This window comes from Palaemon carinicauda, chromosome 44 (genome assembly GCF_036898095.1).
Source record: "Palaemon carinicauda isolate YSFRI2023 chromosome 44, ASM3689809v2, whole genome shotgun sequence".
Lineage (NCBI taxonomy): Eukaryota > Metazoa > Arthropoda > Malacostraca > Decapoda > Palaemonidae > Palaemon > Palaemon carinicauda.
Window position 1 is genome coordinate 30901482 of NC_090768.1, and position 72089 is coordinate 30973570.

Here is a 72089-nt window from a genome sequence, read left to right on the forward strand (position 1 = left end):
GTCTAAGGATACGGCTCCTAGGTTAGGTTAGGTGGAGAACCTTAGGTTAGGTTGGTTAGGTTAGGTTAGGTAGGAAACATTCGGTTAGGTGATGTTCTTGTCTGTAAAATGTGGTTTTTCACTCTCCCAATAAATCACAAAGGCTCCTTAATTTGTTCCAGAAGCAAGCTCATAACCTAAAATACTCGTATTCTAAAAAAAAAATTTCCCATAACGAATATAGCAAGTTCACTGGATGATTTCCACAAACAGTCATTTTTAGTTTGGTGTGGAATTTTGGTAACAAATTATAACACCTAACATCAGTAATTATTGCAAATTAATAATCCACAATAAAAAAAATATATATTGACAAATTAACTTGCACTTTACCTTTGAGGGGATTCGTCACTGACACGAGGAGGAGGAAATTACTGCTTGGAAGAATACTTCTCCAGGGATATTCGCATTCTTTCTTTCCAACAATGCTCAAATTCTCAATACCACTAACCGAATCACTATATTTACGCTTCATGTATAGACACTTAGTAGTCTTAATTTACTCTTTTTTTTACATTCAATTTTGACAAGGTGCACTGCGTGATTGACCACGTAAAATAAACGATACCCCTGGACCCTGCTACATACATATATAAGGGCGAGCAAACACACACACACACACACACACACACACACACACACACACATATATATATATATATATATATATATATATATATATATATATATATATATATATATATATATATATATATATATATATATATATATGTGTGTGTGTATGTGTGTGTGTGTGTCACCGTTAAAGTCTATAATTCAGTTATTGCATAAATTAACTAGCGATTTCATGAAATAGCGGTGTGTTTTTAATTGAAGTATATAAAAAGACTTTATAATGCCTTTAGTAATTTTTTTTTTATTATTAAATTTTCGTCAATAAAACAAAATAAAATAGACTTCATTTATTGCAGTTCGGACGACGTTCGTGATATTTCGAGTGGGGTTTCCTGAAGTGTGATAATTTTTCGTGGCATAAGGAAAATTGGGATAGGGCATACAGCTTTTTAGAAGTATACAACTATTTAGAACGTCGTTTCTGGTTCCCAATTTAAAATAATTATCCGAATTTTTTTTTCTAAAACACATGCCAGCACGTTTTCTGTCTCTTTTAGCTGAGGACAACTTTTTTTTTTTTTTTTTTTTTTTTTTACAAAGATCAAAGTCAAGTTTTCCTGTATAACTCGACTGAATTGAACTGTCTATCTCAATTTCACTTGTAGCAAATTTTACATTATTCGATTCAGACGTTTCATGGTGGATTCCATGAACTAAACCGTGTTTTACTGTATTCTCCAAATCTATAGTCATTGAGCTTAATAGGCCTACACTTTCCGGTAGCCCACAATTCAGAATTTCAAGTTTTTGGGCACGCTCAAACATAGATTCATAAGGACTTCTCTTAATTCCACTATGAATATCCATTTTTCATGAATTGAATGAAACGCAAATCTTCACTCATTTTGTAGATTTCCTGCCTTGGGTTTGGCTGTGTCGGAGTTTAACGTGAGCAATATGCAAAACCAGTTTTAAGCTTTCATTAACAGAATTGCAAAACTCGCGCCCATTATCAAACTTAAATAAATGTTGCCCCAAAAGTAGTAAAAACATCAATTAGATCAGCTCTTTTAAGTGTTAAAGGGCGTAAATGGTAACGGTTTTTATAATGTTTAAATAACATTGTTTTAACTTTTATTCTTGTCTTAATACCGCTTCTTTTTTATGACATGTTTCACAACACTGTAAAAGCAAATAACAAATTGTTGTGTTACATTTTTGTAAAGTTTGTTTACCTCATGAAGCATACGATCTCGACCTCCATGTCAAGTACTACAATGCGTGCTATATAGAATATTCATTCGCTGTTAAATAATTTATCAAAGACTTCTGGATAACGGAAAGGCTGGACGAGAGTTACGACTTAGTTGCCAGACATCAATTTATATACTCTCCCTGCCCAACGTCTGGGATTTCATGAAATAGCCAGTTAAACTGTATAGGCTAATTGTATTATATTATACACTTTAACGGTCAATTTTGGCTATTTCATGAAATCGCTAATATTTTTCATGTATTATCGGAATAGACTAACGGTAACACACACACATACATACATACATACACACAAACACACACACACACACACACACACACACATATATATATATATATATATATATATATATATATATATATATATATATTCAAATAAGCCATATATATTTTTGATACATTAATGTCTGGATTCTCTTAACGACCTCGGGATCAGAGCCCCAGGCGAAATCACACAAAGACAAGAGCTTGGCTCCGGCCGGGAATCGAACCCTGGTCGGCAAGCTTGTATAGACAGTGACTAAGCCACTTGGCCACGAAGAAAGATAAAAGTCAAATTTACCATATATATATATATATATATATACTGTATACATATATATATATATATATATACAGTATATATTGAAAAAAATAACTATATTTTCCTTACCAACACCTACCAACTATTCCATGCTGGTTATGCATTATAGTAAACATATGGGATATCAATGAAAATTACTTAAATAATTGCAGTAAGTGATCAGTAATATGAAAAGATTCCGATATTCTTTCTCTCTCTCTCTGAAATAAGAAATAAAAAGTTGGAATTTAATTGTTCATTTTTTTTTCTCTACTATTACTTACATATATGAAAATTTTACAAAATATGTACCATTTACATTGAATAAAAAGGCAATTTAATCAAGTATACACTTGGTCCCCTACCCTTAAGCTACTAGCACTGCTGTAAGAGTTAGACATGCTGATGACCCATATAGACTATTCAAAATTAGTGTGAATCATGCAATAGGAGGAAGAACGTTTAGTTATGCTGCATCAAGACTCTTCAACGACCTTCCACTTGATGTCAAGAATAGCAAAAATGTGGCAGCTTTCAAGAAAAACCTGAAGACTTATCTTGTTAGCAAGTGTTATAATAGTGATCTGAAAACTATTAAGCCTGAATACAAATGCTAGCGAAATAACTGAAAAGATACAGAACAAAATATTAACTGGAAAGAAATTATTTTCACACACCAAGGCCCGCCTGAACAGACTTTTAGTGTCTGATGGAGGGCAAGAAATAAACCACTAAAAGTAAAAGTAAGTAGTAAGTGTTGATATGTTCCAACTTGTATATTTTTCCATAAAGTTAGAGATTGTGAAATGGGGACAAATATTGGCCGCGTACTCTAACTTAGATGTTTGAATGTCACTACAGATTACCTAAAGATAAAAGATTATATCTCTAATCACATGAAGGTGATCTGCTCCTATAACATCAAGTTATTGGGGAGCAGTTTAGTGGTCTCATAACTGAGATGGAGAGATGTTTAATACATTGCTTGGAAGAAGAGTTGATGGTGTATTCCAGAGAGCCATATGTACTTCAGCTGAAAGCAATAAAGACAGTTTGACACTGAAGAAAAAAAGGGGGAAAGAAGGGAAGGTGAGAAGTTTCTGTCCAGCAGGGGTTGATTCATGTGCATTTAAGCACAAAACTTTTTATTGCATTTAAGTTCAAAGTGAAGCTGCTAATGGTTGAAATAATTAGGGAGAGAGATTACTGTACTGAAGAGGTTTTTTAATGTGGATGAGTCAGGTTGACCTTAAAAGCATATGCCAAATCATACCTACATTGCTAAGAAGAAGAAGACTGCAACAGGCTATAAATAGCAAGGAGAAACTGACTTTGTTTCTTGGAGGTAATGCTGCAGGTAACTACAAGCTGAAGCTCTTGCTGGTGTATCAGGAGAGAGTCCAAAGTCACTCACATATATTTGAAAGGGTCAACTGTCTGTTATCTGGAGATCCAACAAGAATTTTTGAGTAACACTTCATATTTTGAAGATTGATTTACCTACATTTTTGTTCCAGCAGTGGAGTGGCACTGTGCTTCAATAAGTTTTCCCTTTAACCCTCTGGTGATCCAAGGTGTGAGGACATTTGGCCAGGGAGAAATAACATCACATGTCAACCTACTTATATTGACGTTTTGTAGCATAACTAAGAAAAGAATAAAGATAGAGCAAAACTGAAAATAGCATTAGAATACTGAATAAATTTTCAATATAGAATTTAAGTTACATGAATGGATGACATGAAAATGCATCACTGGATCCTTTGTGTGTTGCTAGTGCTGGACAATGTCACTGGTCACCCTGGATGTCATTAATGTAAATATCAAGGGGGTTTACTTTCCACACAATACCACTTCCTTTTGTCAACCTATAGATCAAAGTGTCAGAGCCTCTTTCAATGCCTACTATCTTAGAAGCAACTAAGAAAAATACAGACTTGTCTCTGAAGGACTTTTGGAAGTCCTACATTCTTTCAGCAGTGAAGAACATTGCAAATACTTGGTGTGGAAGAAAATACTTTGTCTAGGTTTGAGAAAGATTTCCATGGTTTTGAAGAGACATTATTTTGACTGTCCCTATGATGATTGTTAAACTGATTAAGCAGCTTGATTTGGAGGTGGATGCTGATGATGTCACAGAATTACTAGCATCTTATGAGAATTATTTATCTGCTGAGGACCTCATTCAATTGGAGAAGCAGTTAATTGAAAAGGAAGAGGAAGATATACCAACCAAATATCCCAATAAATTTACAATCAAGAATATGTCAGAAGGTTTTACACTGATAAAGTAAACAGTAAGGATTTCAAAAGTTTGAAACCAAAGACCTCAACACTAGGAGGTTCAATAAAATCTAACATGGAGTCATGGATTTTGCTGGTGTGTTACAATCAGATCTTGGAGGAGTAGTGTAAATTTTCAGAATAGACAGGAAAGCTAATTTAAGAAGGTAGGGACACCTGCAACTGACCCAGTACCCTCTGCCTCTGCTGCTTCTTTAGGCTACCTCCAGTTCTTTCAGTCATTTCTGACTCACTTGGCTCAACACCTGCAGGTTCTCTAGACTTACTTGTTCTAGTATCTCCAGCACCTTCTACCCATTCTCCTGGCTCATCGGTTCTAGTACCTCAAGCACCTTCTACAAATGCTCGTTTCCTCATCCTATTAAACCTGTCTCTCCACCCTTTGCAATGCCCTTTCCAGTGTGCAAGCTACCATAAGTAAAGATAAGCAGTTGCATTGTTTTCTAGTGTCATGTTATTTAATTGTACATTAAGTCTTTCATGCTTTTTTTTAGTCCTAGTTATATTCCCAATCATAGTGTGTATTTTCATGTCCTTGATTATGACTTTACTATACAGTACAGACAAACCTCCTTATACACTGACTTTACATTCTAAGCCCTCCAAACCCTTGGTTGCACAACTCATTGGATAATCAGGCGATATAAACTCTAAAGGTGTATTTTCTCCACTTGTAAATATTCTCTTAGGAGCACAACTCATGACCTCTCCTTGGAATTTTGTTAATTCAGATTTAGGGAAATGTCTACATTTCATTTAAAAAAAAAATTTTCAATAAAATCTATTTCATTGCTAAAAAGTCCTTTTTATTCACTTGCGAAAGTGCATTTGACCCTCGCACAACCCTTTTCTAACCTGGGTACCAATTTATTTACTTTATCTTCCTGAATTCAAGGGCAAGATATTTATTTTAGTATCCCATATACAGTAACATTTCTCTAAGGGATGTTCTTCCTATTTCTTTGTCTGCTCATTTACATATTTATAATTTATATGCTATGATTATGCTGAAAGATTTATGAAGCATAACAACTGCATACGCCAAAAGCATAACATTTGCCCAGAAAAATGTACAGAAGAGAATGTAAGTTAGCCATGTCTTGAATATGTGTGCGTATTTGGTAGGGTACAATATATATTTCTTGATTTGATGGAAGGGGCTCAAAACTGCTTGGTAAATAACCCTAAAATATGATGATTAGGTCCTTAAGATTTGCAGTCATTAGGAAAATTACCACTGAAAGACCCTACTTATACATACTGTACTAAAGACTATTCAATCAACCTCTACCATAAAAAAAAAAAAAAAAAAACTTTGATGCTAAGCTTCTCAAAACATGAAATTTTTGAAGAATAACCGCTACTACTTTTTTAAATTGACCAATTTTTGTCATTCAAACATAAAAGGATAGAGAATTTTATTTGCTACAAGCTGAACATTCACTTTTATCAAAAACAAAAAACTTCCATACAAAAAATAGTCACTTCTGAAAGTGACTTCTATACATGAATAAAATAACATAAAACATAAGAATTCTATGAAAATTTCCAAAGCACAATTTTCAGAGCATGAAATTCTTTCAAATGGTATTTAAATGAAGGAAATCCATCATAAAACATAATAGTAGGAAATTTAATTAATCTTAAAAGAATAGTTATAATGGGGGCCGAGTAGTATCCCTTAAGAAATGTAATTGTGTTTTAAATGTTAAATACACAACAACAGTAAATTTACTGTACTGCAATAATAAAACAGTACGGTAAACTAAAAATCTTATACCGAGAATATAATAATCCTACCTCTCTCACTTTCTCTCATATCAGTATAAGCTTTTTAATGTACTGCACTACACTAGACCGATTATTCTAAAAATTAAAAGTACAGTGTACTGCACACTATGATACTGTCTTGAATAATAGTAACAATAACAGTAGTAAAACAGTAAAAAAAAAACAAACACACATAATAACCTCATCACTAATACTTGGTAACTATTCAAAGCTCAAGTCAATTGATACTCATACTATTAGGATATTACCATAAAATTATTAAAAGATAATTATGTCATATTTGATAATAAAAAATGCATTATAAGATTTATTGTAGTATGTGATCCACTGTACGATAATATTCTGATACTTATCTGTCTCTCTCTGTCTTTCTTTGAAATAAAAATAAAAGTTGTTAAAATTTAATTGTTATTATTTTAGGTTGAAAAATAATGAAGTTGAAAATTATATGGAGGTTCTCAAAATTTTATAGGTTTCTTATTTGTTTATTGAAAAATCCACCTTTTTTTTTTTTTTTTTTTTAAAGAAACACGTATCAAATAACATGAAATCATGAAATATGTTCATCTCTTGTTGATAAAAATTTCCCTTATGGAAACTAGCCTAAATGCCACAGTCAAACCAAAATATCAGTTTCCTTTACAACCGGTTAGCTTATTATAGTTAAAGACTAGATGTTAATATCAAACATTCTTTTTGACCACGTGGTTCTGACTTCGGCATTTTACTCTTTTGCTTTGATAAGTAGAGATGAATATCTTTTATGTTTTCATGTTACAGTATCTATAAGGAGCTTTCTTTTAAAACAAGTGAATTTTTTCCGTTATCAAATAAGAAATTTACAGAGAATAATTTCTTTAACAAAGAAACAAATAATATTTTACATGTTCTCAGTCAAGCCTGAGTTTTTTTTTTAGAAAAGAAAAGGTAAAAGAATATTATACAAAATTTTATGCAGTAAATTTATCTAGACAAAATACACATTAAATAAAATTAATACAGTAAGAATATACAGTAGTGAAAAATACAGCACTGAAAAAATTGAATGATGATGATAAGGGATAAGAAAGGGAATAAGGATATGGAATAAGGAAAGGAATCTGGTTACAATATAAGAAATAAACATGGACTGAAATGAAGAGTACAAACATGTGAATAACAGAAAAGAAAAGATAAATTAAAAGAAAATAGACCCGATGGAAAAATGGAAGCAACCTTTAAATATTTGGCGTTAAATAAAATTACACAGAATATAGTTGGAAATACTAAATCAAAAGTTAAGGAATAAAAAAGGAAATTAGGATAATGAGGAATAAGGAAGGAATAATGGTGTAAGAAATAAACTGAATCAGTGGATAAGAAGATTTTACTGTTCTACATATGCCTAGGGGAAGACTTCGGTGCTTACATACAATACAATAATCCCTCAGCTATCGAGGGGGTTCTATTCCAAGACAATAGCTGAAATAACTGCGAAGTAGATATATAAATCAATGGCATATTTTTTTCATTATCATTAAAAATTTTCCTTTCTTTTATCTACCTAAATTGTAGCTTTTACAAGCACAAAAAAGACAATTTAAAAAAAAACAATCAAGATATAATAAATATATAACTTATCAGATACCTGTGATATACAGTAAAGAGGAGATTTAAATACATTTATAAATCGGTGATGTACTGAGGGAGTCTTAGATGAACCACTGTATAGTGAAGGATTAATGTATTGTATTTAGGTATGTTCCTACATGAGTTACAATAAATTGTAGGAAAGGATCTCTGTTATAATCAAAGGACCTACTGTATATATACTGCAAACCCACACTTATACAGTAACCAACCACCATACAAACCAGATGCATTCTAAGAGTATATTCAAAAGCTGAAATGCTTACTAGTTCAATATCATTACAGTTAGACAACTCGCAACTCAACATTGTTTTACGCCAGCTGATCCTGCTTTTGCTAACTAGGATATGGATGTACTGTAACAAGAATTCCTGCATTCAGATAACTGAATTGATATCCTAGTCTATTTATTGATTTTCTTCACATTTTAATGACCAGAAATTTCAAGTTGTTCTTTACAAGTTTCCAGTCAGCTGATCACTACAACTCTTGCTAGTGTCGACATATACTTATCAAAATAAACAACAATCATATCCAGAATTCCTACAGATACACTAATTGATACTGTATAAACAAGAGCCAAACATCCAAAATCTATGATAATATGCAGACAATCAGGAATTGTCTCCAATACAAGCTGAACAATATTAAAAACATGTTTTCAATTTCCTTTTTCACATTTCTGTGATGTACTGAAGCTGTGAATATTATTGACTAATAATAATAAACAAATGTAAGATGTTACTTTATTAACTAGCACTCTCCTTTCATTTTTTCATAAATAGCTAGTCTATTTAATAATTGTGTAACGAATTAGAGAACACGAGCCATCAACATTCAGTGTACTGTATCATATTTCCTTAGTACTGTATTTTAAAAAGTAAAAACAACATTCAGAATCAAACTAAAATAGTATGAGCACTAAAAATTGACTGAATCTTTGGACTTTATATAAGAGTAAAAATATGAGAATATTACCAGCACAGTTAGCAACAACGGCTGATGATCAACTGATAAGAATGCCTAGACATGTAAGACATAAGAAAAATTTAGACTTTCCCCAGTAAAAGTTAAGTAAGATTTCAATATTTCATTGGTTTATAAAATGTGTACTTCAGCAATTTTAAATAACTTTAAAGTAGCCTTTAATTATACTTTTCTTATTTAATACTTTAAAGGGTGAACAAACCATTTAACTCATCATTGTAATGATACAGGAAGTGCATGAAGGTATTAAACGAAGATTTTTATATTTAAGCCATTTGAAAAAAGTGAAAGCATTGTTATTCTGATCTATTCGGAAATATTTCCTGAGTTTATGAACTAAAAGGATTACAGTCTATTCTTGCTTTAATGTGTTCTATTGATGATTTTGATAAAACTATATTTTATTTTCCTACGATGGTCAGCGCACTGCCACTGCCAAGCGCTATATAACCTACCTCTTAACCACATAATTTGGAATTCTGCCATAATTTTTAATTTACTTCTATTTTTACTTCCTAATTATTATTTGTGCAATGTTAGTGCTGGCGGAAATTTGTTAGTTCAAAGTATGTATGGTGGAGGGTTATTAAAAAGTACACAATTTATCATATGGTACTAATTTAAAAAACATACATAGCTAAAAAAGAAAATAAAAATGGCAAAAAAAAAAAAAGAAACAAAACTTCCGGGTCAGGGATCATATCGATTCTCCAAGAGCCAAAAGAACATCCCCTTCCCCCCTATGACGTCTGGTTTTAAAGGTAAGGAAAATCTTCGTTTAGATATATTACTCAGATTTTAAAAAATTATGAGTAGAGTTCAGCTCTTTAAAGAGCTTTCTTCTAATAAAGCATACAATTTTTATCATTTCTTAAGAAAGAAAACAAATAAAACTGATGATAAAATACCAGTAACAATTAAATTTCACAATTTTTCCCTTTTTCTGAGAGAGAGAGAGAGAGAGAGAGAGAGAGAAGAGAGAGAGAGAGAGAGAGAGAGAGAGAGAGAGAGAGAGAGAGAGAGAGAGAGAGAGAGAGAGAGAGTGTAAACTATATGACAAGACTGAAAAATCTATTTGTGCAGCTGCTAGTGTTTGTGCAATTGTCTGACCACTTGGATGAGATCAAGCATGGGTACTTTTAGTTTTAAAGACAAGGGATTTTGTTCTAGATTGATTAAGAAACATTAAAAAAGACATTGAGTCGAGTTGAAAAAAATATTATGATATCCTGTTTTGATATATTTAAAGACCTTGCTTATAAAAAGTGCATATTTTTTCATTAAAAATAACTATACGATTATCAAAAATTCTATACGGTATCGATAAAAACTTCATCATTTTCAAATATGCAATAACATACTATACAGAAGAGAAAATTGTGCAGGATTTTGATGAAATAGGAAAAGTCAAATTCTACAACTTTTACAAGTGTAAAAGAGAGAGAGAGAGAGAGAGAGAGAGAGAGAGAGAGAGAGAGAGAGAGAGAGAGAGAGAGAGAGAGAGTTTTTATACTGAAGAGTTTAAGTGTAGTATAGTTCATTAAAAGGCATGCACCCCTGAGAGAGAGAGAGAGAGAGAGAGAGAGAGAGAGAGAGAGAGAGAGAGAGAGAGAGAGAGAGAGAGAATATTACTATTGTCAGTATAAGATTGTAATGTACTTTATTACAGTACAATACATTTCTAGCTATAGTGTATCATTCAAAGTACAATTACAGTACTTAAGGGTACATTTACAAGTACTGTAAGCAAAAGAAAAATTCCAAGGTTTAGGTACTTCTATCAACCACAAAATTCCTTACCAGCAAGAGGGACTTGAATACAATACCCGTCAATCAGGAGGCCCAACTATATGTATGTATACAGTATATACAATATTATATAAACATTACATATATATATATATATATATATATATATATATATATATATATACATATGTATATATATATATATATATATATATATATATACATATATATATATATATATATATATATATATATATATATATATATATGTTTGTATTATCTGACATCTGGTTTAACAAGGTTATTTTCAATGAGGGGGAGGACTGTATAAAGATACACAGATACGAAACAAGGCCAGAAAAGAAAAAAACTTATACTGTATCCTTAACCTGTGTGCAAATGCCATAAGGAGATAAATAAATATGAGTTTAGGAGATACAAAATATTGTATTTACATAATGTATCCACTAACATATGTAATTAGATACTGTTTGTAATAATACTATATTATTGCAACATAAATTTGTAGTTTTCTATATACAATACTGTATATTTTATTTTAATACGGTATACAGAAAAAAATAAATTTTGTATAAATATTCAAATATACGGTATAATCTTAAAGTTGTGTAAACAGGGAAAATTTTTCCAATTCTTAAGAAAATTCTTCAATTAATTCTAATTTAATTCTAATTGTATAAATATTCAAATATACGGTATAATCTCAACATTGTGTAAACTGGGAAAATTTTTCCAATTCTTAAGAAAATTCTTAAATTCATTTTAATTTAATTTATATCTTTACATGTGCAATCAAATACAACATGTATGCCTTAAAGCACAACTGTAATTAGATGGGCAGTGATAAAATAGCAGCATTTAAAAAAACTAGTTTTATTTTGTTTCACCCATTTCAATATAACGGTCAAATGAAAACTCTAAACTTTGATCAAAAAATTACTTACCGAGGCCTAGTCTACTGAAAACACCAGTTTTAGAAGTAGATCTCACTTCATTCTTAAGAGTAGGAGACCTTCCCCCACCCAAGACTTCGAGTGCTCTGCTCTTTGCTGATTTGATAATTCTTTCATCTCTAGCAGTAGTAGAAGAAGAGGACGAAGTTGCGGCCACTACTCGCACTGTGCGTTCTGGAGATCCTGTGTTTCTAGCCGTAGAAGTGGTAATCTTCAAAGGGGTGGTTCCCGACTTAATTCTGGATAAAGTGGCAGACTTTGTAACAGTAGATGAGGGTATGCTCCTAGCAGAAGCTTTACTTGGAGTCTTTACTTTGCGCACAAACTCCACTTCTTTGGCAAAAATTCCAGCACTTGTTTTAGAATCGCTAGCAGATATGCTCCTCATTCCTAGTCTACTCTTGATTCCAGTGGTTGTATCAGCACTCATTGTAGCTATGCTCTTTTTAGCAGATACGGATCTCTCAAAAGCCTCTTTTGTGGAATATTTTAGTATTCCTTGATATTCCAAAGGTTTAGTCTTTCCAAAGCTCAATTCAGAATCTTCTGAGACTCCATTCATAAGATCTTCCTTACAAAGCCTCTGAAATACTGGAGACTTTCTACTGCTATCATTTGCTGATGATCGAAACAGATCTCTTCCATGCATTGTTACAGTTATTTTTGGATTATCAGAGGTGGTGCTCGATACACTATTATCACCTAACCTATTGAAAACTGAGTTTCGTTTATTAGAAGTAGTATCTTCATCATCTAATGGTCGCTTCCGTGAAGGAGGTGTGTTTGATCTAGGTGGGACAGTTTCTTTGCGTACATAGTGTTCTAGCATTCTTGATGCAGGTGTGTTTTTTTTGTTCCCTGACGAATTTGACTTATCGCTGTCCGATGCTGGAGTTGAAGACTGCATAACTTTTTGTCTTGACCTTTGGGCACAATAGACTTTTGCATGTTTCAAAATGGCTATCACATCTCCCATGACAGTAATTCCCATATCACGCAAATATTCTTTATTCAGATCTAGTATCATTTCTTGCTTAATACGATTATCAGTAAATGTGATGGCATATGTGGTTGCATCACTTGGGGGTATCCCAGCCTCAGTGAAGAACTTGAGCCACACCGATGTTTCACTTATAGACGACATCTTGATATCTGTAGATAGATGAAAAATGTTATTTTTATTAATAAAATAAATTTTTGAATATACTTACCCGATAATCATGTAGCTGTCAACTCCGTTGCCCGACAGAATTCTATGGAGGGATACGCCAGCTATCACAATACTAGAAGGGGGTGTATTTACCAGCGCCACCTGTGGCCAGGTACTCAAGTACTTCTTGTTGACACCTCCTCAATTATTCCTCGGTCCACTGGTTCTCTATGGGGAGGAAGGGAGGGTCGATTAAATCATGATTATCGGGTAAGTATATTCAAAAATTTATTTTATTAATAAAAATAACATTTTTCAATATTAAACTTACCCGATAATCATGTAGCTGATTCACACCCAGGGGGGTGGGTGAAAACCAGTGTACAAGATTAAAGGATAGCTAAGTATCCCATATTTCATATAATCAGTTATCCACAATAACAATGAAATAATAAGTACCTGGTAAGGAAGTCGACTTGAACCGTTACTCTGCCTTTAATAAGATCGTCTTCCTTACTGAGCGCAGCGTTCCTCTTGGGAGGCTGAATCAACTCAAAGGTGCTAAAGTATACAGGGCTGCAACCCATACTAAAGGACCTCATCACAACCTTTAACCTTGGCGCTTCTCAAGAAAGAATTGACCACCCGCCAAATCAACAAGGATGTGGAAGGCTTCTTAGCCGACCGTACAACCCATAAAAAGTATTCAAGAGAAAGGTTAAAAAGTTATGGGATTATGGGAATGTAGTGGCTGAGCCCTCGCCTACTACTGCATTCGTTGCTACGAATAGACCCAGGGTGTAGCAGTACTCGTAAAGAGACTGGACATCTTTGAGATAGAATGATGCGAACACTGACTTGTTTCTCCAATAGGTTGCATCCATAACACTCTGCAGAGAACGGTTCTGTTTGAAGGCCACTGAAGTAGCCACAGCTCTCACTTCATGTGTCCTTACCTTCAGCAAAGCAAGGTCTTCTTCCTTCAGATGAGAATTTGCTTCTCTAATCAGAAGCCTGATGTAGTAAGAAACTGAGTTCTTAGACATTGGTAGAGAAGGCTTCTTGATAGCACACCATAAGGCTTCTGATTGTCCTCGTAATGGTTTTGACCTTTAGATAGTACTTAAGAGCTCTAACTGGGCAAAGTACTCTCTCCAGTTCGTTCCCCACCATGTTGGACAGGCTTGGGATCTCGAACGACTTAGGCCAAGGACGGGAAGGAAGCTCGTTTTTAGCCAAAAAACCGAGCTGTAAGGAACATGTAGCCGTTTCAGATGTGAAACCTATGTTCCTGCTGAAGGCGTGGATCTCACTTACTCTTTTACCTGTTGCTAAGCACACGAGGAAAAGAGTTTTTTAATGTGAGGTCCTTAAAAGAGGCTGATTGGAGCGGTTCAAATCCTGATGACATTAGGAACCTTAGGACCACGTCTAGATTCCAGCCTGGAGTGGACAACCGACGTTCCTTTGAGGTCTCAAAAGACCTAAGGAGGTCCTGTAGATCTTTGTTGGAGGAAAGATCCAAGCCTCTGTGGCGGAAAACCGCTGCCAACAAACTTCTGTAACCCTTGATCGTAGGAGCTGATAGGGAGCTTACGTTCCTTAGATGTAACAGGAAGTCAGCAATCTGGGTTACATTGGTACTGGTTGAGGAAAACTGCATTGGCCTTGCACCAGCTTCGGAAGACTTCCCATAAAGACTGATAGACTCTGAGAGTGGATGTCGTCCTTGCTCTGGCAATCGCTCTGGCTGCCTCCTTCGAAAAGCCTCTAGCTCTTGAGAGTCTTTCGATAGTCTGAAGGCAGTCAGACGAAGAGCGTGGAGGTTGGGAGTACCTTCTTTACGTGAGGTTGACGCAGAAGGTCCACTCTAGGAGGAAGAGTCCTGGGAACGTCGACCAGCCATTGCAGTACCTCAGTGAAACATTCTCTCGCGGGCCAGAGGGGAGCAACCAACGTCAGCCGTGTCCCTTTGTGAGAGGCGAACTTCTGAAGTACCCTGTTGACAATCTTGAACGGCGGGAATGCATACAGGTTGAGATGGGACCAATCCAGCAGAAAGGCATCCACGCGAACTGCTGCTGGGTCTGGAATCGGAGAACAATACAAGAGGAGCCTCTTGGTCATCGAGGTAGCGAATAGATCTATGGTTGGCTGATCCCACAGGGCCCAAAGTCTGCTGCAAACATTCTTGTGAAGGGTCCACTCTGTGGGGAAGACCTGACCCTTCCGGCTGAGGCGATCTGCCATGACATTCATATCGCCCTGAATGAGCCTCGTTACCAGCGTGAGCTTTCGATCTTTTGACCAAATGAGGAGGTCCCTTGCGATCTCGAACAACTTCCTCGAATGAGTCCCTCCCTGCTTGGAGATGTAAGCCAAGGCTGTGGTCTAGTCGGAGTTCACCTCCACCACCTTGTTAAGCTGGAGGGACTTGAAGTTTATCAAGGCCAAATGAACTGCCAACAACTCCTTGCAATAGATGTGAAGTGTCCTTTGCTCCTGATTCCATGTTCCCGAGCATTCCTGTCCGTCCAGTGTCGCACCCCAGCCCGTGTCCGATGCGTCCGAGAAGAGACGGTGGTCGGAGGACTGAACAGCCAATGGTAGACCTTCCTTGAGAAGAATGCTGTTCTTCCACCACGTTAGAGTAGACCTCATCTCTTCGGAAACAGGAACTGAGCCCGTCTCTAGCGTCATGTCCTTTATCCAGTGAGCAGCTAGATGATACTGAAGGGGGCGGAGGTGGAGTCTCCCTAACTCGATGAACAGGGCCAGCGATGAAAGTGTCCCTGTTAGACTCATCCACTGCCTGACTAAGCATCGGTTCCTTCTCAGCATGCTCTGGATGCATTCTAGGGCTTGGAAGATCCTTGGGGCCGACGGACAAGTCCGAAAAGCTCGACTCTGAAGATCCATACCCAAGGAGACAATGGTCTGGGATGGAACGAGCTGAGACTCCTCAAAATTGACCAGGAGGCCCAGTTCCTTGGTCAGATCCATAGTCCATTTGAAAATCTCCAGACAGCGACGACTTGAGGGAGCTCTTAAAAGCCAGTCGTCTGATGGAGCCGGACACAAGATCATGATACTGCTGCACAGTCTGTAAACTGTCAATCATGGGCAAGCGAGGAAGTACAGTGACAACCCGAATCTGTCTAGACCGTCTGGGTCGTACAGACAACTCCTTAACGGGTTGCTGAGGTTGCCCACTGCGTCACAACAAGTCCCTTCTGTTGGTTGTTGAACGTCTTCCCCGTGACACATTGACTCCGTAAACAAAAAATCCTCTAACAAGGACTAAGCTTGGACTGCATGTCATGCAACACAGCTCAAGGTCTATGGGAGCAGGTGTGGTAACAGACGGGATTAGCGGCTGAAGTGTAACCATTACCTTCCCTGTAAGCATGTTATGCTAAAATAAAAGTCCATAAGAGGTTATGCAGCTAAAGGCTCCCTCCAAATGACAGAGTCCTCAAGGGAATATCAGAAGGAGGGAGAAAAGAACTTTCTCATCTACAGGGACCTTATCCTAGAAAAGCTAAGTTCTCTGAGTGAGGGTTCACTGGTGCAAAGCAGCAGACTAGAAGGCAACGTTATGAAACTGCTTGACAGTCTAGTGAGTTGGCAACAACCCAAGATGTGTTGAGAAGCATGCGGTAAGGTATGCAGAGCATGATGTATGCAGAGTATGCTGTATGCAGAGCATGCTGAATGCAGAGCATGCTGTATGCAGAGCATGTTGTATGCAGAGCATGCTGAAAGCAGAGCATGCTGAATGCTGAGCATGTAGGAAGTAGAGCCTGCTGTAAGCAGAGCCTGCTGAAAGGAAAGCAGAGCGTGTGCATGGCGTTTAACATTTCTCAGAAATTCCATGACCAGTGCTAGAGTGCTTAATGCATGCTTGCATGGGGTTGAACCATGGTATGCTGAACAGCAGAGTCAGAACGAGCTGGAACAACAACAGAGGTTTCCTCAACTTGAGGGAAAACCTGAGGTTCAGACTGCATAGGCTGAACAACAGACGGAGCAGAAGGCAGGTGCAAGGGTGAAGGAGCTGAGGCGCAAGTGCATGGTGTAGATGAGCTTGCCTAGATGAGGGTTGAACTCGGTGCAGCGCTGGTTGAGCAGACAGACTCACGGAGGGGAGAGGTTGTTGTACCCCAACCGAGAGTTGCACCACTGGAGGAGCAGCAAGGGGAGGAGGAGGAAGAGTGTAACTCTCCTGATCCCAAAGCAAGGGTTGCCTTAAAGAAGGCTGAGGCTGAACAACACTGTGAACAGCAAACTCCGAAAGTGGTTCAACATCGTACGCCTGGCAGATGGAGCTGCGACTGGGTGCAGCGAGTGCAGGCGGGTGCAGCACAGGCTGAACGGGTGCAGGAGGTTGGTGCACCACCGGTGCAGGCGGGTGCAGCATAGGCTGAACGGGTGCAGGAGGTTGGTGCACCACCGGTGCAGGCGGGTGCAGCACAGGCTGAACGGGTGCAGGAGGTTGGTGCACCACCGGTGCAGGCGGGTGCAGCACAGGCTGAACGGGTGCAGGAGGTTGGTGCACCACAGGTGCAGGAGGTGCAACACTCTCAGCACGACACTCACGCATCAAGTCCGAAAGCTGTGCTTGCATGGACTGTAGTAGAGTCCACAACATCATACGCCTGGCAGATGGTACTGTGATCAGGCGGAGCGAGTGTAGGAGGAGGGAGTGTAGGCGGCGGCGGTGGAGCAACACTCTCAGCCCGACACTCACTCATCAAGTCCGAAAGCTGTGCTTGCATGGACTGTAGTAGAGTTCACAACATCGTACGCCTGGCAGATGGTGCTGCGACCAGGCGGAGCAGGTGCAGGCTGGGCGAGCACAGGCGGAGCAGGTGCAGGCTGGGCGAGCACAGGTGCAGCGAGAACAGGTGGAGGGAGTGCAGGCGGTGCAACACTCTCAGCCCGACACTCACGCATCAAGACCGAAAGTTGTGACTGTATGGACTGCAGTAGAGTTAACTTGGGGTCGGCAGACACTAAGTTCTGCTGAGGTAAAGCCTTAACAGCAGAGATCTGTTGTGGCAGAACCTTACTCCTCTTAGTCGGAGTGTAATCAACTGATGACTTAGGAGAGTCAGAGCTAACCCAACGACTGCATTCGGGTTGTGAACTTTAACTTCGTACGTCTGGCATAGGTCTGGACTTAACGTTTAAGAAGTCTTGAGACCTGAGACCAGCGTTACTCTGCCTTTATTTTCTCCCCTAATCTCTTCTGCAGACGAGCAAAATAAGGGCTCAATCGTCTGCGGGTGGGAGTGACGGTCTCGGTAAGACACGCCCACAACCACCGAGAATACTTCTGTGCGCCGATCAAGGCCTGCTGAACCCTTATGCCCTTCGACATTGCTTCTCCCCTGGGCTTGGGAGCTTGCAAGAGGTCCCGGACTGGGAGGACGACTGGCGCGCACAAAAGTACCCTCACGCACTAATCACTTATCACTTTGATTTCTGTTTGCACTTATTTCACTGAACTCGAAACTTAAGTGGTTTGTACCTGAAATACGCAATTCTATCCTTTCTCAAAGTTAGTAATTGCGAAAACAGAATTACAATGTAACAGAAAAATCTAATGAAAGATAAATCAGTGGTTGGAAAGAGACTAAACACTAGATCACTCTAGAAACGTTTAGTTTCTTCCCCTAAAGAGACTAGGGAGAAGAGCAAAAATCGATAATGACGTTACTCGTACGCCTGGCAGGCTTGAATGAAACGTTTATCCTCTTTCTCCCTCCGTCTCTATCTCTCTCTCTCTCTCTCTCTCTCTCTCTTGACTAAGAACCTGAGAGAAGAGCCCAATCATATATATCGTTAAAACATATTATTGTTAAAGGAAAAAACTGAAAAGTTCCTTTATTAGGATCAAAACCATTAAGTTAAGAAAGAATGAACAAAACGCTAGACACGGTTACTCTTACTGCAACGTGAAACCGTGAACATTCTTTCTCTATCGTAACGATAGAGTGCAAGTTGAACGTTCTGAACGTCAACAACTGCAGAGACAAAACAAAACGTTAGTTCAGCTTTGAAAACAGTACGAGACTGTCAAAGAAAATCTTTCAAACTCTGTGGCGGAAATAGCATAATATGTTAACAGGTAAAACCGAAATGACGGGCTCAAAGTTTATTAACTTCGGTAAAAGACCGCCTACTATTAGGAAGGTCGAATATAAACAAATATAAAAATTAATTTTAATGAGTTTATAATAAAAGGAAGTTAATCGAAGAGGCCTATAAGAGGCGGAGAGATATAAAATAAATCTATAACTTTGTTAAGCAAAATTAAGAAAGAGAGTCTATACTCTCTTAGACACCAACACTTCCGTCTAAGGGAAGGGTCGGCCATTGAAAGGTGAACGAGAGTTCATACTCTCTCGTCACCAAAATTAATCAAATTAATTCCAAAAGCTAACTAAGCTAATATAGAAGTTTTCCAGTAAAGCGACAGCCGAAATCAAAGAGAAATACTTCACCAAAGTCGTGAAAATACTCCAAGAACATAAGCGTATCCCAGAACGTCTTGCCGGAAGCACGACAGAGGAATAATTGAGGAGGTGTCAACAAGAAGTACTTGAGTACCTGGCCACAGGTGGCGCTGGTAAATACACCCCCTTCTAGTATTGTGATAGCTGGCGTATCCCTCCATAGAATTCTGTCGGGCAACGGAGTTGACAGCTACATGATTATCGGGTAAGTTTAATATTGAAAATTATTTTGTCAGGTTTGGAAGTATGCTAACAAAAATATTAAAGTAAACATTCAACAAACATACATACAAGTAGTAGCATTAACTGATAAAACTACTTGAAATACAAAACCTTGAAGGTTTTGTAATAAAAAAAAACCTTTAAAATGGCTCTACTTCCACTTCATAAAAGAAACGGTAGCTACAAAGAAAAATTGTAAGATAGTACTGTTGCAATTCATGAATATATTCTAATACAGGAGAATCAGTCTGATACAATGAATGAGATAGCTGTATCCTATAAATTAATAATTTTAAAATTTTTTCATTTTCAATATTCAAGAAGATTCCTTTCACTTCTGCTTTAATCTACTGGTATACCTGTAAACAGATCATAAAAACTAAAGCAAATGCCTTGCAGACACTGTTATGATTATAGCAGAAACAATAACTATAAATCTAAAAAGATAAAAATGTATGAACATTCACTCTTAACAATAAGAGTTACCTTTTAGTAGACTGATGATTGTCTGTTAAATAATACTGAACTTAACATATAAGTATTCTTACGGAATATACCAAAAGGTCATTGACCATGTCTATACGAGGAATCTTTTGTAAAAGCAGGATTTGGTCGTTGATACTTCTGACAAGGTAGTTAAAGTATGTATAACGTGAGAGAGAAGGGTAAATCCCCCAGTCAAACATATGAAACAGAAAGGGACAAATCCAGTGATGCTTAAGAGATGAGATGGATACAATTTAAACTAAATTCAATTATTTCCATACTTACTGGTCTACTGGCCAATCCGGAAATTTTCGGTATACATACTGCTTACTGGTGCCAGACCCAGAAGCAGCTTTCGAGGATGCTTTCCAGCATTTCTGGGACGGCTTTGATGTACCGTATATACTCGTGTAATTTTCGATTTTTGAAGGCCTATTTTTCAGTTAAAAAAGTAAGGGTCGAACATTACACGAGATATATATTTGAAAAAGTAAAAATTTCTGGCCTACCGGTAGGTAAACGTAAGCTAGGCCTACGCGAACATTACACTAGGCTATGCTACCTACCGGTAGGTAATCGTAGGCTATACTTACACGTATATAAGGTTACCTACCGGTAGGTAAACATAGGCTAGGCCTATATATACAGTACTAACCATGTTCATTTAACACCAGGCATATTATTAGCATGGATTTTATTTCCTAAACCATCATAAATAGTTTTTTTCCGCTACGAGTAATGACTTTACCATAACGCAGCAGGTATGAAGCTAGCAAACAGTCGGGTTGCGTATGTTATAACGTGATATGGTTAATGAAAAAATTATGCTCATTTTATTTTACTAGGTATGGTACATTAATTGACATTAATAATAAACCGCAATAAATTTTCTTAATTAAATCCACATTTTTTTTTCTCCAAGTTCGAACGCTAGTTTCGGTAACTCCAAACATTTTTACGGCTTGAACGTTATTTGTTTCAGCGGACAGCGGCTGCAATAACTTAAAGCTTGAATTTTGCTGTAAATTTTTTATATTTCTTGGTAGACATCTTGATGGGTTATGAGTAAATTCTTATTCATATATATTGTGAGGAAAAAAAATGATTAGCATAACGGATAATTATAATCACCGTAATTACCTGCAATTACCGGTAATGGTAATTTGTTACTCAAAACGATGAACTAATTTTGTTTGCTACTTGTAGTGTTTGTTTGTTTTTGAAAGCTATTAGGCGGTGATGATAATCGTCTGTTTGCAACTAAAGTGTTCGCTAGAAAATGTACGCTGAATACTCAATTGTTATTGTAAACAGATGTTAGTATTTAGGTGTTGTTCCAATTTGTTTTATACATTGGTTTGTCGCACTTAGGCATAACCCTTACTTTGTTGGTAATTATGGTATGCTGGAGATAAAAGACCTCTAGCCTACTGCCAAAATCAAGACTCGGACATTACATGAGGTATATGATGAATTCATGATTTTGAAGGCAAAATAGGGGGGTCGAACATTACACGAGTATATACGGTATATGCTTTTCTGCCATTCAGCCTGATTAGGAGTGCCCAAGTCCAAGCCATTCCCAACCTCTATATGACTAATAGCAGCAAAATGGCCCCAAGTGGAATGGTACCCAGACCTATTTCTTGTGATAGAAACTCCAAGGGAATTCCCTCCTCTTCCCGACCTATTTTGCCAACCATACATCCAGATCTTCCACAGCACAGTGGAATTGCTTTGGCTTTACGAGTGGAGACACATGTCTGGATACCTCCGAGGGTCTTCAACCTCTGTGTATCAAGCCAAGTAGGCCATATTCTGTGGTTGGTGTCGTGGAAGGGGTGTTTCTCCTCTCAGAGCCTCTATCCCATTCTTAGTAAAATTTTTACTTTACAGTATCTCAAAGGTTTGCCTCTTTCAGTCACCATTACATATCGTGTCTGGAGTTTTCCCCTATTGGGATCAATAATAGAGGGGAGTTGTGTTGATAACAAGTGTCACTTCCACTCCCATTAAAGGGAACACAGGTGAACACGACAGACTGGAAGATGTTCCACGGATAACTAGGTGTTCCAGCAACTTCTGCCACTGCTAAGCAGGAAGATGGAGCTGACAAAGGAAGGGCAGCGGAGCCTCTCGTAGGTGTGCTACTCTGTCCTGATATGGATAAGCCTTTCTGAGGACTGTTTTGATGTTCCTTACGAAGTAAATGATTCTCTGAGCACTAGGATCGACTTCTCATGGTTCACCAAGATCCCTAGATCATAACAGAACGAGAAAAATTTGTCTCGTTGAAGTTCTTCAGGAGCAACCAACTGTCTAGATAACGTAAGAGATGAAGGCCTTTGGCGAGTGCCGACGCTGATACCAGCATAAAGACAGGTAAAGACTTGTATTGCTACCGAGAGACCAAAACAAAGGATATTGAATTGGTACACTCCACTCACTATGAAAAAGTGGAGGTACTTCCTAGAGACGTGACAGATTGGGATCTGGAAGTAAATGTCCTTGAGGTCAATCGTCATCATGAAGTCTAAAAGTCCGATCACCTGCCTGATTTTGGCTGCGTTCTCCATCCTGAACGATGTTTGTAAAACACTCTAAATCCTGAACGATGATTGTAAATCAAACTCGTTCAAGGCAGACAGGTCTATGACTGGTATCCAACCACTAGACACCTCTACAAGAAAGATTTGACTGAAGAAGCCTGGAGAGTCCTCGTAGACCTCTTAGAAAGACCCCTTCTGTAACATGGTCTGAACTTTTCCCTGATCACTGATGATAGGACAATCATGTCGCTGGTGGTCGAATTAGACGAGGGGGGGGAGAGCTGATGAATGAGAGAAGGGATCCAGAATGAAGAATTTCAACAGTCCACCAATCTGCTCCAGGATACTACGACCTCCTACATATGGGTTGCAAGCATTCTCCCCGAAGGTGGCATCACGGAATTTGTTGGCCTCGCCTTTCACCCTGGGTTGACCTCATCCTGTCTATTCTCAGGGTTGTTGATATGCTCCCCGTCTCAGGTCAAGGATTGTTCCTAAAGGCAGGTCCACGTGCCTGCCTAGTCAAAGGTGAAGATCTTGCGTGGACGGGAGGGGAGGCCGAATGGACCCAGTTTACACACTGGTTGTCAGCTTGATTAGTCAAGAACTCAACAGCTGTCTGTCAAGTCCTCAGTTCTGCCAAAAAACTGATCATGCCTTACCAGTGGTCAATACAGGAGGCAGCCTGATTGCCATTGCCGTGCTCTTTGTGCTCATGGCCTCCGCTGCTGAAAAAGTGATAGGCTGTGTAGGCAGACAATTAGCCAGGGGTCAGTATGAAACTGTAGGTCCAAGAGGTAAGGGGGAGGGAGAAGCCTCCTGGATACAACAGTAGTTCCTCTGATACAAAAGCATCTGAGGAACCATCCAGGAGGATCTACCTGCCTTTAGAGAATCCAATTCTTAGATGAGGGAGAGCGAGAGGTGAAGACAAGGTCTATAAGCATCAACCTATAATTGTCAACATAAGCCACCTCCCTAAGTGACTTACAAGGGTTCAAGGGTGAGGATCGCCCCTGAGGTGTCACTTGATGCTGACGGTCGCGCCTTCATTGAATTTAATTGAATCAATGTCCAAGCCCAATAACTGAAGGAGCGAGCGTTCTAGCTTTCTACGGTGAAAGATCCCATACCATGGAGGGATCCACCTGATGATCCATTCACGAAGTGCGAACCCTAGAGGCAAGTCCAGGATCTTGTAGCACTTCCAAAAGTATAATCTGCACAGGTGAATCTCATTTCAATGGTGCCAGATTTGTTGGGGCATGTTCTAAAGGACACAATAGAGGATGAGACTCAGCTAGGTTGAGCGTGAGGTGGTGAGGCACGTGCGAGGTAGCTCAACTGCTTCACTCCCTAGCTGGCTGAGCACCTGTCAGCAAGACGAGGTAGCTCATGAGGTTCAGGGAAGGAGGAGCCAGGTAGAGGTCGGTGAGAAACCTTACATGCCTGGTCAGGTGTGAGCTTTGTGAGTGCAATGGTGACTCAGCATGAGCTCATACTGTAATAGCTAGTGCACTCAGCCGATAGCGACCACTTATACTGTAACTGTGTGCTTGTCACAGATCTTACGAGTTCCGGAAAGCTAGGGAGAAGGTATGTGTCCAAGCTTATGACATCATTGATGTACAAGTTGCAATTCTTGAAGTGCCTGTATGTCAGGGTGTATGCTAGGAAGCAAGTATATGTTTCAAAGAGCTGGCACACTCAGGTGAGGGCTTGCAGGCATACCAGCTCACAAGTTGGGAGAGACAGTGCTTGCCAACACTAGGGTTTGTTGCAGGAATGCGCATCCCAGAGAGAGGACACATAGGACACATACTAGTCTCAAGCGTGTCTCCTTCAGTAGTCTCAAGAGGTGGTAGAGAGACTTTGGTGGAGGTGGTTTCCTTCAAAGGTATGAGCCTGAGAAGGAGAGAGAGACTTTATCTCTGCTCTCAAAGGAGACGAGCTCATAATGTCTCATGCAGGAACAGAAACACTCTCCTTCACTACCCTCAAAGCGAGTGCCTTCACAATGCACTCCTTGGAAGGAAGAGCTTGCAGTCCCAAGGAGGACCACAAAACATGCAGGGCATCTTCAACTTGAAAAAGGGACTCCTTCTGGGGTGGAGGGCTCCCTGTTTCACTAAGCGGGAAGGTCCTCCTGCCCCAAGGTTCGTCCTAGTGTTAAAAGACCACTAGTCCTACCTAAACGGCTTCCAGAAGAAACCGAATGGGAAAGATTGTAGGGGAAACCTAGGGAGGCCAGAGGGAGAAGTCGGTACTTCTTCGACTTCAAGGATAAACCTGAAGGCGAAAATTTCCTTTAAAACTGGGAGGTGAGCACACCTGGCCCTCAATGCAAGGAAAACACTGACTGCATGAGTGTTCTCTGCAAGCAGGGCAAAAAATGTGAGGATCCCTCTCCTTTGCACTCATGAAGGTGCCTCATCTACAAACCAACAACCATGGGTAGGTCCGCATCTTCGCAGGCATCTCTATCAAACATGCACACAACAGCTAACATGCTGGAAAGAGAAATAAAATAATGTTTGGCAACATTCCAGCCAGCAAGAAAGTATGTTTTCACTGACAGCTGCTATTAAAGTGATTACTCACCGAGCAAGCAGGGTGGGGTTCCCCGCTTCCAGGGGGTAAATACCAGCTACTGTACTTGTTTAAACTTTGTTAAAAATTCTGACGTGTACTCCAGCTTTGCTGTCATCGCTCCTATGTAAAAGACAAAGGTTTGTATTTGCGAGGGCGCCTGTTCCTAAGTTGGCGGTCAGGGATTCGTAATCTCAGAAAAGAGGAGGGCATACAAAATTATTCTATTAAACACAAAAAGCTTGCACTTTGTTGACATAAGCAATGTGACATAGAGGTCAGATTCATGAAAATAATAATCATCTATACCGTCATATTAAAACATACTGTACATCGTACCTTTTAGCTTTTACGAAACGGTGATACCGAGCTCATGTAACAAAATACTGATAAGATCTTGATAGAGGAACTTTCTCTTGCAAATCTGAAAAATTAAAAAAAATATCTATAACAAAATCTTAATTGAAAAAGCATTTCCCTAAAATAAAACACATAAAAATAAAGTACAGCATATTACTGAAGTATAACAATAATTTATAGTATCCTTTGCTTCTACATGAATACAAATACTCATCCTTTAATAGGAGTAGGATTTCAGTTTGGCTGAAATTCGGCTGTTAAGAGTTTTAATGAGGTGTGCGAGGTTGTTTGTGGTTAATGGTGAGCAGTGTGGAAAGCTACACCCCATTGCCAGCAGGATGAACACCATTTTGATTTCAGCTGCTAAGAGCTACAGACGTACTCTCAGTGTCCTTTCTTGATTGTTTAATCCTTTTTTTTCAATGAATTGACATGAGTTCCTGCCATGGAGTTGCTAAACGGAAGTATGGCACCTTAATGACCAGGATTCATGTGGATCACCATCCTTTGTTCGCCTCCTGCAAAGGGCATGACTGTTTTCAATCTTCCCACAGCAACAAGTGTAGAAATTAGCCATTAGGATATGGGATTAAAAGGAAGATGAAACAGGTTTGTTCCTATAGAGGATCATGCCCAAAATTGAGAAATTCTGTTGGCGCTCTTCTTCTTCGGGAAATCTAATTTCTGACCCTTCTTTGTCTCCCTCCTCTAGGCTGGAGAAGAAGAAGGATGATGCCGAGAGATATTGCTCTCGGGAAAGTTACAAAAGAAACGGTGCAACAGCTTCCGCAGGAGAAACAATGATTTCTCAGTCCTCTCCTCTTCGTAAGCCACCAGAAATGGCCTAAAGAATGCACTGGTTTTCCTTTGGCCTGGAAGGTATCTCCCTCGATGCACAAATTGCTACTAGCCCTGGGTAACAAGCTGGGTGCTTCCCACCAGCCTAATCAGTGGAAGAAATACCTGATATGGACCCTCTCTCCTTGTCTGTACAGTAATACACGGATCGCAGACCATGGAGACACCAACGACAACAACCTTGAAGAGGAAGCAATCTTACACCCCTTAAACGAAAAGTTCAATCTATTAGACATCTCCTTCTGTTGTGAATTCACCTATAGCCTAAGCAAATACGGTTGAATACTACGCGAGACATCAAGAGCACGCACAACCATCTTGTGTGCCCCCACCTGTTGGCACACACGACTTACACAGAGTTTGTCAACCTTTAAGAACTCTTTCGCAGAAATGAAGAGCCTATCGTGCTTAAGTCTACAGTCGCTCTCATCTCCATGATTGTATTCCCCTTTACAGGCATGCTCATCACGTTCTCCAGAACACAAGCTGCGTCCGCACTCTCCCCTTCTCTCACAAAAAGTGCGTTCAATTTTCACATGCCTTAAATGCACAAATTGCACTCTTCAGACGTGAAATACATTCAAATGTTTGCGCACCATCATTGCACTCTCCAATAGTTGGGCTAAGCACTCAATCATCGCGATCACCTACGAGCGACTATTCGCGAGCATCGCATTCGCCAATTTGTTCGCATAGAGTGCTTTCACCAGTCAACTCAAGCAATCGAGAACAAAAGCAATCGCTTGGCTACCTGGATTCATGCATATTCATCACGCAAACTCCAATTACTGTATCGGAAAATAAGTGCTTGCTCCTAGATCGATCAACTCCTTGCGCTCTGCAAGATATTCACATTTACCTTTTAACTCGCACCAATCACACTCATCTGGTCACAGAGAGCAATGGTATAATCAACTGTCCATCCTCACCTGATATCACGTGCTCACCAACGCATGCTAGCTCAAGTATTCGCACACATACAGTAGAGGAACTTTCTTCTGGTCAGTCAAACTCCACAGCGTGCATGCGTCCTCCTACGTGGTTAAGCTTACCCCCTGATACACGCTCCCTGGTTTATGACCACTCCTGGTGATGTACAGTTATCTGTTTGCACATGCCTCTTTAAGAAGAGCGCTCTCTCAAGCACATGTACCTTTCTGCCTTAGGACAATCTTCTTTGTGCACAAGCACTTCTCTCAAGATAAGCTTGAAGGAATGTGGGCACTTATCACCGGCAGCAAACTCTCAAATCCAGATTATTATTATTATTATTATTTGCTAAGCTACAACCCTAGCTGGAAAAGCAAAATGCTATAAGCCCAGGGGCCCCAACAGGGAAAATAGCCCAGTAAGGAAAGGAAAGAAGGAAAAATAAAATATTTTAAGAAGAGTAACATTAAAATAAATATTTCCTATATAAACTATGAAAACTTTAACAAAACAAGAGGAAGAGAAATTAAATAGAATAGTGTGCCTGATTGTACCCTCAAGCAAGAGAACTCTAACCCAAGACAGTGGAAGACCATGGTACAGAGGCTATGGCACTACCCAAGACTAGAGAACAATGGTTTGATTTTGGAGTGTCCTTCTCCTAGAAGAGCTGCTTACCATAGCTAAAGAGTCTCTTCTACCCTTACTAAGAGGAAAGTAGCCACAGAACAAATACAGTGCAGTAGTTAACCCCTTGAGCGAAGAAGAATTGTTTAGTAACCTCAGTGTTGTCAGGTGTGTGAGGACAGAGGAGAATCTGTTAAGAATAGGCCAGACTATTCGGCGTATGTGTAGGCAAAGAGAAAGAACCGTAACCAAAGAGAAGGATCCAACGTAGTACTGTCTGGCCAGTCAAAGGACCCCATAACTCTCTGGCGGTAGTATTTCAACGGATAAGCACAATTTCCCCCTATGAATGTTGGATCACCTAGTCCCCCTTCATATTTACGTTCAACCATTTTTTAGGTCAACAGGACAAGACTCATCTGCAAGAACACACTAGTATGAGCACCTGCATTCTTGCATCAAAGAACGCACCTAAGAGAATACAAATTCACCTGTTCAGAGCCGTGAACCGCGTATACACACCTCGATCAATGTAATACCCTCTGAAAAGGAGGTCTCACATGGGAGATCAGTCAAGTGGGTACTGACGGGAATAGTGTAAGCCCTCCAGAGGTACAAGGAGCAGCCAAGTCACCAAATACAAATAATCAACCTAGGGAAGCCCTTCACACCACTGAATCAAGTGACAGAAGGCAATATGAAAGACAGTCTCCTTGAAGGGATGATGAATTGAGAGACATTAGACCCTAAAAGCCAGGAGCTTTTATAGGATTCATCTTCATGCTCCATAATTTGTACCACGAACTAATTTTAGCTAGATCTCTATCAAGGGACCCAGCAATCCCAGATCTATTCAGGAGATGAAATTGAAGCAAAAAGAATATATCATTTGCAAATGCAACAAGCTTGCTTTCTAGGCCAAACCAGATATCATGTGTATATAGTATGTTATTTTTATTAGTAAAATAAATTTTTGAATATACTTACCCGATAATCATGTAGCTGTCAACTCCGTTGCCCGACAAATTCTATGGAGGGATACGCCAGCTATCACAATACTAGAAGGGGGTGTACTTACCAGCGCCACCTGTGGCCAGGTACTCAAGTACTTCTTGTTGACACCTCCTCAATTATTCCTCGGTCCACTGGTTCTCTCTGGGGAGGAAGGGAGGGTCGATTAAATCATGATTATCGGGTAAGTATATTCAAAAATTTATTTTACTAATAAAAATAACATTTTTCAATATTAAACTTACCCGATAATCATGTAGCTGATTCACACCCAGGGAGGTGGGTGAAAACCAGTGTACAAGATTAAAGGATAGCTAAGTATCCCATATTTCATATAACAGTTATCTCAAATAACAATGAAATAATAAGTACCTGGTAAGGAAGTCGAATAGAACCGTTACTCTGCCTCTTTATTTAAAGTTCGTCTTCCTTACTGAGCGCAGCGTTCCTCTTGGAGGCTGAATCAACCCAAAGGTGCCAAAGTACACGGGGTTGCAACCCCTACTAAAGGACCTCTACCAAACCTTTAACCCAGGCGCTTCTCAAGAATGAATAGACCACCCGCCAAATCCAAGGATGCGGAAGGCTTCTTAGCCTACCGTAACAACCATAAAAACAACAATAAAAGTATTCAAGAGAAAGGTTAAAAAAAGGTTATGGGATTAAGGGAATGTAGTGGCTGAGCCCTCACCTACTACTGCACTCGCTGCTACGAATGGTCCCAGGGTGTAGCAGTTCTCGTAAAGAGACTGGACATCTTTCAGATAAAATGATGCAAACACTGACTTGCTCCTCCAATAGGTTGCATCCATTATGCTCTGCAGAGAACGGTTTTTATTAAAGGCCATCGAAGTAGCTACGGCTCTTACTTCGTGGGTCCTTACCTTCAGCAATGCAAGGTCTTCCTCCTTTAAGTGAGAATGTGCTTCTCTGATCAGAAGCCTTATATAATACGAAAGCCCATTCTTGGACATGGGTCTCGAAGGTTTCTTGATGGCACACCATAAGGCTTCTGACTGTCCTCGAATAGGTTTAGACCTCTTAAGATAATATTTGAGAGCTCTGACAGGGCAAAGAACTCTCTCTAGTTCGTTACCTACCATGTTGGAGAGGCTAGGTATTTCGAACGATCTAGGCCAAGGACGTGAAGGAAGCTCGTTCTTTGCTAGGAATCCAAGCTGAAAAGAACATGTTGCAGATTCGGTTGTGAAACCAATGTTCTTGCTGAAGGCATGAACCTCACTGACTCTCTTAGCTGTTGCAAGGCAAACGAGAAAAAGAGTCTTGAGGGTAAGGTCCTTGAAGGAAGCTGACTGGAGAGGTTCGAACCTAGATGACATAAGGAACCTTAAGACTACGTCTAGATTCCAGCCTGGAGTGGAAAGACGACGTTCTTTAGACGTCTCAAAAGACTTAAGAATGTCTTGAAGGTCCTTGTTGGAAGACAGGTCCAAACCTCTGTGGCGGAGAACTGAAGCCAACATACTCCTATATCCTTTAATCGTAGGTGGTGAAAGGGATCTCTCATTCCTAAGATGTAGAAGGAAGTCAGCTATTTGGGTCACAGAGGTATTGATAGAGGATATTGAATTGGCTCTGCACCAGCTTCGGAAGACCTCCCACTTAGACTGGTAGACTCTACGAGTGGAAACCCTTCTTGCTCTGGCAATCGCACTGGCTGCCTCCTTCGAAAAGCCTCTAGCTCTAGCGAATCTTTCGACAGTCTGAAGGCAGTCAGCCGAAGAGCGTGGAGGTTTGGGTGCAACCTGTCTACGTGAGGTTGACGTAGAAGGTCCACTCTTAGAGGTAGAGTCCTGGGGAAGTCGACTAGCCATTGAAGTACCTCTGTGAACCATTCTCTTGCAGGCCAAAGGGGAGCAACCAGCGTCAGCCGTGTCCCTTCGTGCGAGACGAATTTCTGCAGAACTTTGTTTATTATCTTGAACGGTGGGAATGCGTACAGGTCGAGATGGGACCAGTTCAGTAGAAAAGCATCCACATGAACTGCTGCAGGGTCTGGAACAGGGGAACAATACAGCGGAAGTCTCTTGGTTATGGAGGTGGCAAACAGATCTATGGTAGGTTGACCCCACAAGGTCCAAAGTCTGTTGCACACACTCTTGTGGAGGGTCCATTCCGTGGGAATGACCTGATTCCTTCTGCTTAGGCGATCTGCTGAGACGTTCATATCGCCCTGAATGAACCTCGTGACCAGAGTGAGGTTTAGACCTCTTGACCAAATGAGGAGGTCCCTTGCGATCTCGTATAGGCTCCTCGAATGGGTCCCTCCTTGCTTGGAGATGTAAGCCAAGGCTGTGGTATTGTCTGAGTTCACCTCCACCACTTTGCCTAGCAGGAGGGACTTGAAGTTCAACAGGGCTAGATGAACTGCTAGCAGCTCCTTGCAGTTGATGTGGAGTAATCCTTGTTCCTCGTTCCACGTTCCCGAGCATTCCCGTCCGTCCAAGGTTGCACCCCAGCCCGAGTCCGATGCATCTGAGAAGAGATGAAGATTGGGGGTCTGAATGGCCAACGATAGACCCTCCTTGAGAAGGAGGTTGTGCTTCCACCACAGGAGAGTGGTCTTCATCTCTTGGTTGATAGGGATAGAGACTGCTTCGAGAGTCGAACCCTTGTCCCAATGAGCTGCAAGATGGAATTGAAGAGGGCGGAGGTGGAGTCTCCCTAGCTCGACAAACAGGGCCAGTGATGAGAGGGTCCCTGTGAGACTCATCCACTGTCTCACTGAGCAACTGCTCCTCTTCAGCATGCTCATGATGCACTCTAGGGCCTGGCTTATCCTGGGGGCCGATGGAAAAGCCCGAAAATCCTGACTCCGAATCTCCATTCCCAGGTACACAATGGATTGGGAGGGAATGAGTTGAGACTTCTCTATATTGACTAATAGACCTAGGTCTCTGATTAAGTCTAAAGTCCAATTGAGATTCTCCAGACAACGACGACTCGTGGAGGCTCTCAACAGCCAGTCGTCTAGGTAGAGGGAGGCTCTGATGTTCGACAAGTGTAGGAATTTTGCTACATTCCTCATCAGATGAGTAAAGACCATAGGAGCTGTGCTTAGGCCAAAACACAGGGCTTGGAATTGGTAGACAACCTTTCCGAAAACGAATCTCAGGAAAGGTTGGGAGTCTGGATGAATAGGAACGTGAAAGTATGCATCTTTCAAGTCCAACGAGACCATCCAGTCCTCCTGTCTGACCGCTGCTAAGACCGACTTGGTCGTCTCCATCGTGAACGTCTGCTTGGTGACATACTCGTTGAGAGCGCTGACGTCCAGCACCGGTCTCCAACCTCCTGTCTTCTTGGCCACAAGAAAGAGACGGTTGTAGAAGCCCGGGATTGATGGTCCCGGACTATAACCACTGCCTTCTTCTGCACAAGTAGCAACACCTCCTGGTGCAATGCTAGCCTCTTGTCCTCTTCTTTGTAGTTGGGAGAGAGGTTGATGGGCGATGTGGTCAGAGGTGGTTTGAGGCAGAATGGAATCCTGTAACCGTTCCTCAGCCAACTGACAGACTGGGTGTCTGCACCTCTCTTCTCCCAGGCTCGCCAGAAGATCTTGAGTCTGGCTCCTACTGCTGTCTGGAGATGCGGAGAGTCAGTTTTTTCCCTTAGATGTCCTGGATCCTTTCCTAGACTTGCTCCTGTGAGAGTCTGAACGGGAGCTTCCTCGGCTGGGGGCTCTACCACGAAAGGGCGGTATGAACCTCGTAGCAGGGGTATCAGCCACTGGGGAGCGATAAGTCTTGGGGACTGAGGTAGCAACCTTAGACTTACGAGCCGATGAGGCTACAAGATCGTGTGTATCCTTTTGTATCAGGGCAGCAGACAAGTCCTTAACCAGCTCTTCGGGGAAGAGGAACTTCGAGAGCGGAGCAAAAAGGAGTTGTGACCGTTGGCAAGGTGTAATGCTGGCGGAAAGGAAGGTACACAGTTGTTCCCTTTTCTTCAAAATCCCTGATACAAACATCGACGCAAGCTCACCCGATCCATCTCTAATGGCCTTATCCATGCAGGACATTAATAGCATGGCAGAATCTTTGTCCGCAGGAGAGGTTTTCTTGCTGAGGGCCCCCAGGCACCAGTCGAGAAAGTTGAACATTTCAAATGCTCTAAACATTCCTTTCAGTAAGTGATCCAGGTCTGAGAAGGTCCAACAAACCTTAGAGCGCCTCATAGCAGTTCTCCGAGGCGAGTCCACCAGACTTGAGAAGTCAGCCTGGGCAGAGGCAGGTACTCCCAAGCCTGGTGCTTCCCCTGTGGCATACCAAACGCTCGCTTTCGAAGTGAGCTTCGTTGGAGGGAACATGAAGGAAGTCTTGCCAAGGTGTTGCTTAGACTGCAGCCACTCCCCTAAGATCCTTAATGCCCTCTTAGAGGATCTAGCTAGGACTAGCTTAGTATAGGTGGACTTAGCTTGTTGTACGCCCAGCGAAAACTCAGATGGCGGAGAGCGGGGAATAGCAGAGACAAAGTGGTCTGGGTAAACCTCCCTAAGTAGAGCCAAGACCTTACGAAAATCAATAGACTGTGGAGAAAGCTTGGATTCATCCACGTCTGATGAGGGATCCAGGTGTGCCTCCTCATCATCCGAAGCTTCATCACCAGAGTGTAGCGAAGAGATCGGACAAGAATGCTGAACTGCAGAGTCAGAACGAGAAGGAACAATATTAATGGTTTCCTCTTCAAGTGACTGTTGAGGTAAAACCTGAGGCTCAGACTGCAAAGGCTGAATAACAGACGAAGCAGAAGGAAGGCGCATGGGTGGAGGAGGCTGACTCCTAGCATGAGAGGATGAACCCAAGGATAGCGCTTGCTGAGCGATCGGCGGAAGCGGAGTAGCAAGTTCCTGTTCCTGTGGTATGAGCGGAGCATGATGAGGTTGAGGCTGAGCAGAACAAGGTAAATGTCTCGCAAGCTGAGGCTCCTGAGGCGCAAGGCCAAGGTGTAGTGGTGCTTGCCTTGTGGAGGGTTGAGCTCGCTGCAGCGAGAGCTGAGGAGACTGACTCATGGACGGGAGAGGTTGTTGTACCTCAACCGAGAGTTGCACCACTGGTGGAGCAGCAAGGGGAGGCGGAGGAAGAGAGGTATAATCCTCCTGATCCCATAGTAAAGGTTGCCTAAACGAAGGCGGAGGCTTAACACCACTGGGAACAGCAAACTCAGAATGTGGCTCAACATCGTACGCCTGGCAGGTGGTACTGCGATCAGGCGGAGCGAGCGCAGGCGGAGCGAACGCAGGCGGAGCGAGAGCAGGCGGAGGGAGTGTAGGCGGAGGCGGAGGTGCAACACTCTCAGCCCGACACTCACGCATCAAGTCCGAAAGCTGTGCTTGCATAGACTGAAGAAGAGTCCACTTGGGATCGGCAGAAACGACAGCAGACTGAGGAAAAGCCTTAACAGTCGAGCTCTGTTGTGGCAGAACCTTACTCCTCTTGGGCGGAGTGCAGTCGACAGATGACTGAGGCGAGTCAGAGCTGAGCCAATGACTGCAACCTGGCTGAGCACTCGCGGACTGGACTCTGCGTTTAAGCGGTCTCGAGACCTGAGACCAACGTTTCTTCCCAGACAGTTGATCAGCGGACGAGATAAAGACGGGCTCAATCGTCTGCAGGTGGGAGTGACGGTCTTTGGAAGACACGCCCGCAACCACCGAGGATACTTCTGTGCGCCTAACAAGGCCTGCCGAACCCTTATGCCCTTCGACATTGCTTCTCCCCTGGGCTTGGGAGCTTGCAAGAGGTCCCGGACTGGGAGGACGACTGGCTCGCACAGAAATATCCTCACGCACCACACTGGCACTGACACTAGCACTTGGCACTGCACCGACACTAGCACTCGTCACAGCACTGGCACTAATTCCACCCACTGCACTTTTGACCTTAAGCTCCTTTACTTCGGCCATCAGAGACTTATGGTCACTTACCACTGACTCTACTTTATCGCCTAAGGCCTGAATAGCACGCAAAACAACAGTCATATCAGGCGGAGGGCAAACAGTAGGTTCGGGGGTAGCCACTACAGGGGTAGGAAAAGGTAGGGGATCATGAGGTGAGGAAAACAGAGAAGAGTGAGAAGAACTCCTCCTAACTCTACCTCTCTCTAACTTAGTTGAATATTTCAAAAGTCGGACAAATTCCAATTCCGAAAGTCCGGCGCATTCCTCACATCGATTTTCTAACTGACAGGGTCTGTCCCTACAGTCAGAACAAGCGGTGTGAGGATCTACCGAGGCCTTCGGAATACGCCTATTGCAAGACCTACATCGTCTATGGGAGGGGGCTTGCGAAATGTCAGACATCTTGAATCCAAAGAGTTAGCCAAAGGGGGTTCCAAAATCAAGCAAAAATTCGTTAACCGTTAATCAGGACTATATAAAAGCTATCTAGCTAATATAAGAAGGTTTCCAGTAAAGCGACAGCCGTTAATCTGAGAGAATACTTCACCAATTAGCCGTGAACAAACTCGAAGATCATAAGCGTATCCCAGAACGTCTTGCCGGAAGCACGACAGAGGAATAATTGAGGAGGTGTCAACAAGAAGTACTTGAGTACCTGGCCACAGGTGGCGCTGGTAAGTACACCCCCTTCTAGTATTGTGATAGCTGGCGTATCCCTCCATAGAATTCTGTCGGGCAACGGAGTTGACAGCTACATGATTATCGGGTAAGTTTAATATTGAAAAATGAAAAGTAATTGGCCAAAAACACTACACAAGCTTTGTGATTAACACAGTCAAAGGCAGCACTAAAATCAACGCCAATCATACTGACTTCCTGACCATAATCTAGGGATTTCTGTATAGCATTGGAGATCAGCACCCAAGACCCCTCAACATTAAGCTAGGACCAGGGAAGGCCTAGCAATGGATACTGATGATTCAGCAGGTAGACCTATAGGCTCCCCCAAACCCCTCCTTCCATAGCTCACAATGATGGTGACGTTGCAGACACTACAAGAAATTATGGTAATTGTTTACAACACCACGCTCTCCATTTACTGCAAAATAATGCAATCCTGCCGTTCTCATCTTCTTGCACAGTAATTAGATGATTATTTAAATTCAGGGAAAGCAATAATTAGCAAGATATGTTGAGGAAGGGGGAAGGGGTTATAAAAGGAAAATAGTTTGGTTTCCTCACTTAACGACTTGGAACTGACATGTCAACATAGTCAACCAAAGAGAATTCGTGATGCCAGCGTACATAAACAGAAGTTCGTGATGCCAGCGTACATTTGATATACTGTATATTCAAAATATACTTAATTAAACTCGAACCCCCGTCCAATCAAATTGCCAGGCAGGGATGTTTTCAATGGGCTACCACAACCCTAATCCTTGGCTTCTTCCATTAACATCCCTTAAACACAACCATGTTTTCAACCTGAAAGAAAAAGCAAGACTAAAACTGACAGCTGAGAAAGCCGAAAAGTATGTTAACACTGTTGGGGGGGCAGAAGTCAAAGTGGGGGTTACTCTCTATCTGTTAAGTGAACAGGCCCTACCCTCTGCCCACCAGGCACCTAAGTTTACCCCCATCAAAATTTTTATATTGTTTCATCTTCGCTGAAGTCATAATCCTATTTAAGGTAGATGGTTTGTATTACATGAAGGAACAATAACGAATTCCCCTCTAATTATTTTCATTAAAATTGTTCAAAGCACCTATAAATACATCAGGAACTCTTAATTGCTTCAATGGTAATATTGTAATATTCTATAATTTTACTAATAATGGATATCAAACCATCCAAAGCATACAAATATGTCTGGAAAACCCTATTTTACCATGGTTCGATAAATTTTTATATCAGAATAATATCTCTTATGGCTATAAAAAAAAAAAAAAAACGGGAATAAGGTGTTAAAAAAAAGGGGAATAAAGTGCAATTATAAGTGTTTTGAATGTTTTTGATGATGACTTCTGGCAGAAAACCCGTTTTTGAAAACCTATTATTTTGCGCTAAATATCTTCATCAATTACATTCAAAATACCTTAATATATACCGAGGATATTATCTTTGTAATAAAAAAAGGTCATTGTAATCAAAACTGAATACCACTAATGAAACACTATCAAAACACTGGAACTTTAGGTTGCCAGGACTTCCAGACGCAGCTGTGTTCATCATATTACAAACAACGCCTTACTCAATTGAGCGGAATCATTATAGAACACAGGAAAAGCTTCATTAATGATGAAATGGGGCTTTATACAGAAAAACTTTTGTTTCCGTCACAAATAGTTAATAAGATACTGTATACCCTAATATATCCTTCAGTAATGGGGCCATCCAGAGGTAACCGGGGGTTTTGGGCAAGGAAAATAATGGTAAAACTAACTTCTTCTTTATACATTATTCTATAGAATGCATAATAAATCCACAAAAAAATACACATACCATTGGCATTCTATGCTCCTGAGTTATTTCGCATTTGTCTGTTTATATCTTACGGTTCACTTGTATCCACATGTAAGGTAAGCCATTATTTGAAATTTACTTTAAGGGCCCAGTTATAGTTACACTGTTAGTGCATATAAAGGAAATCCTAATTTTTTATCTACTTTTAAGATTTGTGACCTGGGAATGAGGTCAGAGGGCCTTTTAGGACTGTGATCTGAGATGGGGGTACGGGGGCTAGCCCCAGGCTTCGTTTGTGACCTGGGGAATACTAGGTTAGGTTAGGTGTATTAAGTTTTGTGGCCTTTTGAACAAATCTCAAAATTTAGATTTACATTCAGGAAAAACTTTCCTTATAGGACTAACTGTTTTTCCTATGGTTAAGTGTATTTGCAATAAATTTTAACTTTATTCCAATCATAAATAATCACGTTTTTTCCAGTTTTCCCTAACCCAAAGCCAATGGCTCCCACCTGTGTCCGTTGGGAAGGGGAGGATTAAGAAAGAACGGCTTATTAGCAGGGGGGATAATAGGAGAACGGCCTGTTTACAGCGAAAATAAAGATAAAATTCGTTGAAACCACACAATTTACAATACGATAAGTTGTTTTTACTAGTAGAAATGTTGTTCTGCGTTAAACTATAATTTAACCTTTATTACCCCGAGATTCATGATTATGGGTTTAAACGAATGCACTACAGTAGTAATGATTTATCGAAATATGCCGATTAAAACCACTTAGGGAAAATTATCACTATAAAATAAAACCCATGGTTCGAATAGGAAGAGATGTTAAATATTTTGTTTCCAATTGGTGATCAGAGTAATAATAATTCACAGTTACTAACCTAGAATTTGACTCTTGGCTACCAGCCTAATAACTTCCTTTACCACGGTAACATGCCATCAATTCCAAAGAACTAACTCTCGTTGGCTTTTAAACAACCTAAGAGTAGCGTGGCAATTAAACAATAACTAATGATTACCTACGTTTAGCGTATGCTCTTTGGTCTATTTCATGGTCGACGTTTTACTTGAAACACTAACATAATACAAAGACAAGCGGCCGCAGTTCAGAGTTGGAAGGACAAAGTTCCACTTCTCACAGACTGTAAACAATGGCTCGCCGTAATTCTACCGCCTAGAGTACGTACGATTAACAGGGTTGCCAGATGTTTGAGCAGGAAAATAGACAGGCTTCTCCGAAAAATAGGACAGAAAAGGACAAACGCATTTTAATTTTATTTCCTCTTCATTTCTTTTGAATTCTTTTACTAGCTTTAAAAGCCGGACCTTTAGGTTATATATAAGGACTATTTAAACGAAGACTGAGATGGAACACAGACAACTGAAAAAAAAAATCACTTTAAATGCACATAGCTAAGAGGTTCCATTAAATAAACACAAAGAATTTCACGAAATATGAAATCGGGAAGAACTGCACACGCACTTTAATTACCGGTTAATGACGATAATGTATGAACGTCTGTACGGACTCAGGGCGGGTAGGCCTATACTGTTTTGCTCGATTGCCGTGAGCAGAGTCAACTCAACTGGAGCTATAGGCTACTAGTCCGTACAAAGGAACGAGTACCTGCTATATACGTGTCTCCCGAGAGAACTAAGGCCGATAAAATCTTGATTGTTAAGGAAAATTCGACCTTGTCGATCCGAGTAAGCTTTAAGTTAATCCTCTGTCATTTATGAACATCTGGTGTTAAGAGGACCCCTCATCGGTAAAGGATACTAAGCTGGGAACGCTAATCCAGGTGTCTGTGACTTATCGCATTTATATCTTTCAAGGACATACTTTTTGAAAAACATTTAAGAACGCATGACCATCATTTAGCATCACACACAAATATGAGGATAATGTATATAGCTACGGTATATCTTTTTCTATAATAAGTTAAGCACCATATGTTACCTGGCATTCTTTTCCAAATGAACTGTTATAATACCAAGAATAGATTTTTGCATCCGAAAAAACAGGAATATCGTGCGAAGGAGTGTACGGTATATGTATTTCTATAGTAAATAAGGCAATACATTAACTGGCCTTATCTTTCACTTAAACTCATGAACTATGACGTATCTAGCTTTAAACAAAACAATTATTAAGTAGATATTATCCGCAAAAATATTTGAAATCATAACCATCATAATGAAATAATTAAATATTAAGAAAATAGTATATATTTAAGTAAGATATATGTACGGAAATTGAGTGGCTGTTTACAACAGGAGAGGTTAGCGAGAGGAATGAGATCAACTCACAAATATAGGATTAGTGACCCTTCAATTCACCTCCCACTGTGTCCTGAGTTCATCTGGCAAATGTCGGAGCTTCTGTTTCTGTAGCGGCCTTATTTCTCTTTAAAACAAATCTGATAGACCTGTTTGTGTCCTCCATGCACGTGTTTTAATCTCCACAAAGTCCGCATATCTATCTCCCACATCTATAACAACAACACTTTCGGTGGTCGTGTTTGGAGGCATTTCGCGTTTCTACAGGTATCTTGTTTCTTCATGTTCCGCTAGATTAGTAAAAGGACTACACAATAGGGAAAGATTTACCCCTGCACTAATTAAATTACACTGGCTACCGGTAAAAGCGAGAATTGAATACAAGCTACTCTTACTAACGTTTAAGATACTGAACCAAAATATCTAAAAGAATGCCTGAATAAACTAGAACTAGAAACAAATGTTAACACAAGACACATGAGTGACAAACATAGGCTATCTGAACCAAGAACAAATAGTAAATTTGGTGAAAGGGCTTTTAGCTACTGTGCGCCTAGACATTATAATAAACTGCCAACTGAAATGAAGGACCTAAAGGAAGCAATTGAATATAAGAAGAAACTAAAGACATTACTTTTCACAAGATCATATGATTTGGAAGATGCTACAATCAAAGAATTGTATAAGTTATAATGAAAATGTTTCGTTAGATGATTAATATGGACCCGCCCGAGAAGTAATTTACTCGACTTCAGTGGAGGGTTGGATTTAAACCCAAAACAAGTAAACAGCTAAAGAATAGATTGGCAAGCAAGGAAATATCTAGGACACCATAACACCAGTACGTTAGTTGAATGAGAATACAAAAAATCATATAAAAAGAATAATTCTCTTTCTCGTTATGGATAATATAGTGACCAAGAAGTGTTTTGATTCGTAATTGGAAAAACGAACACGAAGTATATCTCTTTATTTCTATACCAATAATTAACTACTTTTAAGCATCTCATTTTGTACCAATGATAAATGTACATCTACAAGTACTAACTAAATAGTTAAGAAGGAACAATGACAGAATATTATTGACTAGTAGCTGTGTGTGTGTATGTATGTATATATATATATATATATATATATATATATATATATATATATCGCTACTATACATTACACACACACACACACATATATATATATATATATATATATATATATATATATATATATATATATATATATATATATATATCGCTACTATACATTACACACACACACACACACACACATATATATATATATATATATATATATATATATATATATATATATATATATATATATATATATATATATATATGTGTGTGTGTGTGTGTGTGTGTGTGTTAAAAAACAACTTTACTCTATAGAGATGTAAATAAAAGTATGATGTTTCTTGTTAAAAAGTTATGAATGAGATATACATAGAAGGGTAAGTCTTCGTAAAAATAGGAAAACCATGTGATCGTCCATACGGTGAAATGAAATGGACCGATGACAAATACCAAACAAAGTGGAATAGGGAGATTAAAATACCCAGAGGAAAACATTCCCCTATTATCTTATAATTATATCCCCAGGGTTTATCTCAAAGACATTCAAAGAGTTGTGAGATGGCCTTGGTCACACGTGTCAAGCTGAATCTCGAAAAGGACATTTTTAGATCGTCCTTTTTTCCGTGAAAACTTGGACTGTTTGGTCTAAAAAAAAGGACAGACTGTCCTTAAAAGGACATACCTTGCAACCCTGCGTACGATGATCCACAGAGTTGCTTATAAAGTATACTTTGGCAATATTTTAGTTCTAAAATATAACTTTGATAAAAAAAAGGTTCCAGTAAAATACTGCATGTATAGATTTTCATATATTAATTTAATCTAGAAGTATGTTTTAAATATAAAAGAAAAAAACCCGCAAAATTCAATGTTATCAGAGAACAATTTATAATATAATGATAGTCCACTAAGCTTAGTTATCAGTATATGATGTAATTAAGTTTCAATATTTTTATATAATCAATTAATAAATGGCAAATAGTATTAGAAATAATGTGTGGAAAATACAATGCTATTGGTTCGATGTTTCTCGTTGCTCTCTCCACAACACTGTGATTGTGGACACACTACTAGATGAAGCGTCGTATGTGTAAAGCGCTGCAATTTGCAGAAAATTCATTATCATAAGTTATCTCCTACACAGACAGCAAAGCTAGCATACTTTTACTTCTAACTTCTGGGACCTTTCCATTATACCGGGCATCCTCTTTAGTAGGGGTTTATAAATTCCCTATTTCTATGTTATCATTTCTAAATTTCCTTAACTCATTAGTTAAGAATATGCTCAATAGTATCCTCTGCCTCCCTACACAACGCACAAAGTCTATCATTACTATTTCTGTTTTTAAAATTTTCTTTTAATTCTAGCATATTTAACATTGCTTTCATAACTATTACGGACTTATTAGCGTCAATTTCTCCTATCTATTCTCTTCTACCTTTACTATTCACAAACCTCAGTTTGGTCATCTTTGCATTCTTTTCTTCTATTTGCTTTTAATTTCATTTGCCATTTTACTTTTTATTTCTTTTTATACTATTTCACTTCTATTTTGATATATTTATTGCATATTTCTACGATACTTTTTCCCCAACATTCCCATGTGGTTCTCATATTAGATCTTCCGCCACCTCCTTAACTTGCCGTTTGTCATATGATGTTATGATATCGTGATATAACATGACCTTTTTAATACTCTATTCTATTTTCAACTGGCCATATTCCCATTTCAGCTATTAACCCCGTGTAGGCCTATGGTGTGGTAGCAACCTGTTCAAACCTTCCTTTCATAATTTTGTAATGTACACTCTCTAGTTCTTTCATTTCTTTTTCTTTTATAACACCCCATGTCTCAATATTTGCAAACATTGTAGGTACTAGTGCTGTCTCGTAGATCTTTATTCTCACTGGCAATGCCAAATCTCCTACTCTGTAACTGTCTCCATACTTCCTAACTTCCTGTATTATTATTATTATTAAATACTAAGCTACAACCCTAGTTGGAAAAGCAGGATGCTATAAGCCCAGGGTCCCCAACAGGAAAAATAGCCCAGTGAGGAAAGGAAATAAGGAAAAATAAAATATTTTAAGAATAGTAACAATATTAAAATAAATATTCCTATTTAAACTATAAAAACTTTAACAAAACAAAAGGAAGAGAAACTAGATAGGAAAGTGTGCCCGAGTGTACCCTCAAGCAAGAGAACTCTAGCAGTGTAAGACCATGGTACAGAGGCTATGGCACTACCCAAGAATAGAGAACAATGGTTTGATTTTGCAGTGTTCTTCTCCTAGAAGAGCTGCTTACCATAGGTAAAGAGTCTTCTACCCTTACCAAGAGGAAAGTAGCCACTGAACAGTTACAGTGCAGTAGTTAACCCCTTAGGTGAAGAAGAATTGTTTAGCAATCTCAGTGTTGTCAGGTGTATGAGAACAGAGGAGAATCTGTAAAGAATAGGCCAGACTATTCGGTGTCTGTGTAGGCAAAGGGAAAGAACCGTAACCAGAGAGAAGGGTCCTATGTAGTACTGTCTGGCCAGTCAAAAGACCCCATAACTCTCTAGCGTGAGAAACTTGGGAGATATTCAAATGAACATAAATAATAACTCTATGCCGATATCTAGTAAAGTTCGAGATCTAGGTGTATTTCTTGACTATAAGTAATGTAATAAAAACGACTGGTTATCATCTAAGAAATATTGCGTTTATAAAAAAGTACCTGGACGAAAATTCTGTAAAGAAACTTGTGATAAACTATGTTATTACTAGGATTGACTACTGCAACCCTATCTATTACAAATTACCAAAAGTGCAACTTAAGAAATTAAAAAATATTATAAACAGAGGAGCAAGACTGATAAAAGGTGTCCCACCTAGAGAAAGAATCACCCCTATACTAATCGATTTACACTGGCTGCCGATTAAAGCGAGAATTGAATTTAAAATATGTACAGTAACCCACCAAGTTATCAGTAGCGATCGTCCAAAATACTTAAGAGAATTGCTACAGATTGCGCAGCCAACAAATCGTGTCGACACAAGAATAGTTACAGATGGCTTCAAACTGTTGGAACCTAGATATATGTCTCCTTTAGTTTTAGACTCTAGATTTTAGATATGCGGCCCTGAGACTATATAATAAGCCCCACGAAACATTCGAATGATTGAAGACATTAAGGCTTTCAAGAGGAAACCGAAGACTTTATTTCAAAAATCATACAACAGTGACGATTTAACAGTAAATAAACAATACGTGATCTGAAACAATAAATACTCTGAATGAACAAGGTAAAACGACAGCGGAGGTCCCGTAGAGAGTAGGGTTCTGCTTTATGGGACCGGAAAAGCAGCCATCAAAGTATATTTGCTTCCCTTTTCTTATGCTGAGACTATGGTTTCCTCTGTCTGAGTACCATTCTCCTAAGTATTTATATTCCTTAACCATTTCTATCCTTCCATTTCTAACCACTCTCATTCACCTTTTTAACCTCTTCTTTTTTGTGTCTAATTACTAACACCGCAAACTTGTGGATTTGTGCTAAACGTAAATTTCTTAAGTTCTTCCAAACTGTGGCAGTTGCTAATGGCTTTTTCTACTTTGTATAGATTGTTGCTAGGTAACGTTATATCATCTACATACATTAAGGGTTCTGTTCTAATGTTTCTAATCAGGGTTGTCGTCTTCTCACTTGTTGAATTAACTTTGTTTGTGACTATTGAACATAACTTTGGTCCAAATAGACCTAATATCCTGTTTTACGTTCCCTTTCATCCTAATTTCTTCTGTATATCCAACGAAGCTCTTGATAATTGCATTAGCTTTCTCACTTGGTTTGATTTCAGAGTGTCCTTCTAGATAAGCTGCTTACCATAGCTAGAGTGTCTCTTCTACCCTTACCAAGAGGAAAGTAGCCACTGAACAATTACAGTGCAGTAGTTAACCCCTTGAGCAAAGAAGAATTGTTGGTAATCTTAGTGTTGTCAGGTGTATGAGGACAGAGGAGAATGTGGAAAGAACCTCCTTCTTCTTTTTTGTCTACATCTTTTCCCACTTCTATGTGGGGTCAATGTTTCTGGTCAGCTTTCTCCATCTACCTCTGTCCCACACCTCATCACCGGTTAATCCCTTTGATCGCAGGTCATCCTTGATACAGTCCACCCACCTTCGCTTTGGTCTCCCTCTCCTTCTCGTTCCCTGTACCTCCATTTCCATCACCCTCCTCCCAATATACTGATATACTGTTCATCTCTTCTCATGGCATGACCATGTTCCAGATTATTCAGTTTATGTGTAGGCAAAGGAAAAATGAACCATAACCAGAAAAAGGGATACAATGTAGTACTGTCTAGCCAGTCAAAGGACCCAATAACTCTAAAGCGGTAGTTTTCTGGCGTCCTGTCATCGAAGGTCACTGACGCCAACCTCCAGCAAGAAGCAGTATTGGAACCAGTTGAGGAAGAGATCGCTCATTCTCCACACCTTGTTATGCATCCAGTAAACTAGCAGCAGATTAATGTTTTGACTTTGAAGTGCACAGTGCTTTGTTGACTTATAAATGAAGCTAGGTTTAATAGCATGTTCTGCGGCATTTCCACACTTTAATGCTTTTCCTATTAGCATTTTACAGGATTTTATGCTAGTATTTAGTTAGAAAAATAATTTCTGGCATACAGATCTTTTATTTTTATAAAATAATTTTCAACCGACACCAAAAACATACAGTAAACTAAAGCATAAAAATAAAAAATATTTAATGAAAACATAATCACGGATATATACTTAGTTTTTTAAAGAAATAATGTACAGTATAGCTTTAATGACCTTCACTGATGCAAAATTAAAATTAGCAGTTAGTGTTCTTGGAGCAGCTATTCCTATCACTTATGGCAATGAATGCTATTTTCAAATTGGAAATATGGACACATAAAAGAGGAAACTCTATTTCAGACATAACCATAATAAAAGTACTTTAAGAACACAAATATCCTTCTAAGGTACAGTATTAGTTTTATAATACACAATACAGTATGGAGGCTATATCAATGTCTTAATCTTATCAGGCACCACACATTAAATAAGCAAGAAAAAGTAAATGCAAAGATATTATCTTGACTCAATATACTCTAAAAATATTATAATACAACATTTACTTCTATTTAGTATTCATCAACTGAATTTCAAAATTTGAAAGAAAGGAGTTTCTTTTTAAGTAATGCTCTTCAGTTAATAGATAAGAGATGTATTTTCATATATTCATTCAAGATATTTCAATAATTCACATGTGTAAAATGAGTACACAGTATAAAGTGAATGAGTGGGTTATGAAATAGTGCACCATATATGCAAAACCTGTGCAACAAACATTTTATCACAGAGGGAAATAGCCTATATTTATGGTAAAAAAAATTTATTCTAGATCCTTGTAATTTCAAGATATAGATTTTTTATGATTATGATTTCACAGCTCTTTCATTTTATACCATGGATCAATATACCAACCCTTGTATGATGATGGGCTGTCATTTTAAAATTGCTTTAAATTAAATAATCTTTTAACATACCTTACACTTTCACTCTTAGTATCAATACAAAACTCTTCACTAATTTTGTACTTGTTACAATAGTTTGAACTATTGACAGTTAGTTAACAACAAAACTTAAGTAAGCTAAGTAGCAACTGATAAAAATGGGCAATGCAATTTGCTTACATTGGTGAAAAAGAAGACAAACATTTTACGGTACTCACTATGTTAATACTTCTCTGTATTTGCTATTTGTCTTGCAGTTTTACATTAGAATTTTGAAAACTGGGGACAGTAAAACAAAAAAGTAATATACGGAAAATTTTGCATCATGCTATTCAAATAAAAATTTTTATTGTTCATAAAATCTTCTAGTTTTGACATACAGTAGTTATGTTTAATCTACAAAGCTTAGAAGCCCTGTGGTCTGGATAAAATTGCTTAATAATGAATACTGTACTAAAATAAAAAAAACAATCAACTAAAATGAAGTAAAGAAATAATTCAAACAAAAAATCAGTTGAACTTTGCTTTTTTCACTTGGGGCTCATTATTTTTGTCATCATCTTCCTTCCGTGATAAATATTGAAGGATACCTCCTTTCTTCTCCTTTTTGACTGGAGGATGAGTTTCCTCCTCATCCTCTATTAGGTCCCTTGTAATTTCATCATCGTTTATCATTTCAACCAGATAGCTATCCAGAGTTCCTTGTTCTCTGTCCTGTAATCATCATAATACTTAGGAAACTTTCACAAACTATCATTATTATAATAACAGCTATCAAATCAAAAAAATTTTATTATGTACAGTAGTACTATGGCATATTTCCCCTGGTAGGCTATATGTGGGCTAAAACCATGGGGGATCAACATAAAAGTCAAAATAATGAAATGAAAATGACTATGTCTAAAAACTGCCATGTAATTCATATGATTGGAAATCAATGTGATTTCCTTCCTCATGTGAAAGTATGTTGTATGTTTTAGCAATGACATCAGTACAAATCCATATTTTACCTTTGTCTTATTAGTTACAGACTGCTAAGAATGAGGTGAGGGGTATTAAAGAGCAGACATTTATTATTATTATTACTAGCTCCTTGGAAATGCAGGATGCTACAAGCTCAAAGGCTCCAACAGGAACAAATAGACCAGTGAGGAAAGGAAATAAGGAGATAAAAAAACTATGACAAGTAATGAATATAGAACATAAATTATCTTAAGATCAGTAACAATGCTAAAATAGATATCATATATAAACTATGAAGACAGACTCATGTCAGCCTCTTCAATATAAAAAAATTTGCTGCAAGTTTGAACTTCTGAAGTTCCACCAAATCAACTGTGGTTAGGAATATCATTCCAAAATCTGGTCACAGCTGGAATAAAATTTCTAGAATACTGTATAGTAATGAGTCTTAAGATGAAGAAGGCAAGACTGTTTACAGTAACAGCATACCTAATACTACCCACATAATCTTATGCAACATGCATAAAGAACTAATTGAACAATGGTGCCAGATCAGGAATAGGAAATTGAATAGACCACAAGATTTTGTTCAATAACTTAAGATGTGAATGTATATGTACGAGAAGATTGTTGTTCAAAATAAAATTTACTCATAATGATTTCTTGCCAGCAAGGCAGTATGAAATGCCACATATTTTTTTTATAATTAAAGATTAATGATTCCCCATGGAAGGGAGAATGTCATTATTCTATGGAAGTTTAATAAAAATACAGTTACATTTCTAGATGCTCTGAGGACTAGCATAAAATTATTCTTTCTTAACCCTTTTACCCCCAGGCTATTTGGAAATTTCCAACCCTTAACCCCCAGGGGTTATTTTTTTCCCAGCACATTTTGCAGTATATATTCTTTTTAAATTGCTCTAACAGCCTTAATTTTCGTCATAGAGAGGTCAGGTTGGTCTCATTCTCTTGGAAAATGTCTGAAGTTTCTCAAAATATCAAAAATATGCAAAATAAAATGTAAATAGCAGGTTTTTGCAAGGACGTACCGGTACGTCCATGGGGGTAAAGGGATGAGTTTTGTGAAACGTGCCAGTAAGTCCTTTGAGGGTAAAAGGGTTATATGAAAAGGGAAAATTGGAGCCAAGCAAACATACAGTAGTTGAAGAGCTATGTTGGAAGAAGACAAGCTAGATGAAGAGTGAAAGACAAAATGTAGTGGAGGCAATATAAAAATGATATTTTAATTATAAAATAAATTTTTGAATATACTTACCCGGTGAATATATAATAGCTGCAACTCTGTTGCTCGACAGACAAAAAACAGTAAAAACTCGCCAGCGATCGCTATACAGGTTGCGGGTGTGCCCACCAGCGCCGACTGTCGGCCAGATACCACTCTCTCGATGTAAACAAAGACTCAATTTCTTCTCATCCCACTGCGTCTCTATTGGGGAGGAAGGGAGGGTCGTTTAATTTATATATTCACCGGGTAAGTATATTCAAAAATTTATTTTATAATTAAAATATCATTTTTAAATATTTAACTTAGCCGGTGAATATATAATAGCTGATTCACACCCAGGGTGGTGGGTAGAGACCAGTTAAATATGTTTACATCGTATAAGCTAAGAGTTTTTTATTTCATTTTGACAGTTATCAATATAACAAAACCAAAATAAATAGGTACCTGGTAAGGAAGTCGACTTAGACGATTACTCTGCCTTGTAAGTACATCTTCCTTACGGAGCCCCGCGATCCTCTTAGGATGCTGACAGACCCCCAGGAGCTGAAGTATCAAGGGCTGCAACCCATACAACAGGACCTCATCAAACCCCTAATCTGGGCGCTCTCATGAAATGACTTTGACCACCCGCCAAATCAACCAGGATGCGAAAGGCTTCTTAGCCTTCCGGACAACCCATAAAAACATTAAAACATTTCAAGAGACAGATTAAAAGGATATGGAATTAGGGAATTGTAGTGGTTGAGCCCTCACCCACTACTGCACTCGCTGCTACGAATGGTCCCAGTGTGTAGCAGTTCTCGTAAAGAGACTGGACACCTTTTAAGTAACATGACGCGAACACTGACTTGCTTCTCCAATAGGTTGCGTCCATGATACTTTGCAGAGATCTATTTTGCTTAAATGCCACGGAAGTTGTTACAGCTCTAACCTCGTGCGTCTTAACCTTAAGCAAAGATCGGTCTTCCTCACTCAAGTGTGAATGAGCTTCTCGTATTAACAATCTGATAAAACATGACAAAGCATTCTTTGACATAGGCAAGGATGGTTTCTTAACCGAACACCATAACGCTTCAGATTGGCCTCGTAAAGGTTTAGTACGAGCTAAGTAGAACTTAAGAGCTCTAACAGGGCATAAGACTCTTTCTAGTTCATTGCCTACGATCTCCGATAAGCTGGGAATATCGAAAGATTTAGGCCAAGGACGAGAAGGTAGCTCATTTTTGGCTAGAAAACCAAGTTGCAGAGAACAAGTGGCCTTTTCTGACGAAAATCCGATGTTCTTGCTGAAGGCATGAATCTCACTGACTCTTTTAGCTGAGGCTAAGCATACCAGGAAAAGAGTCTTAAGAGTGAGATCTTTCAGGGAGGCTGACTGTAAAGGCTCAAACCTGTCTGACATGAGGAATCTTAGGACCACGTCTAAATTCCACCCAGGAGTAGCCAAACGACGCTCCTTAGTGGTCTCGAAAGACTTAAGGAGGTCTTGCAGATCTTTATTGTTGGAAAGATCTAAGCCTCTATGCCGGAAGACCGATGCCAACATGCTTCTGTAGCCCTTGATGGTGGGAGCTGAAAAGGATCGTCCTTTTCTCAGGTATAAGAGAAAATCAGCTATTTGGGCTACAGAGGTACTGGTCGAGGATACAGAAACTGACTTGCACCAGTCTCGGAAGACTTCCCACTTCGATTGGTAGACTCTAATGGTAGAAGCTCTCCTTGCTCTAGCAATCGCACTGGCTGCCTCCTTCGAGAAGCCTCTAGCTCTCGAGAGTCTTTCGATAGTCTGAAGGCAGTCAGACGAAGAGCGTGGAGGCTTTGGTGTACCTTCTTTACGTGTGGCTGACGTAGAAGGTCTACTCTTAGAGGAAGACTTCTGGGAACGTCTACTAACCATCGAAGTACCTCGGTGAACCATTCTCTCGCGGGCCAGAGGGGAGCAACTAACGTCAACCTTGTCCCTTCGTGAGAGGCGAACTTCTGCAGTACCTTGTTGACAATCTTGAATGGTGGGAATGCGTAAAGATCCAGATGTGACCAATCTAGGAGGAAGGCATCTATATGTATTGCTGCTGGGTCCGGGACTGGAGAGCAATAGATTGGAAGCCTCTTGGTCAGCGAGGTTGCAAAGAGATCTATGGTGGGTTGACCCCAAGTCGACCAAAGTCTCTTGCACACATCCTTGTGGAGGGTCCATTCGATTGGAATTACTTGACCTTTCCGACTGAGACAATCTGCTAGGACGTTCAAGTCGCCCTGGATGAACCTCGTTACTAGGGAGATGCCTCGATCTTTTGACAAGATGAGCAGGTCCCTTGCGACCTCGTACAAAGTCAGTGAGTGGGTACCTCCCTGTTTGTAAATGTACGCCATGGCCGTGGTGTTGTCCGAGCTTACCTCCACCTTGCCTCGAAGGAGATTCTCGAAGCTTATCAAGGCCAGATGAACCGCCAAAAGCTCCTTGCTGTTGATATGCATGCTCCTCTGACTCGAGTTCCACAGACCTGAGCATTCCCGACCGTCCAGCGTCGCGCCCCAGCCCAAGTCCGATGCGTCCGAGAAGAGAACGTGGTTGGGTATCTGAACTGCCAGGGGAAGACCCTCTCGTAGGCTGATATTGTCCTTCCACCAAGTCAGACAAGACTTTATCTTTTCGGAAATCGGGATCGAGACCGCCTCTAGCGTCTTGTCCTTTTTCCAGTGAAAAGCCAGATGGAATTGAAGAGGACGGAGGTGTAGCCTTCCTAGCGAGACAAATTGCTCCAGGGATGATAGCGTCCCTACCAGACTCATCCACAGCCTGACTGAGCAGCGTTCTTTCTTCAGCATCTTCTGGATGGAGAGCAGGGCTTGATCTATTCTGGGGGCCGACGGAAAAGCCCGAAAAACTTGACTGTGAATCTCCATCCCTAAAAACAGAATAGTTTGGGATGGGACCAGCTGTGACTTTTCCAAATTGACTAGGAGTCCCAATTCCTTGGCCAGATCTAGAGTCCAATTGAGATCCTTCAGACAGCGATGACTGGAAGAGGCTCTGAGAAGCCAGTCGTCCAAGTACAGGGAGGCTCTGATCTCCGATAGCTCGAAACTGGTACCCCACATTCCTGTGAACAAACCTCAGAAACGGTTGGGAATCCGGGTGTATAGGAATGTGGAAGTATGCCTCCTGAAGGTCGAGAGAGACCATCCAGTCGCCTTCCATAAATGCTGTCAAGACAGCCTGGTAGACTTCATCGTGAAGTTTGTCTTGACAATGAACACATTGAGCGCACTTGCCTCTTACGTACTCCTGCAGTGAACATGGCTGCCAAATCATGGAGCCATCCCTGAGGGACTTGTCCCTGCAGAGAACGTGGCTGTCAGATCATTGGAGCCATCCCTGAAAGCCTTGTTTATGCATGACATAATTGTACAGCAAAACTTCAAAGGCTCGAAAACAGCTGTGAAGTTGACCTGTAAAATCTTGGAGCGTCTCCTGGCCAGGCGCCAGGGAGAGTCTACGAGATTTGAGAAGTCTATCTGGGCAGAGGCAGGAACTCCCAAGCCGAGAACTTCTCTCGTGTCATATCAGACTCTCGCTCTATAAGCCAGTTTAAAAGAAGGGAAAGCAAAGGCTGTATCCCCCAAACTCCTCCTGGGGATAACCCAGTCGCCTAGCAAACGTAAAGCTCTCTAGGAGAGCGAGAGAGCACTAGCTTATAAACAACGGCTTCGAAGTAGCTAGGCCTAGTGTAAGCTCTGACGTTTAGGCGAACGAGGAGCAGCAGTTACAAAAAGATCCGGACAAAGAAACTTAAAAATCAGCATGATTTAATTAAAGTCCATAGAGGGCTAAGCAGCTTTAGGCTCCTCTCCGTCTGACAGAGTCCTCAAGGGAATATCAGTAGGAGGGGGAACAGCAACTTCCTCATCTAAAGGAACCTTGTCCGATAATAGCTGAGTCTCAAGCAAGGGAGAGACCTACCGTGGTGGCAATGCTTTAAAAGCAGAGTCCACACGCACTGGTGCATTAGTAGCGGACCAGGACGCAACGTCATGTAACTGCTTGACAGTCTGTGAACTGTCAACAACAACAGGTGCGAGAGACCAGGACGCAACGTCATGTAACTGCTTGACAGTCTGTGAACTGTCAACAACAACAGGTGCGTGAGGACGCACAGCGTCCACTCGAGACTGCTTTGACTGCCTAGACTGAGCAGTCAAAACAACTCTAGAATGCGGAGGTTGACGCACAGCGTCAAAACAAGTCAACTCCGATTGTTAGCGAACGTCCTGAACGTCAACAGGAGCATCAGCAAGTGGCCTAACGTCCAAATGTGGCTGAAAATCCACACGAGACCGCATCGAGTGTGGTTCTAAACAACCTGACTGACGTGACTTAGCTACGCCAACGTCAACAGGACGCACAAAGGAACGTTAGGTTGGCTGAAAGCCAGGATCTCGATGAGATAAACGGCTAGGCTCAACGGACTAATCGGCAGAATAGTCTTACATAAGGGAGGCAAGCTTATTCTGCATGTCTTGCCGTACAACCCATTTAGGATCAACGGAAATGGTTGCGGTAAGAGACGAGGGTAACGTCTGTGACCGCAACACTTTGCCAACAAAAAAGACTCTCGGAGTCTGTGTTACGCTTTTGTTAGGCGGCGAGCAGTTTTCCGATGACTGCATAGGGTCAGAGCTGTCCTAATGGCTGCAACCAGGACGCTGGACCTGTCCTGAAAGGACTGACTTTCGCTTAAGGGCCTCGAAACCTTGTTTCAGGTTTCTTATGCGAAAAGCCTTCGGATGACGAGGAGAAAATTGTCTCTCTCGCCTTATGGTAGGGGAGATCTTGGTAAGATACACCCGATACCATAGAGGGAAACGTCTGTTCGCTGATCAAGGCCTCTCGAACCCATAAGTCGTACGACATTACTTCTCCCCTGGGCTTGGGAGCTTGCAAGAGGTCCCGGACTAGGTGAACGACAGGCACGAACAGACGAACCCTCGGACGCAACACTGTAACACTTTGCGCAATATCACTTTATCACTACGATTTTCTGTTTTGCACTTATTTCACTGAAATCGAAACTTTTACTGATTTCTACCTGAAGCACGCAATTCTACCCTCATCAAAAGGTAGTAAATGCGAAATCAGTCGTATAATGCAAGCACATTAATACCAGCAAAAAAACAGTAAACATCTTTTAAGATAAAAAAATTCAGTGGTTGGGGAAGAGAAGAAACACTAGTTCATTCAAAACTACGTTTTCAATCTCTCACCGTACATTGCCTGGGGACGAGAATAAAACTAAAAACGTTTTATCCTTTCTCCCCGTACAGAGACTAGGGACGAGAGTAACTCGAGAACAACGTTACCCGCTTGAACGGAACGTTTTCTCTCCTCTCGCTCCCTCCGTCTCAATCTCTCTCTCTCTCTTGATTTCGCACCTAAGAGAAGAGCCCAATTACATTTCGTCAAAAAAACATGTTATTTGACCAAAGGAAAAAACTGAAAGGTTTTTCAATTAAAAAGTTCCTTTAAAATAGAATTTAAAACATTTAAGCTTTGAAAGAAGAATGAACAAAACGTCAGAATCGATTTACTCTTTCTGCAAAGTGAAACCGTGATACTCTCTCTCTATCGTAACGATAGAGCGCAAACTGCGTAGCATAAATAAACTAAACGTTAGTTCATCTTTGAAAACAGTACGAAGACTATTCAAAGAAATTCTTTCATAAAATATTTATTAAAAATATTCATTTAAAAAGTTTTAAATCATTAGCTCTTTAAAAGCTATTAACGATTGAAAGGGCTCAACGTTGTTTAACTTCGGTTTCCAAGTTAGGACCGCCTACTCTCAGGAAAGGTCGCATATAAACAAAACATTTATTTTTTATGTTTATTATAAATGGAAAGTTAATCGAAGAGGCCTAATAAAGGCGGTGAGATATAAAATATATAGAGGAAAATCTATAATTAATTTATAACGTGATAAGATAATTACTAAAAGCCTAAACACACTTCCGTCTAAGGGAAGGGTCGGCCATTTAAAAGTCAAAGAAAGTCCATACTCTCTTTGTCACCAAAAATTAAATCTATCCAAAACGAGTTCAAGATTTAAGATGAAGATAAAACACCTGCACTGCGAAAGCTCAAACCAAAATGAAGTACTTCACCAAATATGTTGAGAAAACTCCAGGTTCTACAGCGAGTAAAAGTACGTCTTGTCGATACGTCGACAGAGAAGAAATTGAGTCTTTGTTTACATCGAGAGAGTGGTATCTGGCCGACAGTTGGCGCTGGTGGGCACACCCGCAACCTGTATAGCGATCGCTGGCGAGTTTTTACTGTTTTTTGTCTGTCGAGCAACAGAGTTGCAGCTATTATATATTCACCGGCTAAGTTAAATATTTAAAAACAGAATTTTATTAATGAAATTTGTTATCTATACTCATCTGATGTTCATATTGCTTCTCCAAAAGCTCGGTTTACCAGCATTTACTCCTAAAATTTCCCATTTTCTATCTACTGTATTTCCTGTCCTCTTGACATCACAAGTCAGTGGAGAGTAAGTGGTATGTATATGAACATCAGGAGAGTATAGAAATAACAAATTCTATTATGGTAATTAAGTTATGTTTATTTCTATGAACCTCCCATGATGTTCATATTGTTGACTCCCACACTGACGGAGCTTGGGTGCCAGTGAAGGAAAGATGTAGGTAAATCATAGAATTAATGGAAGTAAAAAACAATCAAAATTCTAGATTCAGCTGGTATAGATTACTGGTAACCCATCCTTGAAGTACAGGACTATAGATTGTTTTTTGCAAGATATGTACAAAAAAAAAAAAAAAAAATTATATATGGATTGAACACCAAAGGTTTTTACCCCATTGCTAGCAGTTACTATAGGACCTATAGTCCAGAAATCTCGATAAGAAAATCAGGATTCTTCAAGATAACATTCAGCAAACACCATGTTACGCCACAGAGCTGCCTCTAAAATTCCTTTCAAAGAAAGATTTCTGCAAAACTTGAGTGATGTAGATGTATTCCTGATATACTGAACCTTCACCTTCAGGGTTTTTTTTTTTTTTTTTTTTTTATAAGATTTTGATCCAATTCTTTGAGTTTCTGTGACCAAACTTTTAATCATAAATGGCATGCATTTTTGGATGGGATGATTTGGAATTCTGTTAAGTAGTGGAATGGATGGAGGTATTATCTAGATTAATGTGGGTAAGGGTTAGATTGGGCAGGGAACACCGGGCTTTTGTTAGTGTGTATGGGCCAGGTTGTGAGAAAATTGAAAAAGAGAGGAATGAATTCTAGAAGAAATTAAGTAAGAGAGGAATGAATTCTGGAATGAAGTAACTAAGTGTGTAGAAGGACTAAGTAGGAAATATGTAGTTGTGATGGGCCACTTAAATGCCAGAGTGGGTGCAGAAGAGGTAGGTGTCATTGGGAAATATGTCATACCTGGTAAAAATAACAGCGCTGAGCGGCTGCTAGATATGAGTGTTGAACAAGAGCTGGGGATAAGAGGTAGAAAGGGCATTAATGGATTATGGGTTGATAACAAGAAGGATGTTTGGAAGATTTAAAGATGTGCATGTGTTTAAGGGTATGGCTAATGGTATGTTTGATAATTTTTTTGGTTGAAAGAAAATTAGTTGTAGCAAAAGAGTGGGGAAATATAATGGAGGATCTCAAAGGGAAATAGTGAAGGTTGAAGAGTTAAAAATACCAGAGGTAAAAAGTGAATATCAATAAATGTTGGAAGAGGCATATAACTGGGTGAAAGTGACAGCAACTGGTGATCTACAGGAGGAATGGAAGTTAGTAAAAGAAAATCTTGTTGGGCATGCAGGTAATGTGTGTGGCAAGAGGATTGTTGGATACAGCATGAGGAAGGGTAGTAAATAGTGGAATGAAGGAGTGAAGATGAAAGTGGATGAGAAAAAGAGAGGGCATTTGAAGAATGGCAGCAGAGTAATAGTGTAAAGAAGTATTAAAGATATAGAGAGAAAACTGTGGAAGTAAAACATAAGGTAGCTTAGGCAATGAGGGCAGCTGACTGGAGGTGAGGTCAGGGATTGGGTCATTCGTATGAAGAGAATAAGAAGTTTTGGAAAGAAGTGAAGAGAGTAAGGAAGGGTGGCTTGAGAAATGAAGACAGTGAATTATGAAATGGAAAGTTGTTGAAAGGAGATGAGTCAAGGAAAAGGTGGGCAGATATAATTACTGCTGCAGGTGTTCAGGTGCCAGTGATGGGAGATGAGAAGAGAGAGATTACAAGAGAGGAGATGAAGAAAACACTAGATGAAATGAGAGCAGGAAAAGCACCTGGAATGGATGGTGCTAGTGCTGAGATGTTAAAGGAAGGGGGGGGGGGGGTGGGGTGACTGTACTTGAATGGTTGGTGAGATTGTTTAATATCTGTTTTATGTTGTCAATGGTATCAGTGGATTGCGTGTGTGTGTGCGTGTGCGCGCGTTTTTCCACTAAACAATGGAAAGGGAGATGTGCATGTGTGTTGTAATTCTAGGGGTATTAGTTTGTTGAGTGTGGTTGGAAAAGTTTATGGTAGAGTGTTAATTAATAGGATTAAGGATAAAACAGAGGATAAAACCTTAGAAGTGTAGGGTGGTTTTAGGAGAGGTAGGGGATGTATGGATCATATTTTACAGTTAGGAAGATATGCAATAAATATTTATCAAAAGTTAAGGAGGTGTACAGTATGTTGCATTTTTGGATCTGGAGAAAGCTTATGATAGAGTTGTTAGGGAAGCGATGTGAAATGTGTTGAAGTTATATGGAATTGGTGGAAGGTTGTTACAAACAAGGAAGAGTTTATACATAGGTAATAAACTGTGTGTTAGGATAGGAAATGAAGTGAATGAATGGTTTCTATTGAGAGTGGTGCTGAGACAGGGATGTGTGATGTCACCATGGTTGTTCAGTTTGTTGATTCAGTAGTAAGAGAGGTGAATGGTCGAGTGCTTGGTCGAGGATTGAAACTGATAGATGAGAGTGATCATGAGTGGGAGGTGAATCAATTGTTGCTTATAGACGATACTGTATTGGTAGGAAACTCGGAGGAAAAGCTGGGTCGATTAGTGACAGAGTTTGGGAGGGTTTGTGACAGAAGGAAGTTGAGAGTTAATGTGGGTAACAGTAAGGTTATGAGACACATGAGAAGGGAGGATGGTGTTGGATTAAATGTCATGCTGAATGGAGACTTACTTGAAGAAGTAGATCAGTTTAAGTACTTTGGGTTTGTTGTTGCAGCAAATGGAAGTAGATCAGTTTAAGTACTTTGGGTTTGTTGTTGCAGCAAATGGTGGAGCAGAATCAGATGTGCATCAGTGAGTGAAAGAAGGATGTAAAGTACTGGGGGTAGTGAAGGGAGTGGTAAAGAATACAGGGTTAGGAATGAATGTAAAGAGAGTTTTGTATGAGAAAGTGATTGTACCGTGTGTGATGTATGGATCAGAGCTGTGGGGGATGAAACTTACAGAGAGACAGAAATTGAATGTGTTTGAGATGATGTGTCTGAGGAGTATGACTGGTGTAACTTGATTAGATAGGGCTAGGAAAGAGGTAGTGAGGTTGAGAACGGGTGTAAGAAATGAAATAGCAGCTAAAGTGGATACGAATATGTTGCAGTGGTTTGGCCATGTAGAGAAAATAGAAAATGGCTCTAGTGAAGAAGGTGATGAATGCAAGAGTTGATGGGAGAAATATAAGAGGAAGGCCAAGGTTTGGGTAGATGGAATAGTAATGGCTCTCATATGTGATTATATATTCATTAGGAAAGCAATGTGTTAGAAATAGCAAAACAGGCATAATCACTATCACCTAATGCTAAACGTAAGGTGAATAATTATTTAAACTTGAATAACAGGGTAAATATATGACAGTTTAACTTCTAACAAAACACAGGAGCCATATATTTTCCCTACTCATCACCTTGTGTTTCATCCATTTCTGACTCCGAACATTGGGGCGAACCACCCATTCACGTTTTCCTACCTACTGTATAAAAATTATGGGGTATATCAATGTGAAACTGGGTTTTTTGGGTGGTCAGAAATGCAAAATAAACACAAGATAACCAGTTGACGCAATATATGATTCATGTAAGGGGCATGAAATTAAAATATCATAATTACCTGTAATTTATATCAAGTCCCTCTAACTTTTTTTTTACTGCGGCTTGCCTTGCTCACAATTAAACAATATCTCACTGCTCTTCTGTTTTAGCAAGTGTTACATAAATGTGCTGCATATGTCATCTGTGTGAGTCATTATTAAAGTATCCCAATTACATATAATTTATATTACTTCCATCAAATGGTCTTTACTCCTCTATGGCTCGCTTTGCTTGCAAATAAACATTATTTGATTGTTTCTCTATTCTGGAAAGTGGTACATACATGGTTGTGCTGTGCATACCAACCATGTGGGTCATTCTTTCAGTGATTTTTTTTACTTTTATATGAGCAACAATAACGATATCCAGAAAAGAGAGTGATTTAAACATTATCAATTACCAAATTGGTGGAATTACAGTACACTAAGTTTTGAAATAGACTGAACCTCTCTTTTGGAGATGTCTTTTTGTGACAGTAGTCATGCTGGAATTGAAGAGAAGAGGGAAAAAATGGCTGTTGTATAAGACATCTGGGAACTTGCGCATAAATATTTGCAAGATCTTATTTAGTTCAAAATGCCAGCTAATGATTGTCATACAAAAAAAAAGAGAACAGCTTGTAAAAGCAAATGCAAACAACACAAGCTCAGTAACCCATAATTAGTCTCGAAAGTAAACAATGTACTTGCGACAATGAAATGGTGTTCACATTCTAATCAATTGATATATGAGCTATTAAGACCCAGCCCCCATTAGTCATGTAGAGAAAAAATGACAAATTAAGCCAGCACTTTTTCACTTCTTATAGTGAATTCCAGTTCTGCTAGAACTTAAAGTACCATATATTAACCAATAACTGTACTTGGAAGTTGAGAAAGAATCCCATCAATTGTCAATAAGTCAAGAACACAAAAAAATACATCCTCACTCTCTTGCAACAATTGAAAAGATTGTTACAAGGCGGAGAAACAAACACCAGGGTACACATTGTCTTCAAGTGTTAGTAATGGTTTTCAGTGGGTGAGGTTTCATCAGTTAGAGGACAAATTGAGCATTAGAGATGCTGTGATGGGTTCAATTGAGCTTGAACCCATGGGTCTCCCTTATATTGTATCCACTGAGCAGATGTCTTGCACTTGATAAACTGACCCTAGGGAGGGAAGATAATATTTCTTTGGTATATCACATCGTATTGGATTCCCTGTTCTAGCCTTCAATAGAACAAGTTCTTGGGGACCACACAACAGCCTAGTCTCCTGATGGGGGAAGGGGGTTGGCAGCTAATTTGAAGGAGGGTGTTTGTGAAGATTTATCTTCATGCTTTATAATTACTGTACTTATCTTTTCTGTTTTGGTTATCCTTTCCATGATCTATTTTAGCTACGCCTCTCTTTCCCCTTTCCAATTCACCCTTCATTGCTTAACCTTTGATATTTGTGATGTCGCACAGGTAAAATTTCCACGGTGCTGCCTCCGATATATATATGAAATGTTTGATGGTTCCTATTTCCTTAAGCACCATACTGTAGGTTGAATTATTCACTAATCTTGAATGTAAATCATACATTAGAACTTGCATTTAAAATTACATCTGACTGTTTAATTCCGAGTCTGTGTCAGTTTAGGAATCTTTAGGTCCGCCTCCAAAGCCTCTGCCGATTTTTCATTTTCACACATTGTACTGCATATTATGATTATTATCATTACTAGCTAAGCTACAACCCTAGCTGGAAAAACAAGATGCTACAAGCCTAAGGGCTCCAAGAGGGAAAAATAGCCAAGTGAGGAAAGGAAATAAGGAAATAAATAAACGACATGAGAAATAATGAACAATTGAAATAAAATATTTTATAAACATTAACATAAAAACAGAAATTTCATATATAAACTATAAAAAACCTATGTCAGCCTATTCAACATAAAAACATTTGCAGCAAGTTTGATTTTTTGAAGTTCTACCAATTCAACTACCCAATTAGGAAGATTATTCCACAACTTGGCCACAGCTGAAATAAAACTTCTAAAATACTGTGTATTATTGAGCCTCATGATGGAGAAGGCCTGACAATTTAATTAACTACATGCCTAGTATTATGAACAGGATGGAACTGTCTGGGAAGATCTGAATGTAAAGGATAATCAGAATTATGAAACTCTTATGCAACATGGATAACGAACTAATTGAACGACGGTGCCAGAGATTAATATCTAGAACATGAATAAGAAATCTAATAGACCATAAGTTCCTGTTCAAAAAACTAACATGAGAATCAGCAGCTGAGGACCAGTCATTAGAACAATACTCGAAACAAAGTAGAATGAAAATTAAAACACTTCCTCAGAATAGATTGATCACCGAAAATCTTGTATGACTTTCTCTATAGGCCAATTTTTTGTGCAATTGAAGAAGACACAGACCTAATGTGTTTTTCAAAAGTAAATTTGCTGTCGAGAATCACTCCTAGAATTTTAAGAGGCATACAGTTAAAGAAACATTATCAATGCTGAGATTCAGAGGTTGACCTATTTGCAATCATAGTTTGAGTTTTGTTAGGATTCAATTTCATGCTACCAGATAGTTAGATTTTATTCACAGGTATATTTGGATAGAGCCACAGAATACTTCTTGCATTCTTTACAGGTACCCTTCAAGACGTCTGCTTCTCCAGAGAGATTAATCCCTACTCTTGGATCTGACATGCCACCTCAAGTTAGCTAGCATAGGCCTAGATGGCCGACACACCTCTGCCTTACTTGTCGGAACCACATCTGTCCAATTAAGTTTATGGGTGTACCCCAGGGTTCCCTTTTTCTATAGTATCACTGCTATGGGGCAGAAAGAATGCAGTTAGTAAATATGTCCCATCATAGGTGACCACCAACAACATCCTTGAGCATTCTTTGGACGAAAGAACTCCATAAACCAGTGGAATGGCAGCGAAAGGGTTTCCCATTGATGTCCTCACCAAAAAATAAGATCACAAATCACAGGGACAGAAGCTGAACGATGACATAACGTTGAGAACTTTGTCCTCTGGAACATTGGAAACCTCAAGCGACATACGTGACTTGACCAAGGTGTCCATGTGGTCACATTTCCCCTTCAGTTAAATGAATGTCTAGGTGATTTTCATTTAGCTATGTTCCTGTCTTTATCTGACTATGGACATTCAGGTGTGTGTGTGTGGAAGTTTCTGTAACCTTAATGGTCATTTGTTGTTATAAGGTTATTCGTGTTATATTTAATTTTTTTCGTAACCTTAATGGCCATTTGTTGTTAAAGGGTTATATGTGTTATATTTCCTTTTTTTCTGTAACCTTGATGGTCATTGTTACAAAGAGGTAATTTTAATTTTATTTCATTTATTGTTTTGACTAACCTCTTGCTTATTGAATAACCAAGTGTTCCAATTGTCTTTTATAAATCCTTTCCGTTATTATTAACTTTACACTTTGACTAACCATATGCTTATGAGTTAAAGTTTTTTTTTTTTATTTAGCCTGGCACATTTTGTTAAGTTAACCTTACAAAAGAATGTGTAAAGTTTTTGAATAAATGCCTTGGATAGGTTAAAGTCATCATTGATTTTAACTAAACTCCACTGATTGTTTAATGGCCTCACTTAGATTTATTCCTCAGAGGTAACCAAAATATTGTCTTCACATGTTTCAAACTATTTCACATTAAAGATTTTTTAGTTAAAGGAACTTACATTTAAATCTTGAAAGGTATTGTTGTAAACACTATATAATTGTAAGGGTTTCTTACATTTTTATGTGCTGCTGAAGTGAACAATCCTTATTATCCCATCCTAAAATGGGGCCCTGCAGGAAGGTGCAAAACAGCACTGTCCCCACTCATGCTCTTGCATTATTGTCTTTATTCTAATCATTGTTGAACACTCTTAGTTGGGGTGTATTATCATGTGCTAGGTGTAGCGCCCAAACACTGAAGTGGTATTGGTACTGACAAAGCCAAAATGGAAGAATTCCCTTGATGTAATCGATGACAAACCGTATCATTGCAGTTTTCTGACCTGTTGGCAGTCCAGTCACTCAGTTTAGGATCTAGATATCAGTTATGGGGAGGTCTTCTTGGAATCATTTCCCGCACATAATATTTCCCACACTGGGTATATAGGGGAAAGGTCACATTTTCTTTTTTTTTATCTCCAGTCTTGGGTAGTGCCATAGCCTCTGTACCATGGTCTTCCTCTGTCTTGGGTTAGAGTTCTCTTGCTTGAGGATATACTCAGGAACAGTTTTCAATCTGTTTCCTTATTTCCTTTCCTAACTGGGCTATTTTCCCTGTTGGAGTCCTTGTTGGAGTTGCTTTTCCAACTAGGGTTGTAGCTTTGCAAGTAATAATAAAAATGATAATAATCATAATAATAAATATAACAATAATATAAAGAATGATAACAAAATGAGAACAGAAACAGGATATCAACAGAACAAACTCTTTGAAACAAACTGGAAATGCCTTTACAGCCAAATAAAAAGGGATTTTGACAGGAAAAATCTATTTCTGGGGAGATACCTGTGATGCCCGGTGAAAAGAGTCCTTCCTTACACTTTTCTGATATAAATACTTCCAAATATACCAGAGAAAGTTAAAAGTATGGAATGCAGAGGTTACTACCCTCGCGCGATCACCCAGTGGGCGTCGTGTATAAAGCAGGGGCGTGTGAAAACCACTATTCACAGGCTGTCTTCCATTTAGATAATTCCTTCATCAAAGGGAAGGGCCGTAACAGAGGCCCTATCTACCTTACCTGAGCCACCCCACCGACGCCCGACACTAGCGACATCTGTACTGCATCCTTCTGTTGGATTTCGTAAGCGTCGTATTCTTCATTTTTGTGCTGCTTGTTTTTTCACTGTTTCGTGAAGTTTTTCGTCATGGCTGAAGCTATTCTTGCTCCTGACCAATGTTAAGTACCATAGATTGTTTTTGACAGATTTTTTTAGTACCGGGCATCAAGAAAACCTAGAAGCAGAACCATCCAAACAGCTCTGAGAAGGCACATGGAATGTCCCAGTAGCTCACAACAAACGAGCAAAATGGCTACATAAAATAAAAATCAATGAAGATGGAAGAATTAAACAAAGGTTCTCTGATATCCGAACAGAGACTATACGGAACTACCAGAAGAAAACTCCAAACTGGAAAGCCCCAGGGCCCGATGAAGTTCATGGTTACTGGTTTAACAACCTCAGAGCCTTGTATACGAGAATGGCAAAACAACTCTAGCATTGTATTTAAAACCAACAAGCAAATGGATGACCACAGGATGGACTTATCTACTTCAACCTGGAACACCACACTATAAACCACCAGTCTCTTTAAAATGACTAAAAATAATAATAATAATATTAATAATATTAGAGGTCAAGTTGACATTTCCACTTAATAGCATGTTCTATTCAGAGGTAAGATTCATGGAAATAATATAAAAGATACAATAATCTTTCCTATATAATCAATTGATTTAATAGAAATATAGTTCTAAAATTGCATTAACATAATTACCATAACTGTATACCTATCAGGTTTATAGCAAGTGTACTCTAAAATGTATAAATCATAGTATTTCTTGTTAGCCATGTTAAAAAATATTTAATTCCAGCCTATGGAACAAATAAACAATAAAGATGCTTTCAAGAGGCACAAGAGCACATAGAGGTATGTAAATCACAGAAACAACATATTGAATTCCTCAATATCTATCTTATTTCTGTAGCTCTCTATTGGGGGGTACCACTTTTTCAAGAAATAAAATTCATAATATATTTCTTTTATTTGGAATTTTATCATACCAAATTTTATATTCATTCCCAACAATGTAAGCACCAAAGTTTGTCTGCTATGTTAAAAAAAGTATTTTTTTAGCTAAAGAAAACAGAGGAAGATCATTTATTTCAAAATACCTTTTGATATGTAGCTTCCCCTGACAGACTGGAATCCTTGCTTAGACCAGCTTTGCTTAGTACTTCTAACTTTGCTTGAACTAGTGGCCAGATGTGATCATCTACAGTCCCTTTAGCCACCAGATACTGTACAGTTACAGAGTCTTGTTGACCAATTCTATGGGCTCGATCCTCTGCTTGCACTAAAATCTGTAATTCAATATTTATATTAGGACAGAAAGTTCCTGTACAGTATATTCGTTTAGATATAGACTATGGAATATCCGAAAGTAGGGGTACATCTATTCATCAGTATCAGTTATCTAAACTACATACGGAAATCTGGTATTTGGTAATGCAATTCCCTGTAATACCCTCCCCATGTAGCATGATATTCCTCATGCAATTATTTTTCTGTATACATGAAATGCTGACAAGCACAAAATAAATATAGCATAACAACCTCAAAGACATTTCAGTTATACTGAACTTATATAGTACATCATGAAGGAATAGAACTTCAAATACTGACAATATTATAGTATTTAGTACCTCTTAAACTTTATATTTAATTCATAAAAAATATATGCTGCATGTATACTGTACTAAACAGAAATAATACTTTAATATGCCATCAATATTAATACTAAAATTAAAATTATTGAAAGGTTAGAGAAAGATAAAGACTGCAGAGAACGTAACCACAGTTCTGTTTACATTTTGTCAGCTGGACTTGCATGGTTGAAGTTGGTTTCATTGTTGATGTGGAATTTTATCCTTTAATAGGCTATTTATTATGAAATTATGTTAATAAGATGTAAGGTAAATATCATTTAGTAACATTTATTATCAAGCACTGTGAGCAACCAGCATACTTGAAAACACAATAGATTTGATACATTTTGTAGTGCTTGACTCCCAGACTTTGAACAGCTTCCCAGATACAGAAAAATTATTTTTGAAAAATAGCCATCGCATAAATTGGGAATCGCATAATTCGGGACCGCACTGTATATATCTTCCATACTCTCTCATACATTTTCACCCTTGTCCAGCCTATCTTCACCCCATTCTTTCATAAGCTTACTCTACCTTCATTTTTCATCTAACATTCACTACTTATAGTCCAGGCTTCTTACATATAATGGGTTCATGCCAATTAATTTTCAACCCTTTATTCATCCCATTCTCAAAAACATATCCTGGTACTTCTTTACTTAAGTATGAAGTATGTGGGTGTGGTGCAACCTAACTTCTTCCATGCTACCATCCATACATAACTCACATAAAACATAACTAAGACCATTAGAAACAACATCTAACACCTCATATGGATTTTCAAATTTATAGTGGAGCTTATCAATCACTAAAAATAAAAAAATAAACAAGAGCTGTCCTTGTGGCAGTCACCATTTAAATCCAAAGTTCTGTTTACATATTTTCTCCAGCAAACTCAATCGACACTCACTTCACAGTAACTGGTGGGTGTTTAGACAGTTTAATAGGGAGGGGGAGGGCAAGACAGGATAGTGGGGGAGAATTTTTTCATTATATTTCTATTCAGAGGTCATTAAGTTAACACTGCAAGTCCATAGCTTGTTCTATTCAGAGATAAGATTCAAAGAAAAGGGATTTTGACGAAGGAAAAATCTATTTCTGGGGAGAGACCTGTGGCGCCCGGTGAAAAGGGGTCCTTCTAATACACTTTTCTGATAAAATCTTCCAATTATACCAGAGAAAGATAAAAGCATGGAATGCAGAGGTTACTACCCTCGCGCGAGCACCTTGTGGGTGTCGTGTATAAAGCAAAGGCGCGTGAAAGCCACTATTCACAGGCTGTCTTCCATTTAGTTAATTCCTTCGTCAAAGGGATGGGCCGATACAGAGGCACCAGCCAATCTACCAGAGCCACGCCACCCACGCGAGCGCCATCTGAACAACATCCTTCTATTTGGACTTGCTCGAGTGTGTGTAATTTGTTGTGCTCTCGGCGTTTTTCACACTTGTGGATTTATTTCGTCATGACCGAAGCTCCATCTTCACCCATTCCAATGTTAAGTACCATAGTTTGTTTTGACAGCTTTTTGTAGTACCGGGCTTTTGTCATCTAACCAGTATAGTCTGTTTTATCATTACCGTCTGGGCCCGTCCGTCGGCGGCCATTGTTTGTTCCCTTGTCTTGCTGGGAGTTCATCTTAGTCTTGCCCGTTTGGTACTCTGTCACTTAGGTTCTTGGTTAAGTCCCTGGCCTTATGCCTTTTTGAACCATCATTATTATTATCGTTATTATTCCCATGGTACTTATAAGATAAAGTATTCATAAAAAGGGCAAAAGACTTAAATCTAAGGTATATATTTAGAGATGGTTGTAGTTTTTGGAAGGAAGTTATATCATCAAAACAACCTATGATCAACTGGTCATTATTTCCTTAACTACATTCAATGAAGGAGAAAAATTTTAATTCTAAATATATATAAATTAAAGGTAATGAAAGAAGCTCTTACCCCTGGGTTCCAAAACACCTCGGCAAAGACTACCAGCTGTGCTGCTGTTAACGTAATTCCAGCATTTGCCGCCGTGATAGACAGAATGGCAGCCTTAACATTGCTGTTGGTTTGGAACTTATTCACAAGTTGCTGTCTTGCATCACCACTTGTTCTCCCATCAATTCGTATGTATCTATAAAAATATAATTGGTTAATAGGCGAAGTTTATACAATATCTAAAAAAATGCTGTATGTAAATGGAAAGGCAAAATGAAACAGAAATAATCAAGATCTATCATTTACAGTAGCCCACATTCATGGTACTTTTATAGATTATCATTATTGCTATTATCATCACTATAATTATTGCAGTTCTCACTATCAATTTTCTCACTATCAATATTGTTGGGTACTTCAACCAAACAAGAAAATTAAGATCCACATTTCTGTTTATACATTTAGGCCATACGGTACTACTGTATTGTATCTTAAACTATACAAGTTAATAAAATAAATTGTAGCTTCCATCCACTTACAGATTTCTCACCAACTACAGCTAAAAATTTGGAAATGTTAAAAAAAGTATTCTTTTATTGGTAACTTGCATGTCTCAAAACACATTGTTAACTCAAAGCCATAATTATGGACGTCAATTTGAAATTTTAATTCACAGTGCAGTGATACACTATATCATAAATCATTATCTTTAGAAAATGTTTTGAAACCTTTTATTCTGCCATTTTTCGAGTAGTTTTCCTCCGCTTAGACTTTCACCATTGACTCTCATTTTGCATCGTTAAGTAAAAACTCAAGTACTATTAATATTCTATTCCTTCACCTGCATATTACTCTCTGGTACTGCCATTTCATTGGCTCATTTGTGTAGGTTAAACAAAATTTTTCATAATACTAACCATTTTTTAATTCAGATCTTCATACACCATACCATCCACCACATGATTCTAAGTATGCAGTTAATTATAACGGTATTCCAGATGGTTTTTTTTTCCTGATATGACCAAATTGATGAATAATCTTCCTCATCAGACAGTTGAATTAATGGAACTCCAAAGTTCAAACTTGTTGCATACACATCTTTGGGTAATAGGCTAATATTGTTATTCCTCCTATTTCATTATATTTTCTTTATTCCTTTTATAATTTGTCATTTACTTCCCAATTTCTTTCCTGCTCGTGGCTACTTCCCTATTATGGTCTTTCCTTGTAGAGTTCTGCTTCTCCAGCTATGATCACAACGTAGCTTGTAACATTAATAATGATGATAATTAATTCTCATGGAGTTGGCCTAATAAGTCCACCTTTAACTCTACCATTTAAATCTCATTTTAATAAATAGAGTTCTTTAAAATTCTTAACATTCAAGTATGCCGAGATAGATTGAAATAAATCTGATCTTTATAATAAAATTGAAGATATCATCTTTATACTTACCTAAGTTCATACTCTCCCACCCACATCCCCACTATTACTGAGGTGTCATTATAAGCAGTAGTTTGACCAGCAGACCCCTTACATGACTGGGGTCGTACAACATAGGAGGGTGATCTATTGTAGTACCAAATGGATAGGGGTGGTCCTTGTAGTTTTTACTTTTAATGCCAAGAAACTCTGATTTCATAGGCATTACACTATGAACTTCAGGTAATAATTGAAATAAAGACTTTTATTATAAAAAATTATTTCTAGGAACAACACTTCTTATAAGAATACTGTAAAATATCATTGTCGATATTATCAAAACTCTCAGTATTATTTCCCAATTCTTATTTTTCACTTTATCCTTACAAGCACAAGTCTGTCATATATATACTAACCTATATAGCAACAAGAACTTAACCAGTCAACATGAATTGAAATAGTCTTCATGCAAATGGAGGGTGGTATCCTACTCCAAGCAGCTTGACTCATCATCACTGCCATGAAATTCTTCATTAATTTCAGCACACACATACACACACACACATATATATATATTTATATATATATATTTATATATATATACTGTATATATATATATATATATATATATATATATATATATATATATATATATATATATATATATATATGACTATAAATAACATGATCTTGTTTATACTGTACACCATATTTCAAACATTAAGAAATAACACACACATATATATATATATATATACAGTACATATATATATATACTGTATAAATATATATATATATATATATATATATATATATATATATATATATATATATATATATATATATATATATTTAAACGAATAACCAACTTTATTACCCAATTTTGCTGTTTACTCAAAAATTAATTCAAGGGAAGAAAAAATGCATTCTCGAGCTGAAGAGCTAAAACCAATTGAAATTTAAGAATAAAGAAGTTTAACTATTATCATCATCATCATTATCATCATCTCCTACACCTATTGACACAAAGGGTCTTGGTGAGATTTCGCCAGTCGTTTCTATCTTGAGATTTTAATTCAATACTTCTCCATTCATCATCTCCAACTTCACACGGCATAGTCCTCAGTCATGTAGGCTTGGGTCTTCCAACTCTTCTGGTGGTTTGTGGAGCACAGGTAAACGTTTTCTGTACAGTACATGAAAATCTTTTTTCCCCACAGATTCATGGCATCAAGAGGATAGGGAAGTATTTTGACTTAGACAGAAGCTGTCCTACATCTGCTGTATGTTATTGTAGTTAGATGCTGGTTTCATTGCTTTATTAGAGGCATTAGTGTAATGGAAGGAAAAAAATGGGAAAATTTCATAATCTTAACCCTTTTACCCCCAAAAGACGTACTTGTACGTTTCACAAAAGCCACCCCTTTACCCCCATGGACGTACCGGTACGTCCTTGCAAAAATATGCTATAAAAATTTATTTTTTCATATTTTTCATAACTTTTTTGAGAAAATTCAGGCATTTTCCAAGAGAATGAGACCAACCTGACCTCTATATGACAAAAATTAAGGCTGTTAGAGCAATTTAAAAAAAATATACTGCAAAATGTGCTGGGAAAAAAATAACCCCCTGGGGGTTAAGGGTTGGAAATTTCCAAATAGCCTGGGGGTTAAAGGGTTAAGGAGCAACGCTGACATTCCAACTTCCAGAGACAAATGCCTGTATATAACAAAAGTAATCCTGATATCCGCTACCAGATGATAAAGACTAATACTGTACTTTCTATCTATAGATGTAAAATGTCATACTAAAATAACATTGGAACTTTACACTTGCCAACATGCTTGAGTTCTAAGTCAAAACAGATATCATGAGTTAGATTTAGATTTATAAGGAAAGATTATACCAAATATATTGCAAAAATAACCCTTTCCAGATTTGCGACCTAAATTGAATTAAATACTATAGCTACCACTCTATTGCTAATAGCTCTAACTCGCATAAGGGAAAAAGGGAGACTGATCGAAATTATACAAGAGAAGGGATCAATCTACAAAAACAAAGAAACAATTCATCCTCTTGAATATAGGATGGTAGATGTCCTAACCCTATAAAAGAGAATCTTGATCTCATCATGTAAACCCCGATCTGCTACCAACTCAAATTAAGGACTAGCTCTACCAGAGTGCAGACCATCTGAATGGGGAGAAAGGCCTCATCCCAGTGCACCTTTTAACTAAAGGGTAACTATAGTCTTGCAATTGAAAAAGACCACCCTAAACTGGTTAAGGCTTGGTATGAAGAAATTGCTGTGTGTGAGGGTGGTCAATCTGGAACACTAATCTGGATAGATTTTGGCTAGAACCCAGTGCCTTACTCAAGGGCCAGTAATGATCTTCCCAAGGACAAGATCACGTAATGTTTCTTGACAAATTCTTCCAGAGAATATGTACTATAAGCAAGATGGATGTCAAACCTAATGCCCCATCGTAAAAGCTGTAAAAGGCATCTTACTCTACAAGGAGATGAAACCATGGAAGAATTGACCCTATCATACGCTATCCCCTCTTTGGGAGTTATCAATCAATAAAGCTATGGTTTGGAGTCTTAAATCTTTTAAAACAGATCATACAAAAAACCAACCATGCAGCAGTAATAGCCAAAACTTGAGATGGACTTGGCCATAGGAAACCCATACCGCCTGGTAAAGAACCCTGTATTCTCCATACATACCTCATGAACAGTGGCTATGAAAAATCTTCAAGATTAATGAAGTCATACCCCTAGACTAGCACCTCCAGTGAAGGACATTTAACCTGGAGGTTGAGAAGATTTTCAGGAGGTTCTTCCTCAGAGAGTTCACCCACAAATTGGTCTTATGTTGAATCCAATTCAGGTCTTTTGGGAAGGTTTATAGCATCAGAGAGGATTCTGCAGATTCAAAAGAATCAAAGGACAAAGAGGAGTGATCCTGAACAGAGTTAGTCATCAAACATTCATCTGGATTAGTCTAGGCTGGACAAATTTTGCAAGGTAACAGACTCTTCCAACCAGACTGACAAAGGTGAAGTCATTAACCCTTTTACCCGCAAGCTATTTGGAACCTTCCAACCCTTAACCCCCAGGGTTTTTTTTTTTCAAGCACATTTTGATATATATATTTTTTAAATTACTCTAACAGCCTTAATTTTCGTCATAGACAGGTCAGGTTGGTATCATTCTTTTGGAAAATGGGTGAAGTTTCTCATAAAGTTATAAAAAATATGCAAAAAAATTTAAATAGCAGTTTTATTTCAAGGACGTACCAGTACGTCCATGGGGGTAAAGGGATGAATTTTGTGAAACGTACCAGTACGTCCATTGGGGGTAAAAGGGTTAAGCAGTATTCTAGGATAGTTAAGATTTGGCGACCTCAAGTGAAAGGAACTGTCCTCT

General features: G+C 38.9%; 2 protein-coding genes across 3 annotated transcripts in view; both read right to left on the minus strand.

The window, feature by feature from the left end:
• Positions 1-6145: 6145 nt before the first annotated feature.
• On the minus strand, positions 6146-38742 carry LOC137634558 (uncharacterized protein C19orf47 homolog). 2 transcript variants are annotated; one of them, XM_068367008.1, is made up of 4 exons: positions 38604-38742; positions 25743-25827; positions 11878-13038; positions 6146-6918 (listed from the first exon to the last, which is right to left on the minus strand). In XM_068367008.1, the coding sequence occupies exons 3-4, from the start codon at positions 13028-13030 to the stop codon at positions 6806-6808; spliced, it is 1266 nt and encodes a 421-aa protein (XP_068223109.1). In that variant the 5' UTR covers positions 13031-13038; positions 25743-25827; positions 38604-38742; the 3' UTR covers positions 6146-6805. The 2 variants fall into 2 exon arrangements, with proteins under 2 accessions (XP_068223109.1, XP_068223110.1); XM_068367009.1 differs by lacking the exon at positions 38604-38742 and adding an exon at positions 38462-38522.
• A 5487-nt stretch (positions 38743-44229) lies between these two features.
• Positions 44230-72089, minus strand: part of Marcal1 (SWI/SNF-related matrix-associated actin-dependent regulator of chromatin subfamily A-like protein 1) — a 198029-nt gene continuing 170169 nt past the window's right edge. Inside the window, exons 12-14 of the mRNA XM_068366961.1 lie at positions 67254-67428; positions 64770-64958; positions 44230-47195 (exon numbers count right to left, since the gene is read on the minus strand). Of these exons, the coding sequence (XP_068223062.1) occupies positions 46992-47195; positions 64770-64958; positions 67254-67428 (568 nt within the window). The 3' untranslated portion in view covers positions 44230-46991. The remainder of the gene's footprint in view (positions 47196-64769; positions 64959-67253; positions 67429-72089) is intronic.

What these genes read in the sequence shown, in the direction of transcription:
- LOC137634558 (XM_068367008.1), bottom strand. Translation starts at nt 13,030, where the DNA reads ATGTCGTCTATAAGTGAAACATCGGTGTGGCTCAAGTTCTTCACTGAG. An exon ending in TTTCAGTAGACTAGGCCTCG is followed by an intron (nt 6,919 to 11,877) that starts GTAAGTAATTTT and finishes TTTATTTCAAAG; the next exon opens with AAAGACAGAGAGAGACAGAT.